A 72089-nucleotide genomic window follows, 5' to 3' on the forward strand; every position below is an offset into this window, starting at 1 on the left:
ATTCGGAATGAGAAACATGTTTTTGTTATGTATTGTTATTTGATTGTTCATCTAAAAAATTTCCTCTATAGGTCGCTTCTACTGTTTCTCCGTCCGACCGAATATTTCCCGCACTTCCACTATCGTTTCATTTTCCTTTTACTTTCCCATTTCTGCCCTTCTCGAAATGAGCAAATCGGAAAAAAAATTAGAATAGTCTCCTCCTCGGATTGACGGTTTGACGTATTAGAGCAAGCAATTCTGCAGAATTAGATGCGTTCATCCTCACAATGACGTCTAAACCATTTTTGTGATCGTTTTCTTTTTTACTGTTCAGGAATTGAATGTTTTTCTTTTGAATAGTGAACGTTAAGTATAATTATCCATGTATATAAAATATAAAAACTAGCAACTAGAAATCGTTCTACTAAAATAGTGAGTTTGTACGATTTCTTTTTCGTTTTTTTCTTTGAAGCAAGCAATGTCTGGGGTTAGTTTTGTCAGAAATCGAACATTCCACCAACAAAAAGTTCATTAAACACATTCAATTCTCTTCCTTTGAAGCCGGCGACGGGTGGCAGTTACTCACACTAGAATGCGGTCACATTAGGGGAAAAAATCCCAGCTGCCGAAATCCATCACTACTCCAGTTTGGTTTTTTTTGGGAGAGAGAACCAGTTACTTATCTTTTTATTTATGTATATATGAATTGTGATCTGACTCTCTCTGGCTTCTCTTCGAGGTCTCACACACTTTTTTTTATTGAGCATGTCCTATGACGCAGGTTTCGTCCGGTTCAGGGATCTAAAATCTCGAGTTGTTGTAGCCCGGTCCTACTTCCCTCATTATATTCTCCTCATTTTTGTCAATCATGTGCGTTTAGTTACCATTCCAACCTTACCACTTTCTTATACCTTTTTATTTGTTGATCATAACGAGAAAAAGAGAAGAATTGTGGAGTTGAATGAAGAGAAAAAGTATTTTTGGCTCATCCTAAACGGACCATTTGAGAAGTAGCCCCCTCGTCGGAAATGCTGGAAATTTGGCGATTGACCCCAATGAGAGGAGCATAAAACATATGTGAGCAAGAAGTAGAGTAAGAAAGAGGAGGATAGAAGGATAAATAAAGAGATGGAATAATAAGAGGTAAGCGACAAAAAGAAAAAGAAAAATTTAGAACGAAAGAGAAAAAAGAGAGCACTATGCACTAGACTCACATCGCAGACCTTTTTATAACCTCTGCCTTGCGTGGGCGGATGGAGAAGTTTGCGTTTTCTTATCTACAAAAATTTTTCTCGCTATCTGGAGGTTTATTTGGTGGTAGCGCATCGCCAAACCCGCGTCTCTGTGGAAAAATATAGACTTAGCGGTATAGATTGCGGGTGTGAGTGTGGTCCCACACAATCCCTCCTTATCGTCAAGAGAAAATGGCGTGGGAAACAGTGTTTGTTCCTACGAGGCACGTTGGAACGAGCCAACCTTGTGCACTCGCGGCATCCACGAGCGAGTGATCGAAAATCAACGAGGTCTCCTCGAAAGATTACTCAAGTAAAACCAATGAATAGACTGTTGAGGTGGGAGGAACGCGTACAAAAGTGGCGCGTTCTAACGTGCCTCGTAGGAACTAAGGAGGTTCCCACGCCATTTTTCAGAAAAATTAGGAAGAATTAGGCCGGACCAGGCGGATACTCGTAATCTACACCCCGAACGTCATATTCGTTTGGTGATCCATTGTGATCTTCCTGAAAGTTTATTTACAGTGCGATATTAGTACCTCACAATGACTGTCCTCGTGCAACAATTTCACCGCACACATAGCTGCTTTCTTTTCTTTAACGTCAAATCATAAATGTCAATCATTCTTGCGAATAGAAAGTACAGTAATTTATGCGAAAAATGGATACACTCACGAATGAACATATTTTGGAGAAGTGATTATTTTTCTAAAAAAATCTTCTCATTGCATGTTTTAGGTGAAGATTTATCACGAACCCACGTAAATGGATAGTACGTGCGTAACAATTCGGCCTAAGGAATTTGTAATTTCAGAAAATTTTCGTCATTTAACAGCTCTTGCTCACTGTTCTAGACAATCTAATTAGTTCTCAGATAAAAATCCACAAGTTAGTATGTAGATCATATTGCATAGTAATATTCGCTTGTTCACTTCAAGAGTGATCGGCAATAAATAAAAAATTTGTTTATCCATTGCGGATGAAGGATTTGTTTATCCTTCGTCTTGGATATTTTCGGGGCAGTTAGCTTGGAATAACATTGTAAGCTAGCAAGATGATGGTAGTTTTTGTGAGCCTGGAACTCACATACATAAGTCACAATCCAGTTGTAAATCTCGAAAAAACAATGACTTATTCGAGACGTCAACATGTGGTTTACTATTACCAGGGGAAGGAATATTCTATCTAAAAAATCGGTAAAAGGGACACATAACATGGTAAACATAGAGGAACCACCACTTGTGATCCTATTGTCTATTGATTTGCTCGAGCACAAGTAGCACTTCCATTTGTCGCGATCGCGCGCAAAGATTCTCCAGTGGCTTCTCTTTTCGCGAGAGAGTCGTAGTTGATCGTATTTTTTCTTGAAGGACTTCCTAAAGAGGTTTGGCAATGGGATCGGCGGTCCTCCTGCAGTGTTTTGATGTCTCGTGGTATCCTGTTGCTCACGATTCTGGTCCAGCGATTGTCGTTAAAACGCACCACGTGTTTCGGCCACATATTTTTACTCTCCTTGGCATATGTGCTTCTTATCTTCGGTGACGTGGCAATGAGCTTCAAATCCTTTCTTTTACTTGCGTAAAGCGGGATACTTCTAGCCTCACCCTTTCAGCTGCGCGTTCTATGATTGACGCTGATTTCATTTTCCTTCCACTTGCTACATGCCAAGGTTTCTGAAGCGTAGGTCGAGGCAAGAAGAACGGTGGTGTTGAGTAGGTGAGGACGGAGCTGGGTGTTCTTAGTCCTCTTCACCATATTTTCGATGCTTCTATATGCTCCCCAAGTCGCTCGTTTCCTCCTGCCCAGCTTGGAGGTCAGATCGTTCATCATGCTAATTTCCCGACCTAGATATATATGGCTCAAGCATTCGGATATGTTCGGTCCGTTGAGCGTGAATAGGGCACCAGAAACCCATCCCTTCCTCTTGAACATTGTTTGTCCTGGTTTAGCTGGAGACCTATCTTTTTACACGATTTAAATTCCACCAGCATTCGTTCAGTCTGGTTGATTCTTGATAATATCAGAACGATGTCATCAGCTGAACGCAGATGCTGTATCCCCCTACCATAAACTTTGTCCTCGTGACGTCCCATTCCACCTTTCGCACTGTGTTCTCGAGAGTGGCCTTGAATCACTTGAACTTGAAGCGCCATCTTGTACTATCACGATACTTCTATGAGTTTTGAAACGGTGTGTATGTGATCAATCGTAGTGAACTCTTTTCAAAACCATATTTGCTCGCTTGGCTATCATTCATCTTACCTGCAACACCTCTTCAACGTGGTTACTCAGGCGTTCTTCTCGGGCTAATTTTGGCATTGAACTCACCAGCAATGACCTTGTAGATGGTATGATCTCTTGTGCAGAATGTAGAAGGCTTAGACGTTCTCCTCTTCGTAGCTTGATGTTGGAATGTAAGCGACGAAGATTGTCAAAGCTGGCATTGAACCACATCTTCTCATCCGTAAACGTTCGATTCGGGTTGTAAGGTGTTCGGAAAAGTCGATTTGCATTCCATATTCGTGTTGACGAGGACACCAACTCTACCAACTCCTATACTCTCGCATGTTCCTAAGAGCAGTTCTTCTCCAGTTTCATATACGGCGTTCAGCGGGTGGCGTCAGTCCAATGACGTTGCACTTTATCACTCCAGCTCGCACTATCAGATCTTCAATGGCTGCATGCAAGCGTACTTACGTAATGAGTACAAAACCCATCCTAGTTCTTTCCCATTTTGTTGGTCTAGATGTCTCCTGCAACCGCGTCCTTCCTGGGGTACCACACCAGGCTTTCCTTTGGAATCAGGAGACCCTTTCTTGTGACTCTGTCTTGCATACAAATTTAAAAGCCAGGGGCAGGTTGCCGGTCTCTAGTCCTATGAGTTTTGGAGGAAAGTTTTGTACTTCCGGAGTGGGAAGGTGGAGCTTATTTGTTGGAAGCGACTCCAAACCATCTTCTTTGCAGCTCCCTTTCACGTGACTCCAGGGTCTTGCCTGGAACAATGTGAGAAATGCAAAAATATTATGAACCGATTCTAGCACAGCAGAAACAGGGATTCCGTCCCTTGAATTCACCTGGGTTCCGGGGCAGACACAAGGTCGCTTTTGTTTCCCGCTTTTGTTAACCCCCTATCCGTTGCCACGTACGCGCGCCAGGTATCCTTACGACTAACCGGTTGTGATCCCTCCAATGATAATCTAATGATCCATGGAGTAGTATGGCGCATGTAGTTCCATGTAGCTCTTGAAAAAAGTGAGATGTTGCAAACCATTTCATAGCTGTGACAACTGTTTGTGTTGCTCTTCACCCCATATACTCCTCTGTATCTGTTTCTTTGCATGCTTGCCTCATCATGTTGGTAATTTGCTTTCTACAGCGTTTTGTGTGAGACCGTGACTTGTGTACTTGTTTAGTTGCTCGCCAAATGGTCCCTGACCACGCCACGCGGATGTAAACTTGTACTTTCACATGACACGAACCCCAACGCGTCCAAAGTAGGCTTTTACCTCAAACTTGGGTAATTAACCCGAACAAACAAATAATGTCACTCACAAATAACTGCGACGATTATATACGAAATAAGCTAACGATATTCACAATGAATTGTTACATGCATTTTTTCTTTTGATATTCTTCTAGAAAATAACTACCACTACTTCTGTGATGCATAACAGCGTAAAATTGAAGAGTTATACGAGTGAGTTCCAATAGCTGAAATGAAATGCATGATGAAGTGAGTTCAACGGCTTTCTAAAAATACTTGAGAAGGATCATGAAATGTGTGAGGCAGGGGTTGACTCGTTGACCAAATGAGGTGGGTTGCTCCAAACGCAACCATTGAGCATTTTATAGGAAGGAGAGGAACGCTATGTTTTTGGAGCCTCGCGCGGCATTTAGATGAAAGCTTCAGATATCGCATTCCTCGCCTATTGATTGACAGAAAACCAATACTTGACTAACAGTTCACAGTACACAAAAGGAAAAATTGATTGAAGTCGATCTTATTGACACTTTCTTCAGAAATAAGAAACATGCATGCAAATGACTGCTTAAGCTGGAGCTAAGAGTTTACGTGATCTGACGTAGAACCTTATTTTTATCAGTATCGGATTATGACGTCATTCGCGTCATTTCATGTTAAAAAAGTATTGTTTGCTAATTATTGAAGAATAACAGGAGGAAAATTCATGCTTCAAATAATGCCTTCAAATTATGAATGTATCGAAGGAGTGTAGGTGAAAAATCAAGTTAAAATGTTTTCCAGATGCAGAAATGACGCATTTAGGGAGAACATTACGGAATTTTTCGTCTATGCCTAAATTTCTGGCGAAGAAAAGAAGAAACGAAGAAAGCGTTGTTAGAAAAAACACAATTCTACTTTTACAGAAATTGTAAAATGATAACTGCACTCTCAATTTTTATTGATCAGTGAAGCAAAGCGATGCGGATACTGCAAAAAGTCTGAAGTCCGGCTTTGCAGGACGTGAAAATATGAGTCATAAAAAAATTTGAGTTTATATCATATCTCTTTTGTTTCCCACTGCTTTTCATAGTTTATGACTCATCAATGTTACATCTTTTGTCTTCGATTTTTACTTACTTCCCGAACAAATCCAGAAAAGATAGTTTTTAGTAATTCATGAGTAGATTACTCAGTTTGGGGCGCAGCCTGCGGCGCAGTCGATAAGAGATCCGCCTAGGGCTGCGCTAGCTCGTCGACGGTTCGTTACCGTCCCGGTGCCAATCAAACCTTACATCGGACGGCCCCCGCCAAGTCATTGTACTGCTGCACATGTGTTTATAGGATCTCAAACGGTTCTGGATTCTCAACGTACGTAGTCTTAGTCTACGCACACGACGTTTATGGTACTTCTCGTATTGTCCCTAAGTCCAGTGACATCCAGCAAGCACCGGAGGTTGATCGTCACATGAGAAACCTATTAATTGACAATAGAGCGACATTTATTCAGTAATCCTTTGCTATATCCTTAATCCCATTCCCTTTCACACGTCATTCCACATTAGATGCGCTTTTAAACTTTCGCAGTAGCACATTTTTCTTATCGAAAATATACCGTCATTTAGCCAGTATTGGCACTTACGTGAACATGGGAAATTTCAAGAAAAAAAAAAACTAGGAAAAAACCTAGGAAATTAAAAAAAAACCTGGAAAAGTGAATTTTTTCGTGTGGAAATAAAGAAAAGAAATTAATATAGATGTGCGATTCCAACTACTTACATAGTCGTACTAGTGAAATTTTTGTATAGAATAGAAAATTATAATAGTATAGAATGGATTTCCTTTTCGTCTCAACCTTTGACAGGAGAAAAAATTAGAAACTGTAATCTTAAGCGAATAGATAAGAAGAGATAACTTTCGAGGATTTATCTAATTTTTACAAAGAAAAAATTTTACAATCTTCACAACCTCTGGAATGATTTTTTTCTAATTACTGGATCTAAGTTTCGTATGTTACGCGTTATTCCTAGCGACTTTTTAGTGTGAAAATTTTTAGATAAAACTCATAAAAAAGTAAAAAAGCATTTAAACATGCAATTTTAACTGCGTAACTACATAATACATATTAAGAAATCTACTCTACACTCAGAAAAATTATTATTTATAAGGAACAATTTTATTAATAATCTCTAAAATGTTTTTTTGTTGTTGTTGACGAATTCAAGCTATGTACGTTACGGATAATTTCAAGCTGTTCCTTAAATACAAGTCTCGTTCAGTTAATTACCCCCCTACGGCGCACAGCAGCTCATTGATTTGCAACCCATTCAACCAATGAAAAAAATTCTGAACTTTTACTGCTACCGTAGCACGGAAACAATTAGTGCCGACTAGGTTTTTTTTTCTACTACTAACTACTACTTTCAAAAAGTCAACTTAATAGTACAAAAGCTGAATTGCCGTTGGGCGGTGATTTTGCGTCCCAGGTGTTGCCGGAAGCAATTCAAGCTCTAGTTCCTTTTCCCCTTTTGGCTTCATTTTCTCGTTTAATATCTCCGGTGTCCTCTCTTTATTTGGAATTTACCATTGCCATAAGTGCTTAAAGCTTCTTTAAAACTTGAAGAAAAGAATCTGAGAAATTAAATCAAAAAATTCTTCAGATTTCGCTTTTTTTTTCTTGATTTTTTAAAAACTCATCACCTACATATGAAGCTGAGGATTTTTTGCTTTACGTCTACACATAAAACTGATAAGTTTTGACTGGGGTAATTTGTGTGCTCAGGTGAATAGGAATCTTTTTTTCTGTTGAGAAAAACAGAGAGAAACTCATTGAGTTACAGCTTCCACGTATGAGGTCAGCTACTAAATAATCTCTCGTTTCGGATAAATGTCTTCTTTGTTGGTTTCCCGTTGCGAATGCTAGGGATTCTGCCAGAAATAGCCTCAAGGGTTTTTTGTTCGCTTCTTCAAGCGTTCTACGGTCCCCCGGTTTATTTTGTTTTCAGTTGAACAAAATTTGTAGTATTCTTTACTAAATACATCCATTTCATCCAGTCTTCTCGCTGGATGCTTTTTTTGTCCCTAGAGAATACTAGAAATTCAAAAATGTTGATTTTTGGTGTTTTGTTTTAATTTTATATCCCATTTGAGTTTTGCACAGAGAACAATTTCCTAATCTTTGGATCTTTTTCTGGGATTTTTTTTTCTCGAGCAGTGAACAGCTATGAACCGTGCTTCGATGTTATCGATGCTGTTGCTGAGGAGCGAAAAGTTATTAATTTTCAGCTAAGGATTTTGATTAAATTCTTTGTCGGTGTCCGTATGTTCCCTCTAATCCAAGCATAACATCCCCTCGTTCGATCTCTTCATTGTCTCATAAAAAGGAAATATTTTTCGTCTTTTCCTTTCTTTTTCCCTGCTTAGCTAATTTCATAGTGGAACGCTTTTATCTCTTCCTTTTTGCTTAAAAATGACCTACCTAGCACTGGCAATTATCACTTCGTGGAAATACAGGAAATGCACTGGATGATTTTTTAAATTTAATTGTTTTTATTGCAAAATTTTTATGGATTATTGTGCACCAATAACAAGCTCTGGGGAACCATAAAACAAGTAATAATTTACATAATAACACAATGGAGTACATGGAAAAAAATTATGATTAAAATAAAAATCGAAGAAAAAAACCTCAATACAGGAAGCAGGAGAATCTCTTTTCGGTCATTCAGTTCATACTTTTTTTCGCGCTAATTGGAGCCTCGGGGAGGTTGTGATGTAGCGGTTAGAGGTTCCGTTTCCTGCACGATCGATCAGAGGTTCGAATCCGCCGTAGTGCTCACCAAGTCTTTCATCCCTCCGGGGTCGATAAATTGGTCCCAGACGCGTCTCGGAGGGTAAAAAAACACTGACATGACACATCGGCTAGCCATCGCAAGTCATTGTATAGGCCAGTTACACGTTCGTAAACCTCAAACGATTCTGAATTGAAGTGAACGTGGGGGCGCATCCCAAGCGGATTGATTAACGCCAGAAACTTTATCCTTATCCTTATCCTCTAAGTGGAGCGTCATCATTAAATTTTTTTTTTTGGAAAAAAATTTAATGATGACGCTCCATCTAGAGGATAAGGATAAGGATAAAGACACTTTTGTTATTGGATGCTATTCGCATGTTTCCGACTATTTCTTAAACCGAACTTGCTATTCAGGGTATTCTCCGCTTGTCGCGGTGTCAAGGCGAACAGAATGCTTTTCTTTACCTTTAAACACAGCTAAAGGAATCTTGGAGACAATCCTGGATCTCTGCGTCATTTTGGGGTTGAAAGAAACTAAACGCTATGTCAAAGCCTAGAAAAAAATCAAGCGTTTTCTTCCAATGATACTATATCTTCCCAGAAGTTTCCAGAAATTCGCGAAAAATTGCTCCACGAGTACCAAAGTTCAATTTATGGCGTAGCAATTAGTTTCCTTTAGCTTTAAGTGTCGGCATTGAAGAAAGGGACGCATACAGAGAAGAAAACGAACGAAGTATTGGTCATTTCGAATAAATAAGCAAATAAATAAATAAATAAATAAATAATAATGAATTTTCCTCTAAAGTGGACCTCAAGACGAGAATTTTGATAATCTTTTCGGTTGACGGGGCCTCAATGGAAGGCAATGTGCGGCTACTCGGGGGAGAGGAAATCCGGTACTCGAAGGTCTTTGGGCACCGGTGGAGAGATCGTAAAAAATTATGTCGTTGGGATTATGCAATATCATACATCCGATACCTTTGGAACATAAATCTGCGACCGCAAAAATTGTTCACGGAAGTGTTCTTGAGGGATTTATATAACCTCAGGGCAGATTCTAGATTCGAGAATTAACGATGGACAAAGATTCAGACAACATATCGTATTTAAGCGAGTCAGCTTAGTTACAGTATGCGGTAATTTCTCGAATGCTCAACATGGTATCAGATTTTCTGGAATCGCCACTTTAAAAACACATAACCGACGAATTTTCTGCGATGAGGCTTATTTCCGTGAGTCTGTCACTGCCGTGTCAGCCATCAAGTTCTAGTTGCTGTCGTTTCACCTGGTGAACGGCTCAGAGCTGCTGGCTACTTTCACCTGCTTCGTTTCTTTTTGAGTGAAAGGTTTAATTTTTATCCAATTTGTTCTCAGATATGCAAAAAATTCATTTTCTTAGCTCTCTTACACCTTTGAGTCTATGTGCCCTTTTTTTTGCGAATTCTCGTGAATTTTTTTTCGGAAGGGACATGGAAGGGCCTACTTTTTTATAGACTTTCCGCACGAAGCTGCAGTTATTCGAGCATAAGTAGACGTAGAGTTTAATTTATTTTCAAAAAAAGAAATAAGACGAAAAATTGGAAAATCCCAGCGACTAAAAAATACTAAACTAACGACTAAAATAAAAACCAATCAATAAGTCAGCCCCAATCAATCCATCCCCATCAATTTAATTGCCAATTTCTCCTTCTTTTCTTTTTTCTTCTTTTTTTTTAATTTTCAAAATAAACGCATGTATCTTTGTGGTCGTAATGGGGATATAAAAATAAAAATATTTTCTTAGTAGCATTATTTGTATGATTTATGTGAAAGTGAGATTTATTCGGTTTAATAGTGAGCGCAAGGAATTTCTTCACTGCTTTAGTGGTTACCATGGTATACGAGTAGATTACTAGTAGAGAAGTTCTATTAGGATTTTCCCTCTGCTGCTTGTATTCAGCATCTAGTTTTAGCATTTATTTTGATCAGTGCGGTACTCAATTTTGAGGTCTACTCAATATAACTCTTGTATTTATAGTGTAAAATATATCTACAAATTATTCAAAGCCTATAAAACTCCGGAAAAAAACTACGAAAAGTTCCTACAATTTGCTGATCATGGAGATTTTCTGGACTTTGTTTCCGTATCTATGTCGACATTTCCTAAATATTTATCTCAAAATATTTTCTAATTTTTTCCATCGATTTTTGCGCCATTGAAAAGAAAATAAGAAAAAAAAGAAAAGATTCGAAAATATTCTGCAAAGAATATTTTCTATGAAAAAATAAAAACATTTAGCTCGAAATTCTGTCGTAGAAGATTAAAAAACTTGGAGCGCTTCCAAAAATCGCTAACATCTTTTTCTCTATCAAACGAGGCTCAAATGCTACACTATTTGCACCAGGTTGATTTACTTATTATTATTTTACTTACTTTTATTTTAATCATCAATTTTATTTAATAAACTGTAAAGAAGTGAAAAATGTATAGAAGAATGTATAGAAGTAGTTTATGAAAGGAATATAGATAAAATTTTTCTTGATTCTTACACTCTCATAACATTCTATAGGTTATCATCCACGATTTCTTCTACACCGCAGGGAACGAATGAAATAATTGAGAAATGAATTAGATTTCCTTTTCGTTTATGATTCCTACTGCCATCGAGGAGTTATTGAAGCGTGTGAAAAACAGCGATAATTTTATTTCACCTGCTTTTCATCATGCAACTCATTGCTTCATGAAGGAAAGAAGTGTAATTTTCGAACTTTAAGGGGATTTGAAATTCTGTGATTGTGTTTTTAATCGTTCCTTGGATACACTTCTTTCATATGTACATTCACATCTTATTCACACAGTTTGACAGCAGTAGAAATACAAATACAGGAAGAAAATGATCCTCGTAGAATTTCTGCTGTTGTTGTATTTTTACCAATTCTAAAGTGACGGAGTGACTGTATTCAGTACTTCACCTCATACGACCCTGACTTCTTAATCTCCACATCTTCAATATGTTAGATGCAGCCTTATCTACTCTCTCTCTTATTTTTTTTGCAACTTCCACCCTTTTTCAAAATTATTCTTTTCTTTTCTTAGTTTTCTAGATCCATTTTGCAGTTGCACAGAATTTTTCTGTGATTTCTGTGAATGATTTCTGCACTCACATTGTTCACTTCTTTAACTATTTTTTGTGTAAGATTTAAAACATCATGATCTCTATTACTTATGTTTAGTCGGGCGACCGTGACGCTTTCGAAGTAATTCGCTCTGAAGCATATATGTTTGGGCTTTTTCTTTAAACATGTAAGGACTGTAGCTGTCAAGTGTAACATCAACAAAAACGCCTGTACTACAACAGAACAAAAATATCAGACGAAAGCTCTATTCACTTCCCATCGATCTCCTTTCAGGATGGTTAGGGAAGGTTAGATGGGGACCTGCCCATAATTGTGATCTACATTCCTAACCCTATCTTACTGTGGAGAGATACCAATATCTTCAACTTGGTGGTATGCTGTCTTCAAAGGTACAATCGCATCAAAACGTTGCGTAAACGGTGCGGTGGAGCGTAGCATAGCGAGCGGTCAGGACCCTTAATAGCACCATCCATCGCTTCAGTTCGCCGCGGTCCCACGTTGATTCAAACGTCTATCTCCAGCGCACTGCGCGGCCGCTTACGCAACTGCACCGTGCTGCTCGTGTTGTTTTGACTCAACTGAAAACATATATGCATATATATCTGCTACGAACTACAGTACGTGCGTATTCAAATCCATTTTCCCCCATTTGTCCTATAAAACAGCTTTCTTGGACGTTTTTTCCAACGAGATACGTTAGAACGCGCACCTTTGTACTCGGCCTGGATCCATCAGCAGCCTATTCATTGATTTTACTTGAATAGGTTGGTGAAGAGACCTCATTGTTCTCCGACCACTCCTACGTAGATGCGGTGGGTGGACAATAGTGTAGCGTTCTCGTGTACGTCGTAGGAACGTATGCATTTTCCCACGCTGTTTTTTAGGAAGAGTAGGTCGAATTGAGTGGGAAACATTCGATATTCGTAATCTACACCCCCGAATTCTATATTTTCTTACAGGTTTCCATAGCACGTGTATTTCGTGACACTTTGACATTAACGGTGGAATGCGCGTTATCAAGAAAGGATATACATCTAAGTACAATATCGTTTTTTTTTTGCTGTGGAATTAATCGCTAATAGAGCAACGCGGGGGTTTCTTTTCTTTTTTGGAATTCCATTAACACAACGGTTTGGCGCAGCGCAAGCACATGCATTTAACCGCTATTGAACTATAAATGATTCATGGGTTCAGCCGAAACAGCCGTTGTTATTCGCAAAGGCAAGCAGCTTGTTAATTTTTATGTCGCCATGCACTCGCCATATGGACATATTTTTCTCGTCACGTTGAAATTTCAAGACATTCCTAGAAGCACTAATTCATTCATCCGTAACGCTCAAGTCACTGAACTACTTTTTTCCCAAATTATACCTATATCACAGTCGTTACCAAGATATTTTTTAATTACTCAATGTATAATTAATATTCTAGCAATTTTCACGTTGAAACGTCTATTATCACTGGAAATTCCTAATAAAAAGGGGAAAAAAAACCTTGAGTGTTTTTCTCGCACCTTTTTCGATCTATTGATCGACGAGTTCTAACGTAATCGATTTGTGCAGATTGTACGATAGTTTTTGACCTAAATCTCATGAATTTCTTTCTTTCTTCTAAATTCTTTCTTGTCGTGTTCTATGTTGATTCTTTTCTTGTAGTAAACAAATAAACAAACAGGTAGATAATTAGATAAACAGAGAGTTGATTGAATAAGTAAACAAATAAATGGGGAAATCCTTCAAAACAAAAGTACTGCTGTCGAATGAAATGAGTACAGCTCTCGAATTCTCCTAAATAACTCTCCGAAAACATTTCCTTTGCCGTTGAGAAAAAATTTTGCTTCTTTTTTCTATTCATTTGCTGTTTTCTCCATGAATTTTTGTAAAAAATATAGGAATAAGTTAATAAATCAACAAGTAAATAAACGATAATGAATCAGACCGAAGTAACTCGATTTATCTGGAATAAGGTATTGATCAGATTAATTGTCCAGACATTTTATTTACTTACCCGACCAACTGACATTTTCCTAATGAATTGGTCGATATTTCGTAGTTTAAGGTCACCTCTAAGGATTAATAGCTGTTTGCTACAAATTTCTAAACAGTACGGTAAGTTTAATTTTTTTTTGCTTATGATACACTCAACTAATTACAAATTGACGAATCCATCGCATCCTCTAAGGTCACAGGTCAAAGTTAACCATAACCGTAATCGCTCAGGCCAGAAGACAACACACAGTTCCTTTTTTTGTTATTTTTGCGTTTTTTCGATGTAATTTGCTTAGTTTATTGCAGTACTTTAACAGAACTTTATTAAACTACTTTCAGTATTCTATGCTTCAGTAATAACAATAAATTATTGTCGGATATTCCTACACACGACAAAATCCTCTAAATCTACTTTAGAAAGAGGTAAATAAGAATTGCGTTGATTTACTATGTTTACTGAGCGAGTGACCTCTATTTGGACTAAAAATCACTTGCCTATTTTCATTTATTAGCTATCTTATTTAGTCATATATTATTCATTTTATTTTTAAATTTTTACACAGTGTATATGTACTATTACTTAAATATTTAGTTATATTTTGTTTATATTTATTTATTCACTCATTTCCACTACTTTAAATAGTACTAGTTTAAAGTTTAAAAATCGCGTTTTACGAAGATTTACTGGTAGAATGATCCCTAAGTTCGTATTTGTGGATGTACTGACACCACTCATTGTGGATTTTTCTCTGCAATCGATTATTCTCATGAATAATATTTTTTTTTCAAAAATTTCAAATTCCACGAATGCAACCCTGTGTCTAAAATTTCTTGAAAATTCTGATTTACGAGAAGAATTCTAAGTTTTTTCTTTCATCACATCATAGATTCCTAGTACTGGAAATCAATGAAGGGATATTGTTTCCCCTCAGGGTTGTGGCGCTTTGCGAAGAATTATCATCCGGCATTAACTGCGAAGAAAACAGCTGAGTTTTCTTTAGTGATATTATAATCAGCGAATCCTTGAAAAATATCTAATCCTCACTGAATCCCTCTTAAGGGCTTCTGTTGATCGAATAACACTCTTAAAACTTTCCTAAAACTGCCTTTTTTCTAGAATTAATATTTTCATTGTGCTTATCAAAACATAATGGAAAAATTGCATCATCCCTAATGGATGTGGTCGATATTTCTTCTGTAGCAATTCGCCTTCCTATTTCCGTATTTCTCAAACTTTTTTTTTTGATTTTTTTTCGTAATCGCTTGATTTTACTTCCAATTTTACTAAAGAACTAAAAAGAGTCTACTAAGGAAGGGAAGTTTGAGGAAATAATCGGATTTTTAAAAGTGTAACAAAAAATCCGTAGAACGCTTTTTTTCGCAAAAATTTTGTAGAGTAGAAAATGAAGTGCAGCTTCATTTCCTGTAAATGTCAGCCATATGTCACGGTAATGCTAGTAGTTGCAAACATTCATTATTTTATTTTCATTCGTTTATTTTAAGAAATTCTTGTGTGAAACTTGTGAAAGTTCCGATTCCAGAGAATGATATAGAATGACTATAGATAGAATGTCATTGTCCCTTATTCCGTTTTCGTGTCCACATATCACCTAAAATTTCAGCGTTCTCAGGAAATATATGTTGAAAATAATAGGAATGTTCTGAAGGAAATCCTAGAAGACTCCTACAGAATAACTGGTTTATGTCCGATATATCAAGAGATCCGTTTCATATATTTTATTGTTCTAGTTAATAATTACTATAATATTTATTATAGTTTGGAGCAAAAATTGTTTACGTTACTTACTCCTAGTTCTCCTTCTCACTTTTTAGTGATTAGCCGTACTTTTCGCTGATTATTTTTCTATTTGTTCTCTTGTTCTATTTATTTACCAATATTATTTTTTTTACTACAACTATTGTAGTATATAAACATAAACGAATAAACAAATAATATGACACTGAATGTATAATATAAAAAGGTCTTAGAGCAATTTTCAAAAAGTAAGAATTTTTTTTTACATACATTGTTCCGCATTCTTTCATATTGTTTTCGTCTTCCCTAAACAGAAATAAAAACATATATATTTATTCGTTTATTTATAACATTACCATTAAAAAAAGAAAAGTTAGAAAATTTTCTCGTCAAGAAAAACAGAAAAAAGTTTTTCGTAACTCTAGAAATTTGAATTTAAACTTGTTTTAACGAAAAATTCAATATTGTATTCATATGTATGTATATTATTAGCATTATTTTTTTGAGTAGGCTTGTTCGCAGAAATCAAGTAAATTCTGAAATTATGTGCGGGCAGGAAACCATAATACATGAACAGGAATTCATACTTTTTTCGTTTTTCGTTTCTACCGCTCGCATCATTTCTCAGGTCGCGTTTTCCGACCAAACCACATTTCTTTGAGTAAACATAGATCCTGGAGTGTTTCCTCTACGTGGACATATGAATCATAAGAAAATAATTTAAAAAAAATAAACTGTATGAAAAATATCATCTCACAGGAGTTCTTTTCTTTTCTTTTGCTTTTTTTTAAAATAAATTGGCAATTTAGTTAGCATTTGTTCGCATCAGTATTCCTATATAACATCATGGCACATAATATTTGGAAGCAGCCCATACATACTGTACAATACGTATGTGTACAGGATCTTCTAAATATTTTTCAGTCGCGAACGTTGATCCGTAAACAAATTCATATCACTTAAGAAAAAATAAATAAGTAGAAACTATTTTGTTTTTTTTTGCTATACAAAAACTAGTCAAGTATATTTAGCATTGTATGAACGCTTATAAATTTTCTATGAACAACATTTAATTGGACAAATCGATCGTTACAAAATTATGGTAGAAATTGCATGTACTTAAAATTTTGTATTTAAAATGCGTAGTAGTACTGGAAAAAGTGTTTGAAAAAGAGAACAGTGGAAATATATCCGTGTCATTGTCCATTATTCCGTTTTCGTGTCCACATATCACCTAAAATTTCAGCATTCTCAGGAAATATATGTTGAAAATATTAGAAATTTTCTGGAGGAAATCGTAGAAGACCCGTATAGAATGACTGGTTTATATCCGATGCATCAGGAGATCCATTTCGTATATTTTATTGTTCTAGTGAACAATTACTATAATACTTATTATACTTTGAATTATTCTTCGACTCATTTAATTTGAAAAATTTGAAAAAAATTAATTGGACAGTTAACGTGTGTTTCTCTGTACTGAGCAGAGCTTTCAGAATTTTTATCTTCCAAACCAAGTTATTTTTTGACTTTCTCTTCAAAGCTCATGAAACGGTTTTTCGTATTCAAAAAATTAATGATCCTCGTCGACTCGTTGCTATAGCCTCTCTATATTCTCTGGGAATATTAAAGAAATAAGAAATTAGTACTAGCAGTAATCTTCTCATTGGTTGGCTAAAATCAATAACATTTACATTTTTTTTGCAATCGTTACCTTCACTGATTATTCATACTCACTCCTTACTCGTTTCCGCCTCTATTATCCCGTGCTGATTTCATTACGTGCCATTTCCACGTTGAAGTTACGAGGATCGAGTGGTTCTGACTCTTTTATGTGGATTTGATAAAAATGTTCTTTCCTTTTTTTATTCTGTGCATTACTTGTCATATCGCTGTGCTTCAAAACACTCAAAACAAAAAAATTGTTCAATAATACTTGCAGAAAAAATAAAATCCCGGGCGTGATGCACCGGTGAATCACTCTTTGTGAGGCACGTGAGTCGTGAGTCACCGGAGGGTCACGCAATTAGTAGATCCTAGATTACCTTCATGATGTATTTTTCTACTGTATTTCCTATTCACATTTTATCGTAGAGAGTTTCTTTTTCAGCAGTAGTAAATGTGACTCGTTTCTTCGTAATTTCGTTCTTTCGGTTCTATGCATGACCCACCGGTGCATCATGGTGACCTTGCTATGTTGAACTGAAGCGAAACATCTTACGGTTGTATTCTGAACTACTTATTCGTTTTGTTCATCGATCGTGTTTCTCGTCTATGTTGTTAAAGGCGGTGTACCACGAAATTAAAGGCGTTGGGATTAGTCCACGAATAGATAGGGTGATGGGTGTAGCTCACGAGTATGGATGCGAACAAGCTCAATTCCTCCTGACTATCAAGAAAAACGACGTGGGAAATGGCGTTGACCAAACTTTCCTACGATGAACCTGTCAACATGTCACGTATGCGCGAGCAGGCATACGCGCCACATCACCTGGCGAGGCGAAGCGTCAGTTGCCCATTGATTGCCTTTAACCCTACGAATTCGTGGACAGGTCCTAACATCCTTAATTTCGTGGGATTTCACCTGTAAACAACTCAATTACGTAAGATAAGATTTTCAGGTAGTCGCAACGATGTCGACGTTGACGAAAATTTTTGTGACCGTTGTAGTTATAGCGTCGCTTCCACACAGTTCAGCGTTCAGTATTCGAGAGCTTATTCGAGGAGGGAAGCGTGGTGATTCATCAAGTAAGTTACTAGTTATTATCGACTTGTTTTCCAGTTTATCATTGTGTTAAGGATAATGACGGCAGCAGCATTTATATAACAATCAGGCTTAATTGTGGGAAAAGAAATGCCTCAAAGCATCTATAAACTTTTGGAAACTTTCCAGTACATTTTTCAAAAGAGAAAACAAAAAAAAAAACGAGTAAACCGAACCTGACTGGAACAGATATAAGGTGCATTGGCGCAAAAAACAAAACTTATGATGTTTTTCTCACCCTTTTGCATAGATTTTTCTACTAGGAAAAACGAACAATTACTGTACGTTTTTCCATACGAGGCTCGTTATAACGTCTCAAATCTGGGGCGTTACTGTGGGACGTGTTTTGCCAGAACTTTTAGTTGACAAGCTTAAAGGTGGCATACCATGAAATTGTCGATAATGGGATCCAGGAAAAGACACGGAGAAGCTGCAGATTACGAGACCTGAACGTGTGGTGTCCTCAGTGGCTTATTCAAATAAAACCAATGGAGGGGTTGCTGAGGGAACCAGCGCGTATACGCGGGTGACGTTATCACGTGCCTCGTAGGAAAAAACGAGCAATAGGCTTGTCTCGCAAGACGATTGGGGGAATTGGATGTGATGACGCACATATATGTAGCTTATAGCAGATACTGCGTTAGTGCAAACCAAGGTTTTCACCCATCCGGGATCGATAAATTGCTACCAGATTTGTCTGCGAGGATAAAAACACTGACTTGCCACATTGGCTGGCCGCCGCAAGTCATTGTATAGGCCATTTACACGTTCGTAAACCTCAAACGATTCTGAATTGCAGTAAAACGCGTTGCGCAGGCCCAGGCAGATTGATACGCCAGAGACTTCCACTTTATAACAGATACTTATGAAGGCAGCATAAAACAAAATTGAAGATCTTGAACAAAACACATCACGCCAAATTTTTCGTAATTGCCTTAAAAAAACAGTGTGGGAAAATGCGTTCCACTTCAAATTTTCCTACGAAACATCTAACAGCACGCGAGTTCACGCGCGCTTTTGTCCAGCAAGCGGACGAAAATAAATGAGGTCCCTTAGGCAGAGTATTCATGTAGAACCCATGAGTAGGCTGTCAAAAGAATCGGCGCGTATTCAGGAAAAGTGTTATAAAGTGTCTCGTAGGAAAATTTGATCCCAGAAATCGTTTCCCGCGCCGCTTTTCTAAAAGAATTAGGGGAATTTAGGGTGTTTATGTCCATTCCACTTCTAATCCTGTCTTTGCTGGAGGGATACCACCACAGAGATTCGTCCATTTCCTGGTAGGCTCTTTTTAACCCATAACTGATCCAGAATTCTCCCCAGGGCTGGGTGGTCAACTAAGATCATTAGAGGAGTTTCTGAATAATGGACGGTACGGTAATATTTCTGAGCGTAAATCAAAATTTAACCTTGAAAAATGGTAGGAACTCTCTTCTTATCCTACCGTAAACGATAAAATCCGATAAAATGCTACATCAGACATCATACGTATATTTTTACCTTCACTGACGTGAAATAGAAATCTTGTTTGACTAAGAACACTTCAATTACCACGTTTTTTTCAAAGATTCAAAGAAAGCATTGAAACGATAGAGAAATTCAAAGAACAACACATCAACTAGTGCTTACCTCATTTGCTAAATCTGGTAATGTAAGAGACCGCCGTCACGTTCCACAGATATGCGTCACAAGGGTTTCTGAGCAGGACCTAGCGGTCTGCCTCGTAGATGAAAACTCGTACAGATCTTGATATGGGTTCGGTTTGTTTGTGATCGTAATGCTCTCATCCGTGGTCCTTGGATTTTTGGCACTTAAAAAGCTACGTATTCAAAATGCCAAGATTCAAGGACAGTCGAACATGGACACATAACTGGTGATTTTCTCGAATACCCTACAGAATATATCTTAAGCGTAACGCAAGATCATTTATTATTTTATTTTCAATGCAATAAAATTTCTAATGTTTAGCTTTTTATTTTCCTAGCACCGTGCCCAACTTGGCATCCGTTCGAATGTCCATCTGGTGAGTGTGTGCCGATCAAATATCTATGCGATGGTTCTCCTGACTGTTCGGACGAATATGATGAGAATAAAAGCATGTGCACTGCCGGTAAGAGATTTTTTCTCGTGATTTTTGGTTTTGAGAAACTTTGGTTTTGAAAAGGAAAAAAAACTTTGGTTTTGAAATTTTTTTTGAAGAAATAAAAAGTTATGAAAATATTAACATTTTCCGAAGAAATGTCGATTTTCCAGAAATATTTCATCAAATTTAACGTTTAATTTAATCTTTTAGATCTCAAATCAAATTTAACGTTTCGATTAAATAGATTAAATGATATTAGGTAGCAAGACAAGGTATTATGTTCCTATTCGGTTAAAATTTAAGTTTAAACTTGACCGAATTTCTTAAGATTCCATTTTGCTTTTTTAAATAGAGCTCAGATTTGTGTGTTTTTTTTTAAATCACCATGTGGATCAGCTGATTCAAAGGTAATTGAAGTAATGGATACGCCGCTTATATTACATGTCAAAACTACACGACCAGTATCGGAAATCAAATTTTGATCATTTTTGATCTCGATCTTTTGATGCTTTGAGCTTTTTTGAAAATACGTTTGCCATTTTCAAAGAGAAAATTTATAAGGAGTGAAAAAGAAAATAATGGCAAGGAATAAAGAAGAAAAAAGTAGGAAAAAAAGAAAACATTGTTTTATTTTGTGCGTTTCCTTGCACCAGGGTTTTTAGAGAATATATTGCCACGAATCTGTGTTGGTACGGATTTAAGGTGGAGTATTCGTAGATTATGGAGATGGGGCTGATTCCGTTCATTTCTTTCTAATTCCCGTAAAAAAACGGCCCGGAAGATACGGCGTGTGCACAGGGCTGGCGCGCTCCAGTCGAACTCTTCGTACAGAAAAAGGCTCCAGAACGCCCGCAGTCACATCTTCCGGGTCGTTTTCTACGGCAATTAGGAAGAAATGGACGGAATCAACCCCCCCCTCCTCCTCTCCATAATCTTCAATCCCGTATACGAATACTCCACCTGAAATCTGCGTGCCACCACAGATTCGTGGAGTGATGCCTTTAACGGAAAATTCGAGAAAACTATTGTTAATATTTCATAACTTTTCTGTTATTCCAATTGGATCCACAATGATTTTCACTCCTAACCCCTTTTTCCGACATTATCCAGATCAGATCCTCGGTGATAGATCTGGTATTTTTAGTACTTTAACTGTGATTTTTAATTACACTGAAACAACCATGGCTAACCATAGAGGCCACAAAAGCGACGAGTTCTTTCTGCGGATACGAGAGTTTGTGCACAACAAGTGACTATTTTGCGCTCTATTAGTCACAATGCTTATACGTCGTGCTGTTTGAACCCTTAGCGTACTCGATGCATGTCATATATGGCATATGTTATGGCACGAAATTATATTTCCTAGTTCATTCCGGTGAATGGGAAAGAAAAATGAGGGATTGTTTTTACGTTGAGGAGAAGTGAGCGTGTAGGGGGAGGTTATTTGGTCGGGAGGCGACCTATCGCGAAGTTCATCAGAGTGAATACTGTAATTGTTTGACAAAAATGCTTATATTAGGCTAGCAACTAATTTCTGTTATACCTCAGAGATTTTGCTCCAGGAGCGTGCTTAGTTGACCTCTTAGCGAGGTGCTATAAATTATCACTCTATCCTGTGTACTAAGTATTCTATTACTAACCGTCTCGCTCGATGGTTGCGAGAGGTGTAGGGGGTCCCAACGCCTCGACCGAAGTCCAGGAAGATCATGTTGTGTTACTGGCGGAATGTCCAGGTAGGCATTCATTGGGAGCTTCTTCCACAGCGTTCCACTATCAACGCTGAGAAGTACTGCGGGAATCAGGAATAGTTGCTGCGAAATCCTTCAGAGGGAAACAGAGAAAAGTTTTCTTTCTCCGTGACAACGCGCGGTCAAAGTCAAAGTCGCGCGTCTCAAAGGTGACTCAGATGAAGCTGCACAGTGTCGACTGGACAATCCTTCCCCATCAGCCATACAGTCTGGAAACTGGACCATCCTACCACTTGTTCCTATCTCTCGATCATCAGCTAGGAGGAAACGTCTTCAAAATATTAAGTCAATCAAACCATCAATAACTATGGAACCGGACATTTATCGCCAAGTGGAAATCAACCCTCCTAGTCATTGACGATTCGATGACGAAAACTCCTCTCCTTCTGGTGCGCTACTTCGTTAGTGAGGATGGGGTCAAACCGGACCATTAGTCGTACTTTGATCGCAAGTCCTCGATTTTCTGCAGGAGGGAGTCTACAAACTGCTTGGACGTCGGCAACATGCCGTTGATACCGATGGAGGGTACATTGGTGATTGAAAACTTAATGTGTGATAATAAGAGCCTCGGGCGTACCAATCTGGTCGGGATACGGCAACGGATTTCACGCCAATTCATAATCGTTGGGGTTTTAGAACGCGAGTTGGCGCACAATGACTTGCGAGGGCTGATGAGTCAAGTCACTGTTTTTATCCTTCCGGTCATGTCTGGTACTAATTTGTCCACCGACTCCGGAGGAGTGAAAGATTTGGTTGATCCGAGCGAGGTCCCGCACCCTTGATAGATCGTGCAGACACAGCGCGGAACCTCTTACTGACTTCGCTACATCCGTTATGTGTAAGAATAGATATTCGATTGACAATGTCAAGCAGTAGCCAAGATTGTTAAAAGTCTTTATTACGGCTAGTTTTGGCGTTGTCACCTTCGTTTGCAGAAGAAATGTTGGAAAGTGTGACAGAAATTAGTTTTCTGCCTTATATATGGAATATGCGATTTTTCATACAATGACTGGAATTTTCCGATGAAGTAAGCTTAGACCATGAAATGGTTGACACTGAGTCCAGTCCACCCATCTTCCATGACATCTTTCAGGACCAAATCAAATCCTCCTTCCTCGATTTGCGTCCTCAGTTGTTGGATTGATTTAATTTAATAATTCCAGCCACAAGACCTCCCGTAGAAGAGACGTCGGCATTTTTGAAAGCATTGTTGACGGCACACGGGAAAGACTTCCTCGTTAAGGTGAGTAACAATAACAAAACGAGTGTCACAGCCGAAGTGACGTCTATAACTGAATGAGCTGTAAATTGTGCAGTGAGCTGAATGCATAATTCATGAACATGTAGCTAATACACATCACTGTAGGTCTTTGGTCCGAAAGCAAAAGGAGAACTAGCTGGAATGGGGGGTGTGGACAAAGTGGCTGTTGCATTATCTCGTGAGTTCTTTTTTTTCTGTTACACGGAAAATTTGCAAACTTTTTGTGCGACTGCTTCTTAGTATTTTTAGAAGGAAATTTAGTGTTATTTTTTCACTTTAGAAATTCCAACAGCCGATTTGTTTGGCATCGAAATGAAATTCACGGAAGAGGAAACAGAGCACATGATGGCTGTGCTTGATGGTATTCTCAACGGTTCTACGGATGAACTCACGTCGAACGAAGCAGCTGATTTCCGCTTCTTTGTGCAAAAATTACAGGTTAGTCAATAATTGTTTTCTTTAATAGAGCCGGACGCGAGGTTGTTTCAATTCTTTCTTCGTGGCGAACGTTTCGGCAATATCGCCCTCTTCAGAGTCTGAAAGGGTGAAATCGAACGTGATTAATCCGATCAAACGCCTTATCCGCCCAACAAAGAAAGTCCTAGAAAGTTGGCTGTTGGGCCTCATAGCTACCAGTAAAAGATAATATCGTACCTTAGGATCAGCTGACTCTCCTACCACTGCTAGACACCTGTTGTGAGGTGACTAGCGCAACCAAATATCAGCCGTAAATAAATAAATAAATGCAGGTTAATCTTTCGGAAAACGTTCTTGTTGTCCTTCAAGGGAACGTCTTGTTGAAGATCACTTTTTTGACCTCCATGAAATTCTAAAGGAGCTACTACGGTAAGACTGGTAGTCTTACATTTAAAATGTATGTAAAGCTATTGTTTTCTCTTTTCCTTGCATTTTAGACAATGAAAAATGAAATTTTATTTCCATCGACATTCATGAAGAGCCTAGTACTACACTGGCGAGGCTTTACACGTTATTCGGATGCAAGGTTCCTAAAAGTGAAACACAAGACCGTTTGTTTATAAAAGAATAATACATCGGCATCCACGTCGTATAAAGCTTAAAAGTATTAATAATTAAAAGTTAAGAGATACAGGTTAATTAACATACCATTACCTTAACAAGTATACGATCTGTCTTATACAAAAGCACTAAAGCTATATAAGTCTATATCTACATTGCATTCTAAAAATATTAAAGGGAAGTATAATTAAAATATCAACAACATAAATATGAGATTGTCTAATTCCCTCAATACTTTTTTCGTTATAAAATTCTTTTTATTACCTTATTACCATATTACTTTATCTTATTTACTTTAACTACTTCCTATATATTTACATCTATTAATATAACCCCTTAAATAACTCTTTCTTTTTTCGATTGGAGATGTACGTTAGCGATAATTTTGAATTTCGCTCTCAAATGTCACTTAAACTTGACAAGATCTTAAATTGAAATCCTGGAGATGTTTCCCAGGACTTCCGCTTTATCGAATTTTTGGAATTTGATTATTTCACTTTGAAATTCGATCGTTTGTACGGTCCAGCGTCTCCAACGTGCTTTTTTCGCCTTGGCCTGGGTTGGCAATCCAAACCCTGGTATGGATAGATTGACTAACGTTCTTGAACAATTGAATCGTTCTGGATTAGGGGAACAGACTTCATAGGTGGACCTCCCACCTTCCGTTGTAGGAGAACGACCTTTTTACTCCCCAGCCACAAAATTACGGTTTTCATCACTAGAAACTTGGCGCAGATTTTTTTTTGTGATTTTTTCTTTTGATTCGGACGAATTCCTTTTTTGGTGCATCATTGGTGTATGCAAATGAATAAATAAACAAATGCTAAGGACTACCGTGTGATAAATTCTACACTTTTTTCCAAATTAAAGCTTAATTTTTAAAAAATTAAAATAGGGTGGAAAAAAGTAAAAAAATAAAAGTAAAGCTGTAAAGCTAATTAAATTAATTTGATAATAATAATAAAATTATTTAACAACCTTGTGTACAGCTTATCCAAATCGATAAGACATTCAACTATGTCGAGGTTCATATCTGAAATTTTTTTGTGAAAAATTATATTTAAATTTATTTGACCGAAATTTAACCAGTGGCTACTGATGAATTCTATTTTTTCAGGAGACCGGGTTCTTCTAAGCAATGATCTCTCATCATCAGCAATTAACGCAGCAGTCTAAGCAGTCGACATGCAATCAACTGTCAGTACTCCTACTCTTCGTTAGCGTGCTACCTACCCCCGTTATCCATCGTCGCATCTCACACACATCCATCCACAAACATTCAAACACATCACAACTGTATACGAGTTGTCCGGTTAATAAATCGTTTAATGTTGTCAACTTTTGATGAATATCAATGAATATTGCTTAGAATATAGTTACAAATTATCAGATTAAAAAAAAGAAGACCTGCAACGATGATAGCTCGGAAAATTTGTGTTCAGACACTAAGTTGATGAATTTTAAGGACATTGCCTGAAGTAGTGTTCTTCTTCGTACGTGAGCGTACTGGATTCTTCGTGAACCCTCTCCAATTCCCTTTCCTTCAGAGAATCACCGGCAAATTTCTCTCCGTTTGGCGTTTCAGGAAGGTTTGACTTGCAAAGAGGTGCAGCGGACCTGATAAACGAATGTTCAATATTTTCAAAACGGCTTAGGGTACAACTGCTATCCGATTTTTTTTCTGAGATATTCAACAATTGCGCGGGGAGGGTGTAGCGCAGTCGTTAAGGGACTCAACTGTGACTGCACAATCGATTAATGGTTCGAAACCGGCCAGGTGCCAACTAAACCTTACATTCCTCCGAAAACAATAAATTGGTATCACACGTCTCTGGGAGTATAAAAACACTAACTTGAATCTAAATGAGTCTAGATCGAAGTGAACACGTTGTTACATCCAAAGCTGAATGATTCACTTCCTCCTTTATCTTTTTATTCAACAATTCCATGATTTTTTTTTTCGAACTGAATTTAGTCAGATTTTTGTGGGCTTCCTTCTCCTTGCTTCTCTTCGACTTTCTTACATTCAGCAGAAACGCTGTGGAAAACACATTACATATTCTTATAAAATCTTGTCAGGTCAATGAAGTTTAGGAGAAACTTTGCTTGTGCCCTAAGGTCCCAAGAACTCGTCTTTGTCAAAGGTTTGGGAATGGTCCGAGGTCTCTGATACTATGGTTATGCCATCCTCCATCCTTCTTCCTGAGCTTCGATATCGTCCCAACGACTATACGCGAGAGCCACAAACAGGTCGATTTATTTCTGATAAACTACAATCAGTCCTAGCTTCCGGCTAAGACCGGAGTTCAGATTTCTTACGATGTTCGCTTTGGTCCCTTTTAGTGATTAACAACAACTTTCTTTTGTAGCAGTTTTTTTTTTCTCTTTTTTTAAAATCAGGTTCAGATGATCTCTGATGAAGGATTGTGTAGTCTTCTTGATAAAAGTATCAGTACTACATCTATAAAATATTCAAACTTGATTTGGCACCTATACTTCACCAATACCGTCTGTAACTAATCAATGCGTTTGTTGCTCTAGTAAAACACTTAAAGGGAGCATACCATGAATTTGACGTAGTGAGGGAATCCACGGCAAAAGTTGGAGATGAAGTTGTAGATTGCGGGATCAGGGGTGGCTCCGTGGGGCCCTTCCGTCTGCTTTTTGGTATTTCATTTCACGCATACATATACCTAAATACACCCACACTCACCTGCACACGCAAATATATACATATACACACACACACACACACACACACACACACACACACACACACACACACACACACACACACACACACACACACACACACACACACACACACACACACACACACACACACACACACGATAATAAAGTTTTATCCACCCAGATCGGGTAGCATTTTATCGACCAGAGGCTTGGTTTGCACTACAGCGCTTTCGAACCATCGACCGTGTGGCTACAACGGATCTCTAACCCGCTGCGCCATACCCGCACTATTTATTGTATAGCATGATAGCATTTGAGTTCTTGATGATGTTTTGGCCGGGCGGACTGCTTCTAAAAAAAAACAACTCTTCCGTAATTTGGTAGGATTAGCAGAGGAAAAAGGCTACCGAATCGTTGAATCTTTCGAATATGCACCGCAACACGGCTCTTCTATGTCAAAAAATACGTGCAAGCGAAAGTGGGTCCGTAGCAATTCCCAGCTGGCTGTCACTAAAATTGATCATATTGACAACCGATGTGATCTCGTTAGGTGTGTACGTGCAATATCACACATATTTTCCCGCAAAAATTTTTTACAATTTGGATAATAAGCTCACCATTCATACAAAATTAATTGTTTTTTTCGTTGACGATGATCATATGTTGCGCCAAAGTTAGTGAAAAACTCAATGAACCTCACCTAAAGTGTTTTCTAATGAAGTAATGTTTAAAATGTTGAAATTTTCGCAGATTTAAAATCCATTTTACTGGCCATTTTACTTTTTTGGAGCCTTCGAACCACACAGATCTCTTTTTAGAGGCGGATTATCTGCGTTTAATAACCTTTGACACTTTTTAATTCTTTTCAACACATTTTAATAATTATCCCTATTTTTTGTTGATCGATTAATAATTTTTTACAGTTTCGATCCTTTTCAACACTTTTTTCTATTATTTTAATATTTTGCCATTACTAATATTATTAATATTGGTTTGAGACAAAAATTTCCGTAGTTAGTAATTACGATTATATGTACTGTTTGACTGGATTACGATAATTCCAAGTTTTCCGGCCCACCATGTGCTCCAAAAATAACTTGGCCCTTCAAGGAAAAAGGCCTTTCTCCTCAATTTCCTCAAATTCGAACTGGGATCATTCATGCATGTGGTAAGGAGGTGGGCAAATTATTTCTACCTTTTTTAACATAGTACATATTTCATCGTTCCCGTTTAATTATCACAAATAAAAAAGAAGAAAAAAGGGAATAAACAAATACGAAAATGTAAATAATTCTTCATTTCTCGGAACTAAAGCACCGATAAGGTTTCTATTGCTGAAATTGCATGAATATCTGTCTCATGATGTAAGTAGGTTAAATAGAACACACTGTATTTTTAAAATTTTTATTAAAATATGACTAGCATATGAAATATAAATTCAGGCTCCAGCGTATAAAGAATTTCCCATAGAGATGTTCGCTACATGAATTCTTAACATTTTAGCCCGTGATTTAGTCCACAGAATACTGTGAAGTGGTCAAATCGTCAAGTAAAGTCCAGTTCCCTTAAAATATTGGCAAAATTCCAAATTACAATCTATGCGAATCCACATAATCACTTGCTCACAAAGCTAACAACATTGGGGAGAAGTTGCAGAGAAAAAAAAAACGACGACATCACAAATTACATCAACATAAAACCCGTATAATCTCAGCGGAGGTGTAATTTGGTGGGCAAAAAAAAATTCGGGAAGAGAGAAAAAAAATGAGAGAACAGCTAGAAGAGCAATCAATACTGTTACACGTATGTCATCGAGTGAACATTCGGAGCTTGTGAAAGTACGTAGCCAGGCGTTCGACTTACGTCATCCATCCTAGAAAAATAGCTGTACTTCTTGCGAATCCCCGTGCTATATCCATAGAAATACGTATCCGTAGAAATTGAAGCACTCACCGTCCCTGAGGGCTTTTCCATTGCCGACTTGGAGCGGTACCGTAACCACTTTCACGACCTTCACCACCACTTTGTCGTTCATTTTCCTCCCATCGTGGTAGCGGCGGCGAGTCGACGGGAATTCTAAAGAATTAAATTTGTGAGAATAAAATTAAAATTAAAGGAAAAAGAATGAGAATGTGTTTCAAATAAAACGAGAATAAAAATAAAAATAATTAAATAATTATAATATGTTGTAGTATTTAGTAATCTATAATAAATGGTTCAAATTGAACATTTTAGATGAGCTTTTTAAGCTTTTTTCATAGAAATTTTTAGGAAGTAAGTAGGGCGAAATGAAAATTTTCTGAAGAGTAGTTCGTAAAAAAATTTTTGATTTTTTTTGAACTTTTTTTTCGAAGTTCTGAAATTTCGAAAATGAAAAAATGAGAAACAGAATTTTTGAAAATTTTCGGATTAATCAAACTACATACTACTACTCCTTGCTCGAATTACGGTATTTTCCTAGATATTTTCTCAATGTTTCGTGTTTTATTCACGAGAAAAAAATAATAAATTGATAGCGCAATTTAGCTCTGAAATCATGGAAAAAGCAGGCTCCGTATGTTTTTTTTCGTTTTTATTCGTTTTTCATCCACTTTAAGGAGTTTCCTTACTGAACTGGTTTTTCTGTGACAAATAAGAAGGAGGAAGGAAGGTCCTAAGCAGAAGATGCTCACCTTGCCAATTCCCTGTCGATACTACCCTCATCACTCCCGTTGGGAGTATATTCATTGGATATGATGGGCGCCGGGATTGGCGGCGGTTTACAGGTCGGCGGTGGACGACGACACGACGTCGTGCCATGATTAAATGAAGGACTTGGATGTATGGCGACAGCTGATCGGCATTTCGTATTATATGGATACGAGCCAATATATCCTGAAAAGACAATGTTTTTAAGGATTTCCCTGTCGAAAGAAAAAAATCCAATGAGTCCGATCGCGGTAGACGTACCGTCAGATGGGATTTCTTCGTAGAACTCAGTTGGTGATGTTTGATATCGTCCTACGGTATGGTATGCAGCGGAATTTTCTTTCGGATGTAACCGTAACGTGGCCGCTGTACACGGTCGTACTGAGGTAGCTTCCATGGATGTAGGCACGAAGGAGCTGGAAATTATTCTTTTTTCAATAGTGGTAGCAGCTAGAGATGTTTTGAGGCGCTTAAAGTATTTTTTTAAATGACAGTTAGGAATTATTTCTTGAGGTAGCTTGATGAATATATATTTTCTCCAATTTCCCATCCATCCACAACGATGACCCCTTGTTACCGTAACCGGGATGGATGAGGGTCATAATCGCTGCTCACTCGTCACCATATTCCCGACCAACCGAGCAGACATCACCAGCCTACCCTGTCCGGATTTATGAGCAGATTGTAAAAATAAGGGGGACGATAAGGAAGACAAGGAGAGCCTGTTGGACTGGTTGGAACTTTCTTCGCATGCTTTTTCGATGAGAAATTTTGCGTCCGTAAAAGATTACGGTACTCACCGAATTGTTCCTGGAGTATTTTGATAGGCAGCATTGTGTGATGTGCCTTTGTAGACAAGCATTCCCGCCGAACCCTGGAATAAATACAATAACTCGAATTTTATCTCTTTTTTAAATAATTCTTTTTCAATTCAATTTTCTCCTCATAGTTTTTCTTTCTTTTATGATTTTCATTACCATTTTTTTTCAAAATTTCTAAAAACTGATGAAAGTGACCGCTGAGAAAAAAAACAGAAGACATCTCGTTCGAGTATTTAATGAAAATTAAGTGATCTACAGGAGTGAAATTTTCATCCTTAAAACTTTGAAAGTATGCGTGAGGAAAAAATGACGAGAAATTTTACATCATCTATAGAAATCTAAATCATAAAATGAGAAGCAAAAAACTTCAATTTTGAGAACTTTTAAATACTTTTTTATAGTCTAAAACAATGTTGTAGCCGAATTTTGAATCATATGTTAAAAAATTTAGGTTCTGGATTTTGTATGGAAACTCTTCAGAGTTTTTTTTTCAGATTGCGGAGGATTTCGAATTTTTCGAGCGGTTCTACCGCAACACTCACCGAGCACGAGTTCTTCATTGAATTGTATGTCCACACGTTATCTCCAGCGGTTAGTATGCCATCGGAAGATGTGGATTTCGTCTTCGCGCGACGAGTTCTTCCTCTGTAAACACGTACAGTATTCGTGGAAAATATATTTATTATATTTATACTATATTTCCTATTTATCTTAAACAAAATTTTAAGCTTTAAAGCAGTTTTGAAGTTTTAACAGTTTTAAAACAAGCAGTTTTTTTAAACTGATTGGGATTATCCTTAAAATTTTTCACTCCCATTTTCGTGAAAATTGGTGGAGTGGAAACTTAGCAAATTCCAGGAGTTTTCCTAGAGTGTTGTAACTCTGATATGGAAATGACTGGGTAGAAGTCTACCGGTCATTTGATGGAGGGAGAAATACAGGATTTTCACGAAAAAAAGGAGAATTTCCTAGGAAGTTATAGTTGCTGGGACCCTTCATCCATCTTTTATGCCCGTAATCTTAGAATTCTTGTCCCATTCCTACTATGACACGCACAAATGTGTCGTATTCTGAATCAGGCGCACGCAAATCGGCCGGCTATTCATTGTGTTATGGAATTACGCGCTGATGAAGTGGGCACACTTCCCTTCGACAGAACGGAAGGAGGAATCGCGTAAGAGTAACGCGATTGCGTGAGCGCTCAATTCGTTCAACGATTTACGAAAGCACGAAGGTGCGAAACCTCCTGGAACTATTATTATATTGTGCTAAAAATTAACAAAAATTAGTACAGAATGAAAAATCAAAAATACTTCCTTGTTGAGAAAGAAATACCCTTTCAAACAACATGTTACATAACGGCAGACTCATTTTTTTTCTTTGAATGAGTTTAAATTTCAAAAAACGCTATTATTTGAACATTAATGTGATACTTTAAGGGAGTTTTGTCAATTTTTCCCATCACCAAAACCTAATTTTAGTCTCATACAAAACTTATGGTTGGTTTCAGCCAAAAGATACCAAATTTCCGTGGATTTTTCATGATGAAAAAGAGCTTTTAGACAGTTCCCCGACAGAGATTTCTAGACAGTTCCCGTCTCATCTTGGGTGGGACCCAAAAATGCTACATTCATTACTGTAGCGAAAGCATAGGAGAGGTTTTCTCTTGGAAAGACGCTTTTTCTTGCGATTCACTTCTTTAGTAGTGATCTGTCTGCAGATTTTTGTGTTCCCTTAAGAATTTCTCTTCTTGCTTTTTTTTGGAACGACTTTCCCGAAAATTGCTGGGAATGGATTCTGGGAAATCGTCAATTCTTTATCGTTTCCATCCTAACAGTAGTGCACTCTATGAGTTCTTTTATAACCATGACATTAACATCAAGTGAGCATCAAAAGACTCGTCACGCGACACAGTTTCCGGCATTTCCCATGCATTACAAAGCAGTACTTAGTCATTAGTGTCGAAGAAGAAAAAAAAAGATGAAGAGAGGAAGAGCGATGACAAGGACATTTCAACATAGCTGAAAGTCTCCCAGGAAACACTAAGCTGACTCATCCACAAAATTTCGACTATATTCTCCTGGTGTTTTTGGGTGAATTTCTCGAATCGAATAATCCCTTCATCGGGATCCCCGCCGTCCGGGAATCGTCTTCAAAAAGCACTCTATCCATAGCTGCTAACGCTCATCTTTCAAGCTGGCGATGTGTCTGTGTCTGACCCCACCAGCACCACCAGCAAACCTAATCTCTCAATGATCAATGCTCAACGCGGTGATGAATTGAGTTGTCAAGTTATCCTAGCCTACAGCCTAGGTCACGCTATTGGCAATTAATAAGCCGAAGCAGGAGAGAATTGATGACGAATCCAAGCCTTTGAATCCTCGAGAATCCTTTGATGTCTACCAGATTAATCTCGAAAACAAGATAATAAAAGTGGATTTGTTTTTCCAGTGATTTTTCTTGTCATACAAAGGATAAATTACATTAAAGGACCGCCGTAATCTATCGGCGCTCTCGCGGCGCTTACCTTCTCGATCAGATTATCGGTTATCCGTCCGCAACAAAAAGGACCGCGCCCGGTTCGAATGGCAATAAATTGGTGCGGCTTTTTTCAAAAAAAAGTTTTATCATTTTTTTTTTGTGTTGACTTTTTCAACTCAAAAGAGTGTATTTCCTTTTTCTACTTTTTTTTGGGGGATCATTGGTGTATGCGAACAAATTTTTTTTTGAAAAATATAGAAAATCCATAAGGGTGTATTTGTCGTAGTTGAAAAAATTCATAATTAACAAGTTCTTTGCGATCAAATCATTACTTTTATTATTATTATTATTATTACTATTATTATTATTATTATTATTATTATTATTATTATTATTATTATTCGAAAAATAGAATTTTCCTTGTCGTAGTTCAAAAAGAATTTTGAACAACAACCAGAAATACCGGATTTCATAGGTTTGGATTGACTCACCGGATTTGTATTCAAAAGAAAAGTCTTGGAGATTTATTTCCCTTTTTTCAGTTTCAAAAATAAACGAGGAAATTCCGGAAAAAAACCGAATGGAATAGAAGTTTCGGTGCGAAGAAACGAATCAATTTTGAAATAAAAAATCGGATTGCGTAGAAGTTTTGGTGTGAATACGCTGAATCACAACCCAGTTCGTATTCCAACAAAATTGCGTCCTCAATGTTCGCCTCGCCTCGCTACCGTACACAACAGTCATTATATTTCAAAGTGTATAAAACGTCAAGGACGTGCGACATCAATGAGCCTCATATTTCCCTTATTAACCGTTTTTTTCCCCGGCGGCAATAAAAAATGACATGGTCATGGACATCGTTTTGCTGTAGCGTTCCTTCTGCTACAGTACCACCTATCTGCTTCACTAACTGTACACTGTAATTAATCAGGTAACAAGGATAAACATGGTACGGTATTCGACAAACCTTTTTATACGGCAGATCACCAATGTGCATAGTGAGAGCAGGGTTAGGACGGCGATAAGTGAAATGATTATGAGCGAATGACTGGTGAGCGGTGCCAATGGGATTCTGGATGAGACATCCGAAATCGATATGAATGGACTCCATTCGCAATCCGTTGGCTGAAAAATTGGAATGGAAATCTTCGAAAAAAAAATGTCATCTGATTGAAAAACTGTTTTCTTTTTAACTTTCGAAGAAAGAACTTAAGAAAACAAAAAAAACTCAAAGTAGGAGGATAAAGATCGAGGATTTTCCATCGGAAAATTATCTTAAAAAATTATTTGAAAGATTAAAAGAATTTCGACGATAGAAACAGCCTCAAAAGTCAAAGTTCACTAGCGAGAATTCCAAGAATTTCCCCCATTTCCACCTAATCATCGGTCGAGTTCCGACAGAATCACGTCGTAAGCGTGAGCGCACCGGAAACGAATTAGCACCACCACCATCAAAAACCTCATCGACCAAACTTTCACGCCGATTTTCACCGCCCCTAAAAATCTCGCCTAAAAATTGCGTCGACGAGCGAGCGAAGAAACGGGAAGAGGTTAAGGATTAGACCAGTTGGACCCCCTCGGCCAGTAATCAGCTCTCACTTGAACATACATACATAGACTACTATACAGTAGCAGTACTAAGTACGAATACTAATAACTCAACAATACGGTGTACGGTAATCCCACTTGTAGCGTATTATCCGTGTAGTGAAGTGCGGATTAGTGACACTATGTAAATTTTCACTAATAATGATTGATTGATTGATCGATTGACGCTATTTCTATCGGATAGCTCTTCACAAACGACCAAAATGCTATTTATTTGCTCCCGCTAAGGGTTTAAGAATTAAAAAAGGATAAGTTCAAAAAAAAACTATGCCGAGCATCACAGGGGTCAAAATTTGATCCATATACTTTGAATCTTAGATCAACTGATATTCTCTATGTAGTAAATCTGGCTAGTAGTCTTATTTGACCTCACATTACTTCACTTTCTTACCATTAATTTTTTTTTCATTCGATTTATTATTTCATCTGAAAATTATTTCCTTTTAGATACGTGATGCCTTTTAAATGTTCTCTTAATGAAATAGACTTTTTCTTCTTAATTTTTCCTAATTCAATGGTGCTAAAATTGCTTCCATTTTAGTAGATTGCAGAAAAATTTTAATTTTTTTTGGTAAGTAGTTATCTCAGCAATCTATAGCAAAAAGTAAGCAGATCACTTTTTGGTTATAGTAGACAATTCCCAATCGAATCAAATAAAATCGAACATTAAAAATATATTTTAGCACAAAAACTCTGGAAAATGTGGTTGTACATATTTCGCTACAATGTAGATAATTTCTCCTGGTTAAAGGTGAAATACATTACCAAATTATTTTATTTTATTTTGTCTTATTTTTTGACCTTATTTTATCTTAATTATTTTGCTTTATTTTGTCTTATTTTTCTAACTTATTTTATCTTAATTATTTTATTTTACTTTGTTTTATTTTTTTCATCTTTGATAATAGAGGGCAGTTTCCCGACTATCAATCCATAGTATTATTCTGGAAAAATTCTGAGATGATTAACACATTTGAATACTGCTCAACCCTCGTGTCTATGTACGTGTATCATGGATTTACGCTCAAGAATGAAATCGTGATTCACGGGTGATTTTAAATGTTATTTTCCTTAGCAATAGTACAGGATTTAGGGATTTTATCCAGAATCCTCCCAAAACTTTACGCTTTTTTATATTTTTTGGCTTTCCTGCGCTTTTATTTTATAATTTTCTTAAGGAAAAATGTAGGAATCCCAGTTTCCGTAGGTAATCTCTTCGATTAAATATATATGTACGTTTGATATACGATTGAGTGGATATGATCGGAAGGACGAAAGAGAAGAAACCAAAAACAGATCCTATACCTCTTAAAAACAGAACCCCTTTAAAAAAATCAATAAACTCGGGGTCTACAAGCAACACTTTCCTGATCCACAAACACAACATTCATCTGGTCAATGTCCTAATTGAATTCCAGGATTCATCATCACCCATGCTGTTGTGTCCGGGTTCGAATTTGCATACTATGATGTATTATCAAAGCCATTGCGCGCAAATTCATTTTGTTTGCCCCCGGGGAATTGGGATGTGCGGCGGCGTTGGTGCTGTGGACGAGAAATTCTTTGAAAAGCTGTCACGAACAGAGAAAAATAGCCGTTGCGAGATTGAAACTTTCAGTGAAGAGTTAGGACAACGCTGTTATGGATTCGTATGTAATATATCCATACGGGCATATTACATATTTGACGAAAATAAAACAATTTAGCACAAGAAATAGTGGAAGTATTAAGCTCACTGCAACATTTTCGAATGGGATCCACTTCGATAACGATAAAAATCTAATCAAATAATTTCAAATTTACTGAATTAATTGATTTAATCAATTAATTTCAAATTTAATTTACTAAATTCAAGTAATCTATACCAACTATAATATATTATCAGTCTCCATATAAATCTTACTTACAAAATACTTTTCTTAGAAAAAAAAGAACGGTAAATGGAAGGTAAAAATCATTCTTTTTTTTCTATGAACACCGATAGAATTATTCTTTCCAATTATGATAGAAAAAAAGAATAGTTTGTTGCCAAAATATTCTCAAAAAAAAAATGCTACTGAAACTTTCTTATTAGAAACTATGTAAAGTACTTTTTTTTGTTTCTTATAGACATAGAAGCTTGAGAACTATAGAAAGAAAGAAAAAACAACGCAAACACGTGGAAAAATTGTGAAATTGTGAATAAATGACGTAGTTATAGGGAAAAATTATTGTAACAAAAAATAAAAATCGAGACAAACATAGAAATTATGTAACTGAAAGGTTATTGTCAAAAGATGGAGATTGAAGGGAAAACAAATCATTTCAAGCATTTCGGAGGATTTCACCTTACTGACTCCTATTCATTTTCAAATTTGAAACACGTACAAAAAAATCTATTTCTCTGGAAGAAAAATACTTGAAAGAATTAGAATTATTGACTATTTTTCCAGGAAAAAATATAGAGAATTTCAAAAGAATTGATTTTATGTACACGTGAAGAAATGATCAAGTGAGGAATGACGGAAGTCGACGGAACAGGAACGAAAGAAGGAAAGAAGAAAAATAAAATTAAAGGAATTAAAATAGCAAGAAGCGAAGCAGAGAATAATGAGGAGAATAGATTTGCTTTAGAATATTAAAATATTGAGATATAAGAAAAAAAAACTTTAGTGAAATTAATAAAAGAGAACTCACCGGTTCATACTTTTCATCACTGATCAGATGCCAAATCAATGAAAGATCCGGTGGTGGCGGTAGATGAAAGAGCGGTGGTTCGACAAGGCACTCACAAACCATAACGTCATGAACCGGCGAAGAGGTGTCGGAGCCTGAAAAGTCGAGGATCGTGGATCGGAAGGTGTCGAAAATGGCGATCTGATCGAAATCGCAAACATTCGACGAGCAAACATTGGTTCAACAAAAGACGTTCGTTCAGACCCCGTAAAGCGTCTTCGTCGTGGAAAAATTCACGGACGACGGGGGCGACGAGGACGACGAGGACGACGACGACTCGCTTAACAATAGACGGAACACACCGTAGGCAAACACACAAACACACGGATAGGTCGCACTTTTAAACAGAAATGGATTCCAGCGGTGGGGGCGATGGTTCTGTACAGTCAGCGCAGGGATCAATTTCAGCGACGAAGGCGGCGGCAATGGTTACGGATGAGAATGAGGAAAATACTATCGATATCCGAGTAGAGTAGCCAAAATGTTTACACGATTGTTTACAGAATGTCAGACATCCTGGTGTGTATGTGGCTAAGAAGTTTGCGACATACATACACTTTCGAATAAACACCGCATAATCAACAAAATCAACACCGCATAATCGCAGTGGGTGGTCTTTATTAATGTATTACCGTATCTGATATATAGAACTCTTCCAATCTAGTCAGTTTCTTTGAATAAAGTAATTGAATAAATAATAAATAATGTAATAATAATAAATAAAAAATTAAAAATTAAAGAAGTTAAAAAAACGAAAAAAGGTCCTAGAAAAGGTCTCAGTTCCCTGAAATAAGCTTTACTAAGCCTAACTCCTCGGTAGATTACATGGATCTTTTATTTACTATTATTATATTATTTACTATTATTATTATTATAAGAGATATCCGTTAAAATAACATTAATCAATGAATTTTATAGATTTTAGGTATGCAGGTGTCACTGGCTGAATTCTTGGATGAGAAAAGAATATTTAAGTGAGTTAACGGGACTGAAATAAGATAAAATCTAGTCCAGAAACTTTTTCTTAGATTTTTAAACTTCGACATATTTCAAACATGTCTAACTTCAGAATCTAACTTAAAATTTTCCAATTTTTTCGTGATTCTGCTCTCCGGGAACTCTGGTTCATCGAAAAATCATCTTTAAACGAGTATTACACAAGATAAATAAGCGGTATCAGGGAATTATCTGGAAATAAAGCTAAAAATTTATAAAAGCAAAAGAAAAGGCTTGAAAAAATTAGTTCAAACACATTTCATTGCAATTCTCGCAGTGTCAGTCGAATCTCCAAGGACTCAGGTGAGCAACATATAAAAGAGAGTTCAGGAACGAATTCTGGTAAAAAAAAATGAATCTCAAATCCTTTGTGAGGGTGGAAAATGATAGAAAACTATAATATTTTACATTTCTGAACACATTCCTTAATATCTATCCGAGGATAGAATTTTTAACCAATAAATTTCAAATTTCAAGTGATTTTATTCAAACCATTATTATAATTTATCGTAGATCTCATAAAAATCAATACGACATACAATTTATATTTTATTTATTTAAATTTCATTGAAATCTGTCAAAATCAATATGTCACCTTTCGAAGATTTAAAAATACTCAAGGGAGAGCAATAAACTGAAGAAAAATCCATGTTCATAGATATTTCCGAAATACATCGCAGGCTTTTTTCCCAACCAAAGTGCCCTTTACGGGGTGGATGTTTCGCTGGATGCATGGATGTTGACAAGGATTCAACGTGCTGGAGCTGCTGACAAGCATATGAACATTTTTTTTTCCTCGGAAAAAATTAATTAAATATTTATCCACATTAAGCACTCGTACCAACGTCAGTAAAGCACCAAAGTTGAGGGTCAGAAAGAGGCCGTAGCTTTTTCTTTGCGGGACCATTTCTTAAGAAATCTCGGAATCAACTACAATGTACTAATACCATATTTCAAAATCTTTAAAAGCTTCCGAATAAAAATAATAAATTCTTTCAAAAGTGTGCAAAGCAACTGTAAACTCTTGAAAGCGATTAGTAATCGTGATCAACTAATTTACTTCTAAATTTTTGAGAAGTTGGAAAGAAGGAAAGGAGGAAAAAAGGAAAATGCATAAGAGTGCAACTTTAGACCCTCTCCTTCAAACAAAATCGAGTTTGTTCGAACCCACTCATCTACGGATTAACCTAGAAATATCCCCTGAATCCTGAGGACGAAGACGACGATGACGACGATAATCGCGCACACAGTGAATATAGTTATTATGTGAACGACTATGGCCATAACAAGCGGGCGAGTTTACGACATACGCACACACGTAACGATCATTCGCGGAAGAGACGACGATTGTTCCGAAGGAGTTCAGAGCACGGGCGCGGGAGGGCAGAGGATCGGCCGAGTCTATTGAAAGAAGGAGCAGCCGTGTCTGGCGCATGGATGGCCTTGGTGGTATAGGGCCAGCGCAACCGTCCATATTACCACACACACGCATACATACACATCCATGAAATGAACCACGTAACGAGCCGGCAGATTGAGATGATCGAGCATTGGAATTGACGGCGGATCAATTTCCTTTCTTTTTTTTTTGGTTGCTTTTTATTCGCCATTATTATTGCCATTATTTTTTCTTATTTGCCTTTTTATTTCTAAAAATCTGTGAGCTTTTCTACTACAACAAAAATGTAACTGCTTAACTTGCTCAAAAAATGTACTTACGAACATTTATTAGAAATTTTATTTTTACCCTGAAGTTATTTCTGTGAACAAATCTGGGATAATCCGAGAATGGGAAACGAGGGGGAATTTCCAGAGAATACAGGACAAAAATTTAAATCTTACATCACAGAGAAATTCATTATGGATTTAAATTCTTTACGGGTAAATTTTTATTCTGCCTTATAGGTTCATTTTTATTCATTTTTATTCATTTCCAACTTTTCGCCAAATCAAGCTTTTCTGTGGAAAAACCATGCATTCCTCGTCACTTCTAGTGGATTTATTTGTCGACGAATTTGTGTATTTTTAGGATTTCCCTTGCTCGTAATGGAACTGTCACGAACGTTTCCGAGCATTGAACATTTACATCAAGAGTGGGAAAAAATTTCTTTGCATTGGAGGATTAGGGATTTTTTTTGTGAAGCATTCCAGAATTAGTTTCCAGAAATAAGTTCAAGATGAAAATAAAATTTCTGTTAAGTGTTCTCAAGTACATTTCTTTAACTAGGGGTTACAGTAAACCTCGGTGATTTTCAGGCTGTCCACAAATTTGCTTGCTTCATGGTATAACGGCAAATAAAAAAGCAAAAAAAAGGAAAGAAAAGAAAAGAGATAGGGAGAGAGGGGAAAAACCAATTAACAATAATGAAACTAAGAAACTACAAAGAAAAACACATAAAGAGAAGGTGGAGGAAAAACTCAGAAGGTTGTGAAGCAAATGGAAACGTCTTCACAATTTTCTAAAAATCCTTTTTCTCATTCCTTTTATTCCTCCTTTTTTCCTGTTCCCTCCCATCCCTCCCCTTTAATTTTCTAGAGAATATTCCTTTCGTTTAAGCAGCGTATTACTGCTAGTGATTTAGTAACGCATGAGAATAACTTAAATATTGAAAATAAAAATAAAATTCCACAACAATAACGAGGCGCTCGCACTACCGGAAGCAATAAATGTTGACTGGCTCTTTTTTTCCGTTGGTCTGGGAAAATTTATGCATTTACATGTGCGGAGAACCAGTGTTGCTCAGGAGTTTTTCTCATTCCTTTGCCGCCAGTCAATTAAGGTAACATTCGGTGTGAAGTCAGGGATAAGGTCTAGGAGTAATGATTGAATGTAGGAGTGAGTCTGTTAAGTCCTCAGGTAGAGTTCCCTTCGAAACATTAGTAACCGACATTAGTAGTAGTATCGTAAAAATTTATAGGTAAAATCTACTTAAATCAAATTTATCCTGAAAAATCTGTGAGCATACGACGAGGATTTCGGGATGTACTGTACAAAAATTGTCTCCTAGTGAAAAATCCATTAAAAAAATACAGCAAAAATTAAAGAATTGAAGAAATAGAGAATTAAAGAATTAAGAAAATTATCGTCGGCAAGTCGACCTCGAAGAAGAGTTCAGGATTGCTTTTACCGACACAGAAAAAAATAGAGAAGCTAAAAAAAATACGAATAAAGAACGAAGTGAGGACAGGAACCACAAAGAGGTGAATACTGGAGATTTGAATAAATAACACAAGTAGTTGACAAAACGAGGATTATTTGAATGTTTCTTTGTTTTGGAAAAATTTGTCAAATAATTTCATGTCAAATTCTTGTTTCAATAAATGTACATATTTTTGTGAGAAGATGAGGAAAACAACTAAGATCTAATAGAATTCCCCGGAATCTTCTTTTACATGGGTCCCCTCTACAAAAGTCACAAATGTGCGTCATTTACTGTTTACTTTTACGAGTCATAAGCAGTAAATAAACAAATAAATAAATGAAATGAACGAAGGGAGCTCTTCCGAAAATCCAGGCCGCAAAGAAACATTTTCTTGTAAGTAGACATTCATATAGCCGGGAATTTGGCAAAAAAATTGAAAAAAAAGGAATTTCTAGAACAAGGAATTTTTCTCTTATTTATTATTTTAAGTTATTTTTTCCGCTAAAAACTAAGGGATAGATCCGATAGCAGAGGAGAAATAATAAGAATTTATTGTAGAGCTTATATATGTAGTTGAGATGTTAGAGGAAGAAAAAAGAAAAAAAAGCTGAGAGTATGAAAAAGAGAGAGAATGTTGACAGAAAAGATAAACAACATTGTTGAGAATTAAATGATTTTCTGGAAAAGCTGAGAAATTCTTTTCAACGGTCGCCGAGGGTGTTAGGTGCTAATCCTAGGAATATCCTCGGATCTAGTGCCCTAAAATCCTTAGCCGATGACGGGTTAAAGCGCCCGGAAGAAGGTGCTAATGAGGCTGAACAAATCGAGTTAGTGAGAACGACGCGTAGGAGCCGCTCATCCTAAACATCCACTACTACACTAACAAAATTAGCAAGATGGTGTCGAGCGATTCGATGCACGCCTGGAAGTGGGCGTGGACTGTCCGTCCGCCGGTCGGTCGCTCGCTCGGTGGTGGTCGGGGTCGGGACATGGGGCGGGACAAACGGATTAGCACATTATGATCCGTTGAATCAACAGCAAGCTAAGGAATAGCTTCATTAAAAAAAGCATAGACTGGTTAAAGGAAGCCGGTGTCCAAGAAAATGGCTTGGTCTCGTTACAGTAGTAGGAGTTTCGTGGATTATGGAGGTGTTGAAAGAAAAGGAAAACTAATTAACTTTGAAATCCTATCCTTTAGCATTTGTTATCCACTAAAAATGCTGCTTACTTCGCATCGAATTTGCTTTTTTTATTCATTATTTACTACTTGATTTATTGTTTGCTACTTATTTTCTATTTACTATTTGCTTTGTGTCTTATACTTAGGTGGAAAAAAAACTTTTCGAAAAAAAACTCGACCTTTCGAATGCCTATTTGTTTATTTAGTATTTATTTGCTTACTATTTATTTTGCATTTTATGCTTGATAAAAAATTTACTGTGAATAAAAAACCTCCACTTTTTCAAAGGTAACGAAAATTTGAGATAGAGACCAACGAGGTTCACCAATCTGTGGGATTTCCAGTAATTTTCCAGAACCAGAAAAAAAAACGAAAAATTCCTAAGCAGAAGTAAGGATGAGGTGATCCAAAAAGTAACAGTCGAGGAAGTGTGTAAGAAATCCAAAGGAAATCGTCAAGGCGGCACGCGAAAGAAAAATCGCTACAAATCCAATCCGGGCGGCGGCGGTGTTGGCAGCCGTCCGTCGCCGCCGCCATGGATGTGGACTAGGGCCGCTCCGCTCGGGCTTTTCCTCGTCACATAGCCACGCAAACTTAATTTGTCGTTTGTGGCTGTGAAAGGCGCAATCTGCGCATCCTAAGGCTTAAATAGCGTATTAGCGGCACAGCTCGTCGCCGGTTCGTTGACGACAGGGAAAACGGACGAGAAACGTTGTATGTACATATGTGCATGGATGTGTTAGCGCACCGGCTCGAATTTGCTCCGAACATAGTGGCTACAAGTTTACTGAATGTAGCTCTACAAACTGGTAAACAAAAACTGAGATCGAGTTAGGGACGAGCGACAGCGGGAAAATAATGGATGTATACTGTAGCTAAAAATCGGCTATAAAATTAAATCTGAAAGTTAAATCTAAAAATATGAAATTTTTAATCTGATCGTCTATATAATAAAATATATCGCCTATACATATAATATATCATTAAAATATTGTATTAAACAAGGTCCACTTTTAAGGATCAACCTAAGATTGCTAGGACCAACTTTGCTCACCCCGATTCGGAGTTGGAGTTGGTGTACACTGAAGGCCTAACTCCGGTTGGATTTAATTAACAATCGTTGAAACACAAAATTTTTTCTTAAATCCTAAAACATCAAGTATTGCTTAATGCTAAGAACGACACAACTTTCTGATTGCTTTAATATCTTTTCGTGGGTGAAACTATTTCTTTTTTCTAGAAATTTAGCACGCCCACCCGACTTCATTGTATTTAAGGACATAGTGGCTACAAGTTTACTGGATGCAGTTCTAAATGGGTAATTAAAAAATTGAGAGCGAGGGGAGAGTAGGAGAAAAATAATGGATGCATACTGTAGCTATAAAAATTGGGAGTTTCATCTATAGATTGTCAAATGTAAAGCTTCAGTGTATTTTGATAGCGACATGGAAATTATAGTTTAATTTTCTAGAATTATAATTTATTTATTGTAATTATAGCGAAAATTGCAATTTCACTGACTTTGTGACGTATGTTTTTTCCTTTTCTTTTGGAAAACTTAGAAGCGATATTCCATTATTTTTTTTGTTTATGGAAAACGAGGTCCACTTCCAAGGAGGACCAAGACAGTGTTACCAGGACCAACTTTGGCAAACCATAGTCGGAAGCTCTTGGATAGTGGTAGCGTGTTCCCCGTTGGACATAATTAACTCCCTTTAAAACACAAAATTTTTTCTTAACTCCTAAAAAAAATTAATTTTGCTTAATAGCTATATACGATACGGATTTCTGATTGTTTCGATATCTCTTTGTAAGTCAAACTATTTTTCTTTTTAGAAATTTGTTGTTTTAATCAAATTTTTTCTAATCTACAAACTAATTGCTTTCCGCTTTCGGCAAAGTGTTTAATTTAGTGTGAAAATAACAAAATCAAACCGAATTGTGTTGATTTCTTTTCAGTGGCTAATTTTCAGTATTAAAATAAATCAACGAGGAAATAAAAATAAATAAATAACTGATATGCTAATATTATGTTAATATGTACAAGTAGAAGGAGAGTTTCTTAAGCGCGATGCATTTCTACCTGAGCGAAACAATCCAGAAACTTCCAGAAACGAACAAATAGTCCGTTTAACTACTGTGATTCAAGAGCGCCGAGGAGGACTCTCCAGTTCCATTTTTAATTCCCAGAAATGTTCACGAAGTTTCAGAGAAGTGTCGTTGTAAAGTACATGTATGAAGGTAAGCGATGCACTTCAACATACCCTTGAAACTCAAGGGTTTTCCTCTTCCAGACAAGGTTTTTTTTTCCATAATGTACGACTTCACTTGACGAAAAAAAAAGAACGCAGGTCGCCTTCTCAGTGAACAGTCGGTGAAGCGTTGCAAACTTCATTAGGAACTTGAAGAGGACTCCAATTTCAGTAACAAGTGGCTTTTTTTGGACTTTTCTTGAAGTTTTGACTGAATTTTCCAGAAAGTTGGTGTGTTGCTGAGGTACAGATTTTCTTAGTTAGTTGTTATGTTTAGCTGGAAATTAGTAATTATAATCCAGAGTGACTTCGGGATAAGTAGGCACAACACATTACGTATTTATTACCTACTTCTATACAAAGGTTGGAAAGATTTAAAGACAGAAAACGACTGAGAAGTTTTATTTGCATTATTTTTTTGAAACTTTAGACCTCTATCCATTATTTCCTTGGGTTTCAGATTTCAGATCATTTATTTCTTTAAAGAAAATCCTTAAAATTACATATACATGGTAATATATTATATTTTCTTATATCTTATATTTTTCCTTCGTTTTAGAACTGAGCAGACCAAGTGTTTAAATGGACAATGAATTTTCCTGCAGATTCTTGATGCTACGAAAATTTCGAGGCAGTTTTTTTTTGCAGCTGAAAATCTCGGCTACAGCAGAGGGCTGGGAATACATTGTCATAAAAAAATCACTTTTTCTTTGTAGTCAGATTGTTTTTAACGCCTCAGCTAACAGTTTTTTCTCTGAGGGCTCAATTTTTTAGAGTATTCGGATAAAACTTTGAGCGAGCTCAGTTCACTTACTATTTAGGTAAAAAAAAATAGAACCTAGTTCTTAGCTCGGGGTTGAAACCAGATATGAGAAGCGTAGGAGTCGCATAAATAATCAAAGTAGGCAGTATACAGATATAGGGCTACGTCACAGAAAATAGAACTTGGCTAGAAGTTTCTGGAACAGGAGTAGATTTTGATTTAAAAAAACAAAAAAAAATTTGAAAAAAATAGTTACAAAATTATTTGGAAACCTAATTAATTCGAATCAAACTAAAACTAAAAATCATAAAAAACTAAAAATTATAAAAAAGAGCATTCAAGACGTTGGAAGAGCCTGAGTCCACCGTAGGCTTCAGATCCATAACAGCTCAATATGACCATCTACATAGTATGGATAATTTTACTGCTTTCCGACGATCATAACAACATCTGTGGACCATAAAAATCCATCACAATAGATCTAGTAGGATCAGAGCAACAGTATATACAACTAAGGTCACGTCGGTCATTCACACGACCGGGAGGTACGTGGATTCGGGAACTCGTTACTCGTCGTATGGACGTCGCGTAAGGGAGCAGCCTCCTCATATCATAAACCGAATCCCATAAACAACATATGGACTACCTGGAGCATTGATCGTATGCAGTTATTGCCGTAATTTAGTACTATTAAGGAAATTTTCAGGACTACTATTTTTCCAGACTCTGAAGAAGGCGACGACGTCGAAACGTTAGCCAGAATAAAGAACAATAACAATCTTGGTTCTGCTTAAAAAGTAGCACACGCAATCAAACTCTACGATGCCAAGATTCAAAGAAGGTCGAACTTGGAACTTTCAGGACCACTTTCCTGTAGTTTTCTGCAACGTCAACGTTGCGTGGGGGAAAAAAGAGGTGGTGGGAACTGTAGAACGATTTGTACGTAAAAAAAACACACACACACTTTCCCTATTATGGCTATGTAATAGTCATAAATGGGCAAAGCGGAGGGAATAAAGAAGCGTTTTTTTCGTTGTTTGGGTCGTAACAATGAATCGTTGCGCTCCGCTGCGCCCACATAGCGATGCCATGCCGATTATAGTATGTATTATAAGTACATGGAACGATCCTTACGCAGACATTCTTATTATTTATGTTTATATTTATGTACTACATCTGTATTTATTTATATATTGTTATATTATACTATTCTTATATTAAACTATACATCTTATGGTGCTAAGAATTTTCTACATGAGAAAAATAGGAAAACAACAAAAAAAGGAAACAAAAACCAATTTATTTTTTCTCCTTTTACGAAAATTAAAACTGAGGTAACGTAGGAAAGCCTTTTTGAAAAAAAGTCGGGAAGAATTGTAAACTATGGAAGGAGAAATCAAGAACGTCCTAGAAGAAATTAGCTGGAAGAAAAAGAACGAAAAAGACGAAAAGAGGACTAATTTAGGAATAAATGGAAAATATTACAGTTCGGACTAGAAGGAGCACATATTCGACGAGTTCAATTGAATCTTTGGCGTTTTTCTTAATTCAGAGGAATTTATGACTTATATGAATGTAAAAAATGTAAAAAAAAGTGGGAATAAAAAATTTACTGGATTGAAAATTATAGTCTCGTAGTTTCTGTTAAGTACATACCTGTAACAATACCTACAGTTCTTTGCCCTGCTCGCGGAAGAATGTAAAAAAAAACCAGAGCGCACCACGCATATGTACCGTACCTGATTTTGATGTAAATTTAAATTGACAGATGACTATATACGGTCATCTTCCAGGTACATACGTTCCGTAGGTACGGTACGTACCGTTTTGATTATGGTAAAGAACTTTGTTTATAGAGTTCTTTTGCGTTTTCAAATTTAAATTTCAGAGATAATTCACCTCCTTTTTTAACCTTTTAGAAATATAGAAGGTCAATTGACTGCATGGAAATGAAATTTATGCAAATGAAAATTTTTGAAGAATTAAAAGAGAGATTCCCAAAAACCATTTTCAATGTCGGTTTTCTCTTTGACCTACTGCTGAGAAGAACGAGAACTTCAGAAAAATGTGATTTTTAGAGAAAGCGGTGAAGATGTACATAGTTTTTCAAAATTAGAAGCTATCACTACTATTTATCTGGATAGTTAATATATATATATCAAAATAAAGTAAGTTCTCTTTATCACTTCATTATAGGTGACTGTTAGAAAAAAAATCAAAATTAAAAAAAAATCAAAATAAGATGGCAAAGATAAGTGCCATAGTGTCAAGACTCAGAGAAATAGGGACTGTTCACCTCGTATCATAAGAGTGCCGATAGTCACCGAGTCAGGAAAAAAATGCGGATGGTCAACTTTTGAGGGTGGGACCCAAAACGTTCATACTCACTAATGGCAAAGGTTGTCCATTATGAAAACTATAAAACCGGAAAGTCTCCCCGCTTAGAATGTGAAAAATACTTAGTTCCTAAATTTTGGGTAACCAGAGATACGTGAGTTAAACATTTTTGATAACGATGAAAGATAAGGGCCTTAGAGCAGATAATAACGAATTTCTCGAAAGAAAAGTTTTTTCTTGATATTTATTGTTTTCTAGCACGTTTGATATTTTATTTAGAGCGCTCTCTTAGCACTTCATCATTTCTATGTCCAGAAATCCAAGGAAAGGGCCACCGATCAGCAAACATCATCCAATTTCCCATTATGACGCAACCATTAAAGGCAGTGAATGGCAGCTCAACAGCAGCAGGAGCAGCAGCAGCTAAGCTAAGGCAAGGCCATATTAAAGGACGGCAGAAGAAAAGAAGGATGGAAGGAAGGGGAATGCAAATAGAACACATCAAAGGCGCACCACGTACTTAACCCAATTGACCGCATGCGCTGCGCGGTGCTTTCTGCTGGTGCTCATGGATGGACACTGTAACCACTGGGTCTACAGTATGCAAACAAGGCTCTTCCTCGTAGAAGAAGTAGGTCCACGAATCGGGGAACATCTGTGGATGAAAAAAGAGAAGAATTTTGCGAGGGGACAGCTGCGCGAAAAAAAGCGGAGTGTACTGTAGTGAGGGAAGGGAACACTATGATTAAGATGTAGAAAATAAGAGTAGAGGGCTGAGTACTCACTCGCTCCGTTGTCATTCGATTCGTAGTGGATGTGGGAGTGCAGGTGTTCGTCGCGCACGACATCATGGACATCATACCGAAAGATAGGCTAATTATAGCAATTAAATCGTGGATAATTACTCAATTGAAAGTCATTGATACGTCTGCTGCTGCTCATTTCTTTCGCTACGCTACGCACAAACACAGATACGATAAAAGAAACAGCCGGTGCGGTGCCTAATTGCCGCTTCTGAAGGAATTCGATTTTATCGAGGTCAAGTACTTTGAAATTTACGGACGTTTATAGTGAAAATTACTAGCAGCAAGGATTACGGGGGTTAGAAAGAATGAAGAACAAAAATATACCCATTTTTATGCTCATAAATCAGCTGATAAGAAAAAAAATTGATTTTTCGGATTTTTCCAATTTGTGCGTTTTGTGTTTTGGTTGGTTTGGTTTTTTTTGGTTTTGGAATTAGTGTTTTTTTTCTTTCTCGATTTCTGAAATTTCTTTCCTTGTTCTTGTTCTTTAACTGAAAACTCTGAAAAAAATTAAGTGCAAAGATGGAAAGTTGTGAATTTTTAATCCCTAACTAATAAAAAAGATATAAATTGGGACGAGCAAATTAAAAATGAGGAAAAAAAAGCAAATACAAATTTTACACATATATGTTATAAATTTTAGGCATTTCAAATCTTTATACACGTTTTATTTTTATGTATTTATTTTTATGCACATTTGCACCTTGTATAATTTTAAATAAAATTTTAAATCTTGATTTATATTATTTATTTTATTTTAATTTTAATTTGAATGAATTAAATAATTAGATATTAGTATTTTATACAACGTAATTTATATATAACCTTTTTAGTTATATAGATAGAGAAGCATTTAAAAGGATTTAAAGTGAGACTACACAGAAAACCAATTAAAACTGAAAAATAAGATTTAAAAATGTTTTTTTTCCATTGTTTTAATTATTTTTCGTAACTACAGTATATTTACGAAAAAACTATTTCAAAATGAAACTTTCCACAAATTCGACGCATCTAACAAATGATAATCGTCGCAGCACCGAATAATCGCTGGGATTTAAAGGTGAAGGCAGCAGTGGATTATACGGTATTCTTTATGGATCTGATACGCTTGAACGCGCTAAATCCTTTAAAACGAATCATCCGTACACATCAGTCTGACATACGTATGTAGGAGAGGTCAATTTGCAGGATTTTTCCAGAAAAAAACATCTGTCTTAGCCATAAGCAGCAAGAAAAAACAAAAATAATCCTCTCAACCTTAGGCCTCTATGACTCTAGAAATTTTTATCGTTATTTTTATTTTCCTATTAATTATTGTGTTTATTATTATTATTATTATTATTATTATTATTATTATTATTATTATTATTATTATTATTATTATTGTTACTATTATTAGAAAACTTATAAACAAGAAAAAGAAGGTATTCTTCCGAGAAACAAGACAATTTCCCGTAATAAATTACATTCAGCGGCCCAAAAAACTATTTAAAAGTTTCGAAAAAAATATATTTCGTTACAGTATCTGCACAAAATTGAATATATGCAAATAAATACACATTAACAGGAAAGATAGTGGTGATAAGAGCGTTAATGTGTGAGAACCGGCATAATCCGTTGACGGCGGGGACGGGACTGACCTCTCCGTTGGCCCTCGTACTCTCTGAGTCTATTTGAACAAAGTATAAAAAGCAGAAATGCACGGGCGGAGTTTAACCGTAACGAGAATAATTTCTCTTGCGCTGCGTAGGCGTGCAACGGTCATTTTCTAAGTAGGTTAGGTAATTTTCGGAAATAGACGTTCGTCGTGGTGAACCAGGAGGTTAAGTGCTGCACTTGGAGGATATGAGTGAAATGAAAACTAGTAGATGTTCTTTTTTATTCTGACCTCTTTTAAAATTTTCAAAGAAACTAAAATCACAAAACAGTAAAGTTTTAACGAGACGATTGGTAGATATAGAGAGAAACAATAGAACCATGAAAAATTTCCACACTCCCTGGAAAGTATTAGGACTTATCGGACCAGAAACCTCAATTGCCTCAAAATTTTCTTATCCCTTTCTTAAAGGGAGATAAAAGAAATAAATTTAAGAAAATAATTGGCAAATAACAAAAAGAAAAAATTAAAAAAAGAAGCAAAATAGCTTTCTTCTGATCTTACAGTAATTGACGTATATCGAGTAGAAAAGTATGAGAAGGCGTCAATTACTATTATAACTCCTTCAATTACTTGCTATTTATGTTATGACATTTTATTATTATTATTAGTATGATTATTATTATTAATTGAAAGATAATTGTAACTTCTTTGAAATTGTGTGCTAAAAATACAGTTGTTGGAAAGCAATGGAATCGAAAAGTGAGACAGAGCCGAGGTAAAAAATTGAAGAAAAACCTAAAGCATCAAAATTACCATGAAAAATTGCCTAGATTCTCTAAAATATCATGAATAATCTCTGCGTATATAAATCATTGCATAAGTAGTAGTCTTAAAAAAAGAAAAAAAAACATTTTTCGGAAAGAAAAGGTCCAAAAATTGAAAAAGAATCAAAAGTCGTTCAAAAACAAATGTCCGACGTAAGAGAAACACAATAAATAAGACGTTTCGGGAAGAAAAAGAGAATGAAAACGATGGTAGGTGGATGGAAAATTTGTAAAAAAAATCAAAGATCCATGACTTTGAAAATTTTCGAAGTAGAACGGATTCAATGTACTGTTTAAGATGATCAGATCTATGTTGGGTACGGTACGGAATAGACGGAATAAAATGAATGAATTCTGTTCTGGATGAGGTTGGCTCACTTGAATTCACCAAACGGAAAATGAACCGCTCTGTAGGGAGTGCTTGTCGCACGCTCGCGCGGGTATACGTTCAACCGGCGCTGATCCCACGCAAAACAAACAAATATTATCGTGGAGTAAACGAGCTGCAGATAAGGTTACATACACGCGTACCTCGTCAATGGATTAACAGATGGTGTTCGTCGGACCGGTGCTTCGTGGACGACGCACGGACACGGCGGATTTGATTTGAATTTTTTTTTCGTAGCAAAGAAAACGGAGATTCTTTCAAGACAGTCAAGTTTCTCGAAAACTATTGGATTTTCCTAGCAGATGACGCATGAAGATAACTTTAGTTCCTAATAGACTTTCGATCTCATTTGATCCATTAGTAGGATTATTCGATTTTGTGACGCTTCCGAGAAACTCGCCCCTACCGTATTTATTTCCTACAATAACTTCCCGATAACCTACAATGAACCTTTTTATTTTAACTCATTCCTGTATGAAGCAAACATTTACATATTGTTATTATACATTTATTTTACATTTATATATTTCACATCTATTACATTTATTTTACATTTATTTTACGTTTACATATTGTTATTATCCATATATTATTATTTCATACACATTATTGTTATTAGTTAATGGTTTATTTTATCATTATCATTTTTCATTATTCTTTTATTATTACTTATCATTATTATTATCATTTTACATATTTATCATTATCATTTTATTTTTATTTTTAAGATTTTTCTTTGTCTTTTCATACATGCATTTTCTGGAGCTAATGTAGTCCTTTTCTGCTTCGGAAATTTCCTACTTTAGGAAAGAAGAAGGTTTTTTAGGTCACTGTTGATTTGAAAATTATGTAAGTTACGATCTACAATAGTAATAGAAGTAATAATAAAAATAATAGATAATAATAAATAATAGTAACAGAAACAAGCAGTGGCATGTAATGAATTTGCGTAGTTTTTTTGCAAATTTGTGGTTTTTTCCCACCGCTTTTTAAAACTTTCTTCAACTGCGTCCATTTTTTTTCCTGAAAAAGGAAACAGACTACCGTCCAACCATACTGCAACGCAACCAATACTCCAGGTAAACGTTAAACTCAGGAAACCTCAATTCATAGGTACAAAAAAAACGTTATGCTACGTTCCAGTGACTTTATAAAAAAAACGAAAACTTGAAAATTTCCAAAAGCATAAAAGGAAATTGTACAAGAATCAAAAAAAAAAAATAAAAAACATTTAATAATAAATTTTATATAAATTTTATACATACATAGAATTAACGCACATATCGCTATTCGTACGGTATTACTGTAGAATCAAGTAATCGTTGCATGACAATAAAAAATACAATAATAAAAATAAAATAAAATAAATAAAAATGCAATATATCTACAATAGAAAATAAATAAGTTTTCAATGTGGTGAATTAACCCGACAGTAAAATATTACGTGTCTAGTTTTTCTTTCATTGAAAATATTTTCTCTTCCAGGATAATCATAGATGACATATCTGCGCATAACCGGTTGGTGGAAGGAAACAGCTACGTGAATTTTTCAGGAAAAAAGAGTGAGAAGTTACAAATGTAAACAAATTATTCGGCTTGTATGCCCTAGTTTGAATACGCGTATCTTCTCACAGCCGAAAAAACCACATGCAAGGACTTTCTTAGTTTTTTTGCTTCGCTCTCACCCCTTTTAGGGCGGCGGTGGCGCTCGTTGCTGATTCATAACACGGACGGCTCATACCATTGTTTCGTCGTGCGAGCGTTGTCGCAAATTCTTCCACGCATTCACAAAAATGGGAGAGAGGAGGAGGGGTGGAGGAGAAGTTCATGTATTCCAGATGAAGCCAAGAAAACCTTACAAGGAGGAAAAATTTTACGAAATTTTTCGGCTGAAATGAAAAGCATAGGGTACAGCCATACACCCGAACAATAGTAATATTAATTTGAAAATAGTAGGTGACTGTAATTTGGAAATAATAATAAATAACACCTAAAATAATACCTAAAATAATTTTTAATTAGATTGAGTTTTTTTAAAATAATTTTTGTGTTTCGAGAAATAATTGTAACATTCGACTAGATCATTTTCATCCAGTTTTCTTATGCAGACACGGCTTATGAGTGTCTTTTAGCAAAGACCATGATCATGGATTTTTTTAAATGGATCTCTAATAATTGGCCAGAAATGATGATTTTTACCCTTTATTTCATCCTTGTATATTTGAGATAATGAATTAGAGACGATGAATGCCAACTGAAGATAGTATAGGTCGTAGGAGAGGTCCCAATCAATAGTGAAGGTCCCATATCATGATTCAGAAGAAGTCAAGTGTTCCACTGCTCGGATCGCTATAATTTCCCACCCGTCCAGCAAAGATCCGAAACAGCGGGATGTGCGGAGAAGATCGCGGGGATTTTCACGGAAATGAACCTTCATTTCAATCCCAGCGAGGTCCCAGCGCATAAACAGCATTTTAATCCTGGACTATCTTGAATATCTGGGACCCACTGAATTACAGTATCTGCTTCAGAAAAAATTTCGCTTTTTTCTACTCTTCGCATGGCATGGTAGCGGTGTGCAACAAATAGTCAGTAAATCACTCAAAACATCAGTAAAATAATTTTTAAAAAATTATATCAAATAAAAATGGAAGGAAAGATTATGAAAAAATAAATAACAATAATAAAAAGAAAATAAATAATAAATAATAAAATAATAATAAATATTTACAAAGTTATAAGTTTAAGGCAAATATTATATATAATATATTTTATTACGGATATATTGTGTAAATTATTACAATTACTCAAAACGTCCTGCTAGACCTACTATATCACGAATATATTTGTGTAAATTATAGCGATTATTTTAAAATGAATAACAAATATATATATATATATATATATGCAAATTACAACAATTATTTTTAGATAAAATATGAAAAAGGAGTGATGAGGCGTAAAATTGAGAAAAAAACTGGTAATTCTGCCTCAATCTGAACGATCCATTGACGAACAGCCTCCTCTGAGGTTCCTCCTCCGAGGAAGATGAGAAGACCGATCCGAAACAAAAGTTCCTAGTTCGTTCACCCACGGAAAATATTCGCCAATCAATAAATAGTGCTCGAGAACAACAACATCCTTGTTCCATACAAACCGCACTTCTCCAAACCAAAAGAGGCGTAGAGCACTTATTGCGATCTGAAGTGTTCCGGATGATGCGCGCTGGATTGCGCAAGTACTAAATTATTGTAGCACTTGGGCACTCGGCGTCTAAACGATGGTTGTGGTGGTTGAGGTGATTGAGGGTGGTAATGGAGTGAGTGGAGTGACGTTATGACGCCATCGATTCAGGTGTTGGCTGATGATGGGACCTGTCCCTCCGAGTTGGTGGTGGTGCAATGAGTCCTCCTGGTAAGTGTAATATGGACTCCGGTGACGTCAGATTGATTTGCGATCGACGCCTTCAACGCCAGAAACCGCCCCGGGGTCATCAGGGTTCAACTTACACCACTGTGCAGCTGTTAGGTAACAGGTGTCCGGAGTGGTTGATTAGGTGTAGATCGACGTAAGGAGGTTACGGTAGCTAAGAAAGATAGGAGTATCCACAAAAAGGAGGAAATTTCGCCGAGTTTTCACAGTTTTCCCTTGACTAACTGCATCTGATCGTGATGCTGATGTCTCCGTCTCTCTTTGAGGTGCACATATGACCTCAACGTAGGGAACATTACTAATTAACAACAGCCGATGTGAACGTGCCGACATAGGAACGGGCCGAGATAAGCGACACTGTTATTGCTAGATAAGGCCGGAACCACCAACGGTGATCAAGGTGAGGTCCGAAGGCGGCGGCGACGGTAAAAAGGGACCGGATGCCACAGATATGACGTAAGCATATGTCGGGAATGTTTCAGGACAACCATATAGCATCAGGAGTTACGTTGTATAGAAGGGAAATCATCTAATGGTACTGTAGGATCACAGTATCCAAAATAAATATTTATAATTATTCATTTGTTGGTTATATTCATTTATTTATTGGTTCAAATTCTTAGCGATTATTCATTGCTTCACATTTTCAAAGAATATTTAACAATATTTCAAGAAGAAATTATAAGAAAATTATAAAAATTATTATTATATTATAAGTAAAAAAAAAATTTAGCAGAAATTTTATGAAGAGCTTCGACGTTCTGAAGCTCCGCCCATCTATCTATACAATTTGCACTTTTCGTTTAAAAATCGACCGGCTTCAAAGTTACAGAGAGAAAAAATCGCTAGCTTACATGAAACGTAATTAGTGATCGAGTAAAAAGTGCAGGCGGTCCCTAAACGAATCCCCCTACAGAACCGTGTAAACTAAATTCAATGTCGCGAATGCAAGAGGGCAACGTTACACGTGTTTGCGTCTTCATAGGTGTACATAGAATTGGAGCTCGGTTAATTTTTGCTAATTTTCCCGAATTTCGGTGTCGTGATCAAAATCGAACGTTCAGGTTACATAAATAAAGTAAATTAGGTTATGATAAGCTCGATTCACCTAGAAAAACTCCCCAAATTCCAAGCGATGGATTAAAAAATAAAAAAGGAAAACAAAAAAGAGAAATGTAGGTCTTCTTTCCAATTTATGAAATGAGCCAGCATCTTCTCTGACCGTTTCAATTTTAAGAGATCGAAAGTTACAGAGCTAAAGGTGAAAAATCAGAAAAGAAAATCAAATAAAGCTAAAGGTGAAAAATCGCAAAAGAAAATAAGATGATAAAAGAATAAATAAATTTTCAAAATATGCAATGTACATAGGCAGTGTTCTAGAAGAAGTTGTTCTTCGGTTTAGAAGAGAAAACCTCTCTTCGTTTCCAAAAACTTAGTCCTTGAATGAATTGTGAAGTGAATAAAGTGAAGTGAAGTCCAAGTGAATAAAAAAAATATTAAAATATTTGTTAACATTTGTTTTACAGATTGCACTTTTGCATGAAACAATTTCCTCTGTTAATTTTATTATTTTTGCTCATATATTCAATACTATGCACTTGGAAGCTCGCTTATCCTTTTTGTGTGTATGGTCTTTCCTACACAATTTTCCTATCCATAGAACCTATCATCGCACAGGTTTCAGATGAAAATTTCAAAAAATAGACGGTTTAACCGTTAAAAATGGGCCTCAGTTACATACTTTCTTTTTTTTCTTGGCGCTTTCAATCAGAGCAGAAGCAACTTCAAAACAGCTCCAAACGTATGTGTTGTATATGAAAAACATGAAATTAGCGGTAGATTAGAAGGTAGGTAGAGTTCGAAAAATTACAACAAGTTAGTTGATTGAAAAGTATTACAAAAAACATTGTATATAACAAAAAATATAACAAAAATATACAAACAATATTTGCAAAATTATACATATATATACAAAAATATTACAAAAAAAGTAAAATCTATCTATGTAGCTGAGTTTATTCTTTAGTGAGATATCTGGAAACAAGGATTTTTTCCTAGCACCAAAGTAAAAAATGGTACGGAAGACGTCACTGCTTCACCGAGTTCATTATGCATAATTGATCGTCGTTAATGACTAAGAATACATTATTAAATGACTTTTTTTTGAAAAAAAAACTTATAAATTTTATGAAAAACCATAAACCACGTATAAGAGAGAATTCTTTTTCCACTTAATATTGCCAGGAGAAGTTGAAGAAACCTAAGAACTTAAAAAAAGTAACTGCAACAATCCAAGCGAGCAACGAGGAAAACAAAAGAAAAGAGAAAAAGAGCTGGAGAAGAAAAAAAGAAGAAAAAAAGAGGAGAAAATCCTAGACGGTAGATCTACTCCTATGGAGCAACAGCGGTGCGCAATGATTACGGATAGGAAGTGACTTGTGCGGTGCACTATGTACAACACTGTCCGGACAGGTAGCCCCGTATATCCGAGATATGAGATAGGAACTGTGAATGTTACCACGATTCATCACTGTCCGGCCGCCGGACCCGAACCCCGGACAGCCGGTATGATTGAGTGAAGCGCGATATATCGCCGAGGAACCGTCGTTCGTTCTCATTCACTGTCCATCAGCTCACTATATCAATATTATAGTCACCCTCGGATGATTTACAGTATGAAATCGTTACGACCAAGTAATCAGCCAAGTTACTAGCCTTGAGCCCGTATCTGGTAAAATATTTCCAGCTGAATGGTCCAGTAGGAAAACGTGCGTGCTTTGGTTAGGCAGATTGCTATCCAATAAAAATTTTTCCACAAAAAGCTTTTCCCACTCCACATTTCTCTACAAACAGAAATACTTTTCCTCTACGTTTTTGTAGAAAAATTTAACTTTCCAGTGCTTTTAACGCTGGAAATGTTCCTCCGACAAGCGTTTGAGTCCCGCAGCGAAGCGAATTCCCACCGAGTTTGCGTCAGCAGAATAACCCCGAGCCATTGGAGAGCACGATTGGCCAAAAAAAACAGTCCTCCATGGTTTCGTTTCCATCGTACTTATCCTCCCAAGGACAAATATATCCAAGTAATAAAATTAAATTGTTATTCAGAAGAATATCCATACATATAAATATATTTTTATAAAATCAAGTTATTATTATCCGAGAGAGAGTTGCATGTATAAATATGTTGAAATACGTAAAACACGTAAAACGTAACGTAAACGTAAAAGATATGTAATAATAAGAAAACAAACAAATATAATTGACAAATATAATGTTCTGAATCATGAAAATGAACCGAAAATGATGAATCCAATTATTATTTGAAAGATATTTGCATGTATAAATATGTAGAAATATGTAAAATATATGTAGTAACAATAAAAAAGAAATATAATTGAAAAATATATTGTTCTGGATCGAAAATGAGCCGAAAATGACGGTACATCATATGTTGTGCGGTAACACGTAAGTATAGAGCACGGATATGTCACAGATGGTCCTACCATGAGGAGAGGAATTACCTCCGCGTGGTGGCGCGGAGTTCAAGAGATGAAGAGGCGGGAACGGTGGAGAATATGAGAGGGTCGGTGAGTGTCATCGGGTCACTTGTAGATATAATTAGCTACTATTCATTCATCAAGGACGAGTAAGTGTACACCGGACAAAACAACAAAACGAGGAGTGACACGGTGGTGGCGGTGGTGGTGGCGGCGGCGGTACAGGAGGATCCGAAGGTGTACATGAAAGGATCGCAGCGGGAGTCAAGGAACTCGTGGTGGTGGTGGTGTTATGGGGGCGCGGATTGACGCGATCGATGTTCGGACGTTCAGAAATCCAATGAGTAGGATTAGTTTTGTGGTCCATAGATGAAGTTTACAGCTTCTCTACTGCTCATAAATCTTCTTAAGGAAAACCAGCGCCTTTTAGGCGTGAGGAGAAGATTCCATTCTCCTCACGCCCAAAGAATCACGGATCACGTAACCGCTCAGCTAAAAACTATTAGCTTAGGTTGTTTCTTATGGGCAAAGCAGCATCCGCTTGCACGACAGATTGAACGGATTGAATATCGTACAGGTTGTTGTCGACAGCGGACTGGTTCTAATCCTATAATAACTAGCTAATCCGGCAAGTTTAGGATACGATAATTCCCTGAAGGCGGGCAAGAAAAGCACCAGCGATTCAAAGCTGAAGAGGAAGATTTCGATCTTGGAAATTTTGTAATCTTTCACATAACGATTGTTTTGAATCTCGGTCCCAATCAACTTAACCGCAAAATTATCACTAATCACTAATAATAATCCGACCATAAAAAATGATCAAGTATTTTTCCGAAGACGTTTTTCGTAGAAAAGACTCTTTCAGCAAAAATGTTAATGAAACTAACAATAAAATGTCAAAATGCAGGAAGAAAACAAAAAAAAAATACACTGAGCATAAAATAGGTGCAAAAATTCGAATCATTCGTTGAACATGTTCCTAGAAAAGACCTACGACCTCCCAAAAAATGAAGAAGAGCAAAAGAAGTCGAGGTTTAGTGGATTTCAAAGCAGAACTACTATTAAGAAGTTTTTTTTTTAGCAAAAAACCTCTCGAATATGAAAAGAGAACAAAAATTATGAGACATCCGTAGACTGTTTGGAAAATTCATGAAACTTTACACTTAGTTATATCGTCGTCGTTATGTCCGGTTTGCCTAAAACCGCTAAGGATCAAGAGCTCTTAGTCAGTAGAAATCTTCATCTTCTCTTTCGGGGTCTCAAATCAATCAGTTTCAGTTTTCTAGTAGGTAAGAAGCTTCCTTAAATAGATTTAAAAGAAATTCTAGCACTCCATATTTATCATTGAAAATTTTTAAAGTTTGATCAGAGTCCCCTGGATCCTCCCTTGGATGTTGTAACGTACTGTATTGAACGGATGTACTGTATTAGTCCGCAAAGTGTTAGGTTAATTAGTCCAACGCTCATACTTCATGACGGTATACGTGCGATTAAAATTTTTAAAAATCTCTTATGGTCACGGTGTAGCCATGAGAAGAAAATGGAAAGAAATTGTTGTGGCTTGTGCGCGACCGTTCACTCCATGTTTCACTGTAGATCAAAATTTTCCAATCGATTCAGTGGTCCGTGGGAGAAATTTCACTTCAGCCTTTTAAAAATTTTCGTGATAACAAAATAAAAAAGAAGGTGCATTTTCACATAGCTATCCAGATATTCCCGTAATTTTGACAGGACGAGTTTATTTGTACGTGTCGTCGGCATCGTATCACCTAAGATTACGTGGAGGGGAAAAAATTAGGACGATCACTGAATTTCTAATGACGATGCGTTACGTGCGAAAAACTTCGATTGTTGTGTGTCGTTAACGAAAAACGTCGCCGGTATCGTCGTCGTCGGTCTCACCGCGGGAGTCTAATCACATTCAAGCTATTCCCTGTTCCACACATTCGAATCGATGTGAAGTGAAAGTCGTTCGTAAAGTAATATCAGCGAGGTTTGATGGATATTTTTCGTTCCGAATTTCACGAAGAAAATCCCTTAAGATGAGGAAAACATTATCACTATGCATTAACACAAAAAATCAGATAGTTTAAGATCTCAAAAAATGATTAAGGATAGAGAATGAAACTTCCGGAGCTGATCAATTCGCTTGGGATGCGTCAACGACTGTTCGACTTCAATTCAGAATCGTTGGAGGTTTACGAGCGTCGTGTTACTGGCCTATACATTGACTTACGGGGGCTAGCCGATATTGCAGATTAGTGTTTTTACCTCCCGGACATGTTGTGATAGCAATTTATCGACCTCCGGAGGGATCATAGACTTGGTTTCCACTAGGGTGGTTACAAACCATCGGTCGTAGTTGAGTTGTAGTCGAACCTGTTACCGAGTACGCTGCATCCGTTCCTCTCTTCCCTTCAAGCTAAGTATGTAGTTCACGAATAGACAAATAAGTGCTTAGATCAACGGTGATAGAAGTTCTTAGGTTCTTAAGTAACTAAACAATAGCTTATGTAAGAATATCCAACTTTCCCTATTATTCCTTGCAATTTTTCCGAAAAAAAGACGTAAATTTTTACTCGTGTTAACGCCTTCTATAGCTGGACTAAACAAAAAAGGTTTTTTTTTACTAGGAAAAATAAAATAAAATTTCACTGAACCCTTTCTGTTCCTCTTCTTCCTGTTCCATCGGCTACACTCTACTTAAATTCTTCAAATTTAATAATTTAACCATTCTTTATTTATGCTCCTATCCCCATTAATAGGAGTAATTTGGTGGATCTGCAATGAATAATCAAAATAGTTAGTTAAATAAGTAGAAAGTTTTATGAAGCTATACTTTAGTAAATGATTTTCAGTGAATATATTATAATTATACTTGCACAGGTGGTTACAGGATAATGAATTAATTCTAAAGTGAAATTTAGGTATAATGAAATGGAGAAAAAGGCAATTAGTCATACAAAATGAAAGAAAGGGACCTCTTTAATTCCTATTTTTTAATTATTTTAGTGACGGACGTGATTGAAAAGTAGATTTTGAAAAAGTTAACGGATAGTGTTTGGTTGATACACTCTTACAAACCACAACAAGGCTCGTAATTTTTGTCCCAAAATCGCTCAGAAATTTTCCTTTTCCTAGTTTTTGTCCCAAAATTGCTCAAAAATTTTCCTTTTAATAGTTTTTGTCCGAAAGTCGCTCAAAAACCTACCTTTTCCTAGTTTTTGTCCTAAAATCCCAAACGGATTAATGCGAAAGCTTTGCAATTTTTAAAAATGTGTATAATTAACTCTCTAAAGCACATTTCACCAAGTCAAATTAACAGTTAATATAATAAGTATACGGTAGCAGTAACAGTATAAGTTTGATTTCAATTTTTGAACTTTTTAAAGACGTATACTTGGCGTATTGGAACATTTATAATCACTTGTACCTGTTTGAGTCATGTAAGGATGGTATTCCTGTAATTTTCCTGGAGTTTCGGATTCTCGATCGTTTCGGCAAAGGAAAATTCAGGACACTTGTCATCTTGACAATGATAATTGCCTTGAACAGACATAGTGCGGTGACAAGTCCGGGTGCAATTTACCACCGTCACCGCCACCGCCACCGCTACCACCACCAACTACTCCTAGTCATATAACGTATCGGGTGTCACAAACATCCTTTCACCGTCATTTCCCCAGTCGAGCTGTTCGGTACGTAATTACACCGTCATCGTCAAGTGATTTTCGACGATTATATCTGGGCAAAGTGTCCATGACAGACGTGCGCGCCGCACAAATTCATTCAGATGACTAGATTTTTCGCTACAATGCACATTGGGCTTCTAAGAAATCGGGATGAATCCACGGGGGAAAAAATTAACGTAGCAAAATTTTCACCTGAGAAAAAAAATCCCTCTAGGGTATATAGCTCACGAATAGACAAATAGGTGGTGAATAGACAGATAGGCACGTAGATCAACGTTGATAGAGTTTCTTAAGTAAGTAGAGAATGAGTTATCTAAGAAAAATTTAATTTCTCTCTATTATTTCAACCAGTTTTCAAAAAATTAGACGTAAACAATAACTCATATCAAACTCTTTAGTTACATTCTCTTAAGTAAGTAGACAGTAGTACATTCTCTTAGACAGTGGCTTATATAAGAGTATTTAATTTTTTTCTTACTATTTTAAGCTATTTTTTTTAAAAGAAATTTGACAATTTTGACGAAACTTTAACTGATATTAACGCTCTCTATGGCTGTATTAAATAAATAAAAAATTTTAAAAAATCTGAACCCTTTCTGTTCCTCTTCTTCCTGTTCCAGCAGCTCCATTCTAATTAAATTTTTCAAATTTAATTATTTTACCATCCCTTATTTACATTTAATTATTTTTCAATTCTTAAATGCTGTGGTTATACTTATAGATGCAAATTAGTTGATCTTGAGCGTCGAGAAAATAAACAGATAAATAAACAAATAAATAAATCTCGCACCTTATCGTTCGTTAATGAGCATTTCTCGGATTATCGTCATCCCAGGGGCGAGAGAGAGAGGTGGAGCCAGGTGTTCAATTGAGACACCTGTACGCATCCATCCATCCTCGCACACTCGCCTCATGGGCCCTCAATGGACCCCCGCCGGGAAACAATACAATATTAAAAGCTGTTAAATATGTGTTAATTGGCTATCATAAGTGGTGGGTACGGTAGTTGGTAAAGCATTACTAACTAGTATATAGCTAATGTGAATGGTTAGCAGCGAGGGGTTGCTAATAATAGGGTTACGATAAATGTGAACAATGTCGGGTCACTGGTGCTATAAGGGAGAATTATTCATTAATTTTAACACCTGTTTCATATGGATAAAAATAATAATAATAATAATAATAACAATGATAATAATAGTGTAATATTGTCAAAATATGATAATAATTGAATCTGTTTAAATATTTGAAACACATGATTCAGGTACTTGAAAACAAAACCAGCTTGCAGTAAAACAAGTAAGAAAAAGGAAAGGAAAAAGGAGAAGAAAATAAGGAAAAACAAAGAAGGTATTAATTAAAGGAATTAAAGGATTAAATTAAATTAATTAAAGAAATAATTCTTAAAACTGAATAATGAAATATGTAATTGAATGATAATAAATAATGTTATAATGATGCGCTTAGAATTTTTAAATAATTAATTACAACTACTTCTTAGAAACTTACAGTGCGTCAGAGCTACTATAGTAAGGAAAAAACAATAAATAAACAAAAAAAAAATAGCAAATAATGAATGGATGAATGAAAAGAAAACATTTTTCTTTGAAAGTTCAGTCATCTCATCTGACCTACCTACCTCATACGTTTCTTGTTGTCCTACTGTACTATTTCTTCTTACGCGCAGTTTTATGGTCATATTATACAAATTCTGTGTATCCCAATCCTTTTTTTTCCAGGAGACCCTTTTTTTTTTTTTTCCTTTCCCTTTTCTTGAAATTTGTTAAAGGAATATGCGCTAAAATTCATAAAAGATTCATTACATTTTGAGTTTTCTTTGATGTATAAAATCAATTTTCAATTAATTTTAAAAAATAGAAAAAATGAAAAATGAAAAATAGGTACACTAGAGCGGAAAATATTAGAAAAATGAGAGGAATCAGTAGGGAATCCGCGAAAGAAAATCGATCATTGGCGAATGTGATGGATTGGGCAACGTTCAGCAGATCATGAACGAGTGAAGGTGGTCAAATTTCATTCCATTTCCTTTCAAATCAATCCAGGAAGATTTTCTAATTTCTCTAACAATATTTTTATTGCAAAATTTACACACACATACCTAAGTATATAATGCCACTAGTATTTAAAAAAAATAGTAGAAGAAAAAAAAGGCTGATCCATCTTCAGAGATTCTACCATATACATATTTCTAACTAAACTCCACAAAATAAATTAAAAATCTCTATTTGTAGATTTAACGGACGTTATATGTTTTATAGGCACTTACTATATTTTATATTTTATTTTTATTATTATTCACTTTATTTCTTATTTTATTTCAAATACTTTGTAAATTTTATGGAATTTTGCATTTAATTCAAAATTTTCAGCCTAGATGTACGTATTTAGGATTGTTATTCGTAGAATATGCGTATTTTTTCAAAAAAAAATTTCTGGAAATGATCTTCACTTGGATTATATTTTTTCCCACGTTTGATCCCTTTAGTATCAAGAGCACCGACATTCTTCTAATCAGTCAACTTTTTCTCAAAACCACGGCACACTGCAGCCATAGCGATTCATTCTGAAATTCCAGGAAACGAGGCTTAAAAGGACAATATGTCATTGTCTCAACAGCCGGGGTGCAGAAAAGCAACACAGCGCACACTTCACACACTGGGCACAGGTTTATAGGAAAATTATTATAATTGCTCCAGGCAAACCCGTTATTTCGAACCAATTCACACCTTGCCTTCATTATTCTTTGGCCCCTATAAATTATTCCTGGACAGATTCACGGGCGAAACAGGAGTTTGGGGGAGTAATAAAATGTCGGGAAATTCTGTTGGAATTCAACTCGAGTAAAAAAATGATCCATAAGATAAAAAATACTGGGATTACAATAGAATTAGTTATTTCTTGAAGTATAATTGTCATTGTCAGAACCAGTTTCCCCTTTGAAACTTGTCTCAAGAATGTGTAGAATGTCAGCTTATGTGATAGCATGTAATAATATAATACTATATATAATAATATCAATGGGACCCTCTCAATTAAAACCCTTTAAGAATTAAAACAGCTATAGAAAGGACTACGATTAATTTATTCAGTTACCTACCAAAAACAGCTCAAAATGAAATAGATTAAAACTAAAAGTTAATTAATCGAATTATTTGAGATAAGATAGGTTAAAAATAGTATTAAATATGGAAATAATAATAAACAAATAGTTGGAATGGTGCTGAACAAAAACTGCAATTTCTAAAGGACATTGTGCGTTGTGAAATTATGGAAAATATACAAAAATACCTATGAAATATTCGTTAAAAACAGTCTTTCTAAAGAAAAATTCATAAGAATAAAAAATTCAAAAGAAAAATTTCAAAAATTTTGCAACATTTTCCTGTCAATCAACCGTACACCGAGAACTTAAAGGAGTAAGTTGAGGTCAATTAAAGGAGTACGGAATGAGGTATTCACCTTTTTTAAAAGGAATAAATGCGAGAAAACCAGAATACGCAAGAATAAACAAAGTTAATTTGAGATAAAGACCTTAATAGAAATCTTAGGATTTTTTTCCCTGACGTTAAAGAAATAGATTCCACAGCGGCGACTAACAGCGCTTAATTCAAATAAACAAACCAACTGATGTGGTGGGAAACGATGCGTCAGGAATTGAAGAACGACGTTGTCGAGCGTTGAGGATTTCAATAAATCAGGATGGCTGTTTTCGCGCCGCCACCCATCGCCGCTGCCGTTGACTACCGACGTGGAATGCAAAATATATTTCTGTCTACAAAGGCAGAGGAACTATGTACATATGTACATGTCACTTACAAAGAATTTCTAAGAAAAAAGGAAGAAAACTAGGAAAATCCCGGAGGGGCAATCATAGTAAATATATCGAAAAATTAGGAAAAAATGGTGAACCGGATCCTACTACGGGACAGAAAAATAAAGTTTAAAAAATAGCTTGGTTTTTGGTAATTTTTGGTAATTTTGAAGAAATTTTAAAAATAGAGATTATGAAAGCATGGAAATCATAGAAAAAATCATGGAAAAAAAGCATAGAAAAAATAAAGAATTTTTTTATGAGAACATCACTCCGAGCAGAAGTACTAACAAAAAGTTTTGAAAAAAGGTCAAAGTTGAAATAAATTAAAATCAAAGGGAGAATTCTCCGAGGAAGCATAAACAATGAAATAAATAAATATGAAATAAACATAACACAGAGATAACACAGGGGCACTTAATAAGTTTTTCTCTAGGAAAACACGGAAAACGTAGTGAATTACAAAAAATCCTCAAGGAGGCAGAGATAAGGAGCGATTAGCGGAGAGAAAGAGAGAGAAGCAGAACTTTGGAGAGGAAGACGAAAAGAGAAAGGAGAAAGAGAGAAGTAAATGAACCTCTCAAAACTCATAACGCTTTTTATTCTATTCTGAAGTTGTTTCATCTTACTGTGTTTGGAAAAAAAACGCAAAAAATAATGTTTATGTGAGAAACATTCAATCTGAATGACAAAAATTCGCCAAAACTAAAACAACGAGTCAATCGATTAATCGTCTTTTTCCGCAAAAGATCTGCCTGGATCACATGAAAAATGAAATTTCAAGGATTTACGCTACATTGTCACAAAACATTCCACTCTGATTGACATAAGTGCAAACAAAGGAACGCCAGCACGGAAGGACACCGAATGCATCCGTTGAAAAAAAAAACATAGGTAGTGGTGCACTATGCATACCTTTATGTGCTTCCGGAATAAGTGACGAAAAAATCATAATTCATAAGCTTCATTCATTCTTTTCTTTGTCCTAGAATGACCGTAAAGGACAAATCTACGCTTCTACGGTTCTTATGTATGTATATACTACGGTAGGATGTTCATAGAAAAAAAGGCATTGGAAGAGTGGTTCAGATTTACGTTGCCCTAGGCGTTATTGCTTAAAATATTTTATTTTTAGAGGAAAAAAGATTGTATACGATTTTTTTGCGTTGAGGTATGGCTGAGGAATTTAGTCCTCGGTTCCGGAAATGACCTACATACGACAGGATTGCGGAGACATGAAAGTAATTAACGGAGTTTGGCTAAACTTCTCCTTCGTTTTCCGGGGACATTTGTCGAAATTTTTTTTCTGGATTTTTAGAGTATTGGAATCACCGGCTCAATTTATCTGATTAACATCTCTCAGATTTAATTTTGTCCACTCGCAAAGATTCTGAAGGTCAGCGATTAATGAGTGATTTCAGAACAACGGGTTTTCAAACAAAATTCAGTAGATGTGGGGTAGGTGTCACGAGAACCGTGTTCAAGATCGTCACCAGGATTTATTCGGATAAATTTTCGGGTACTCGCTTTCGCTATAAGCTGAAAAATGAGGAAACCGACTTTCCACTTTCCACATCATTTTCAAAATACTCACTAAAGGATCAAATAAAGAAAAATAGAAAATAAAATAAAAAATAAATTCGTAAAAAGAGATAAATAGTATAATTAATGAATAAGAAATAAAATAAATGTGAAAGATATAAGTGAGACGGAATATCCCGGAAATTTCTTTAAAAAACACTCAATGGAATTATGAACATTCTTTCTAGCTGAAATTTTCGACAAAATGCACTCATCCATAAATAAACGGAATATTTGCTAGTTGCATTTAAATCGTTCATTTGTCTCAAACAATCTCAGAAAGGATTCAGTGGAAAACATTCGGAATTGATAATCTATATATAGAAAGTGGGAAAATGGAAAAACAATTAGAAGAATAGATGAAAGATAGAAAGAAAAAAAAAGAATGGAAAGGATGGAAACAAGCGGAAAAGAAAAAAAGTTGTTAAAGGTCCGTATAAAGCGGAAAAAAGGAGGTCTGAAAAACAGAATTAAGAAGGATTATAGGGAAAATATTAAGGATTGAGAATGTACACATAAAAAAAGAAAAATAGAAAAATAGAAGAATAAATGGAAGAAGGAAAGAAAAGAAAAGAAATGTAAAGGATGGAAAAAGAAAAGAAAAACTGTTAGAAGTATAAAGGCGAAAAAAAGACGGGGAGAAAACAGGAGGAAGCGAGGATCGCCGGGAATTAAATCGAAACAAACGGCTAGCGACGGACGGATGGACACGAAGACAAGCGCCGGCAATAAAACACATAGTATCGTATATGTGGAGCACTATGTTGAGAACAATGCAAATCAACGCATCAAAGCGTCGCTTTTTTTTTTTTTTTTTTTCGCGACTCGCATCGCTCCTCACGATCAAAGCCTGGCCGGGAGCATTGCTAACCGCGCTCGGTAGCCAAAGGCGCGCGCTCTCACCAGCGTACTTTGCCATTGGTTGCCGTCTCCCGCGGAGCTCCGCCCACTCGAGCCCAGGCTATATAAGGGAGCCGGTTTGCCAGCCTTCTGCTCTTTTCTCTTGCTTCGTTTTCATTCCGTTTTGGTTTGAATTGATTTCGCAGTAGGCTCGGTATACGCTAACGCATTGCTCCGTTGTATTCGCCTCGCGTTTGTGAAGTGGTGCTTTGTTGTGCATCATGATGAAGAAGTAATACGCACGTGCAAGGCACGTGACGGGAAAGGGATGTAACATCTTGGAAAAGGAAAGTAAAGAAGGATCACAACAAGGCAGGGAGTGCCACGCCGTCGCGTAACGCCTTGGTGGCACGCGGCCGGCGCTAGTCGGCATGGTCCATGAATATCTTTTCCCCCAACTTAGTAGTATCCATATGGTTTCCCCTCCTTTCAAGATAACGTAGAATGTCATAATAGAGAAGTTAATAAACATGCAATGTAGCCGTGCTGGAGCATGAGATGGCTACTGAAAGACAGGCGGCCCTAGGCCAAAGGCGGGAAACGTCTAGGAACATAGAGGGAAAGCAGGGGCAGGTTCGCTGACCATCGGAGAGAGCCTCTCTAGCCGAGACCGAACCCCGAGTCGCAACATGGTGCATCGGGCCCATGTGTGGAGAGGTGAGTGGGACTCTCTACACATGAGTGATCGACCCTCATCTCTACCACGTCTCGGCTAATAGGGGCTATGTATCGGCAGTAGCAGGGAGTAACCCCTTCAAACGGAAGAGCTGGAAAGGCATTATAGGCGGGAGTTAGACGTCTACATAATAGTACTAAGCGGGACCCCACGTTGTAAGAAGCATTCACACCTACTACAGAGACTGGCTAAGGCAGAAGATCTTGGGGCACACATACTGAGCGAATAGTCGGTAAGACTGTGGCAACTTGCCAACTACTAGCTCACGGATCCAAGTATGGGTGTCACACGCGTGTCTTAGGCGACCTAGTTACCTCCCACGCTTTTGTACATGGTACTAGCGTATCCCGGGAACCTTCTCGATCAAGGGAATATTGTACCGGGTAACTCAGTTCACCCACCTCTAACGCCTTTGGAAAGACATAGAGGGAACTGACCATGTCTAGTAGCAAGGGTAGTGCTTTGGGAAGACAGCCTATTTAATGCTACTCCCTAATACTTGCTTTAGTGCATCCGCCTCCACAGCTGATAACATCTTGCCCTAACCTTCTGGAAATCTATTGCGCCTAGATTGTGGAACGCCTTTTGACCGAGGATAACCGCCTGTGGCTTGGGGTCTTCAAGTGTTGTAGTATGTGCCGGGGGGGCGTGTTTATTCTCTTCTCTTGATAATTTCTTCTTTTCTTTCTCTTTCTTCTTCTGTAGATTATTAGTAGTTGGATCATGCCCACTTTACCATCTGCGCAGCGTTGCTCTCTCTTTTACCACTACACGTCGTTATTGCGTTTAGGGGGAAGGATTCCATTAGGGATCCCGAACCCACAACTCGTTTCATTTAGGTATGTCGCAAGCTGGATACCACAAAGCGCAGCTGACGAAGGCAGTGAACGAGTTACGCAAGAAGATCGCGGATACGGATATGAGCATCACGGACCAGTTAGATCCAGGTACGGATGTTCGGGCGATTGCCGAGCGTAAACAACGCCTACTGATTGTGTCGATGTCGATTGATCGTTCTGTTTCTTTATTGAAGAATCGTTGGGTTTTGGCACAGGAGTTTGCGAAGGAGCATCCTGACGAGCAGGGAGAACTACCGCTCCTCGAGTCCTTCCAGTCTCACTGGGAAACCAATGAGATGGATCAGGCAATAGAGGAAGCGAGCGCTCTTCATGATCGTTTGGAAGTCGCTCTCAAGCTTCTACCGCCATCTGAAGTTATTTCGCGTTTTACTCCTTGTGTTTATGATGCTTTTTCCGTTGTTGGTTCCTCTTCTCATCCTTCTTTAGTACAACAGTTAGTTTCCTCACAACAATATTCTAATTCACCCCATCGTTCGATAGTAGACGCTCCGGTGAGTGGACACACTCACTCGGAAGGTATTGAGGATAGTCCACCAGGTCCCAATACACCTACTTCGCTCGATCCCCCAACCTCTGCAAGTACTGCTGGAGTTCCGCAGCAACTGCAGCCTGGGAACAATACCCCTTCAACCAATCCCCACGCTCTTAGTATCCTTCCTTTAGCTCAATCTCAACAACAATCGGCCCCGGGAAACAACCTTTTAACTGGGAATCCAAATCAATATACCCTATCCAACACCGGACAACATCTGAAGCTTCCGGCATTCGAACTTCCGGACTTTAGCGGTGAGCTTGACGCATTTCCTGCATTTTGGGAACTCTTTTCGGTTACGGTTCACAACAACACCAGTGTTCCGCCAGCCGTTAAGTTTTTATATCTAAAAACACATTTGAAAGGCAATGCAGCCAATCTCATCGCTAGCTTCAAACCCACCGCGGAAAATTACGAAGACGCAGTTCGCATCATCCTGAACACCTACAATCGACCAGAAATCCTACGAAGCAGACTCTGGGACAGTTTAGTCGAGATGAGTAGTTCTTCAGATTCAGTAATCGCCCAAAGATCAAAGCTGTGTTCCATCAAAGCTACTTGGTTGCAGATGAAGAATCTGAATGAAGACTCAGGATCGACGGGAACTACTAAAATCATCCTCTCTAAGTTCCCTAAGCGCACACGGGAGAAAGTTGGTGAACTGAAGAAAAAGGGAGATCCTATTTGGACAGTGGAAGAATTGTTGGAGGCCCTCGACACAGTCGTGCAACAGCTCGAAATGATAGAAGATACTGATCCAATAAAAGATCCTCCTTGTTCCATCGCTTCTTCGAACCATCCAAGTTCACATTCTCCAATCAGACGCTCAGGTAGACCAAGATCTCCATCTCGCTACACGGATTATCAGCCATCGTATAGAACACCATCTGGCAGAAGCCGTGTTAGCCCTTGTTCTTCACCTGAGCAGCGAAGTCCGCGCTCATTAAGTCCCAGCTTTACCCGATCCTCACGTCCATCTGTGAGGCAACGTTATCAGTCTCCTGTAGAGCCTCTTTGTCCCTTTTGTCGTAGACGGGGGCACGCACCTGAATACTGTACAGAGGTACAAACTCCGCAGGAACGCCGAGATGTCGTCAGAGGTTTACGACTTTGTTGGAAATGTTTGCGACCGGGTCATTGGAGCGCAGAGTGTTCGGCTCCTCGATGTCCTAGTTGCTCGCAAGAACATCATCCTTCTCTTTGCGTGCAAGGAAGGATTTCGTTACGTCGTCGTAGTTCGCGTAGACATTTCTACCATAGTCGCAGTCCTCGTAGGAACGAGTATTCGCCAAGACGTACTTATGAATATCCATCTCGAGAGTCGTCACGAGAATCTCGTCCTTCATACCGGTCAGACAGAAATCGGAGTGAATCGCCAGCGTCACCATATAGGCGAAGGAAAGGATCACCATATCCGAGACGCGTGGAATTCGCAGAACATCATCGGAATTCCTCTCCTACCACTCAGAATTCTGTCCTTTCGTTTAAACATCATGAGACTACCGCATCAGGCAGGAATATTGCTCGATGCAGAGATGAGCCTCGTTATTCCACCTCAAGTTCGGTAAAGGG

General features: G+C 36.9%; 3 protein-coding genes across 5 annotated transcripts in view; 2 read left to right on the plus strand and 1 right to left on the minus strand.

The window, feature by feature from the left end:
- Positions 1 to 17741: 17741 nt before the first annotated feature.
- On the plus strand, positions 17742 to 25354 carry RB195_015884 (uncharacterized protein; the record flags this gene model as incomplete). 2 transcript variants are annotated; one of them, XM_064206805.1, is made up of 7 exons in its annotated part: positions 17742 to 17834; positions 17950 to 18076; positions 20074 to 20199; positions 23084 to 23163; positions 23287 to 23359; positions 23462 to 23619; positions 25337 to 25354. In XM_064206805.1, the coding sequence occupies 7 exons, from the start codon at positions 17742 to 17744 to the stop codon at positions 25352 to 25354; spliced, it is 675 nt and encodes a 224-aa protein (XP_064062685.1). The 2 variants fall into 2 exon arrangements, with proteins under 2 accessions (XP_064062685.1, XP_064062686.1); XM_064206804.1 differs by lacking the exon at positions 17742 to 17834 and having other exon boundaries at positions 17962 to 18076.
- Positions 25355 to 28710: 3356 nt separating this feature from the next.
- On the minus strand, positions 28711 to 39696 carry RB195_015885 (uncharacterized protein; the record flags this gene model as incomplete). 2 transcript variants are annotated; one of them, XM_064206807.1, is made up of 9 exons in its annotated part: positions 28711 to 28786; positions 28867 to 28989; positions 29586 to 29787; positions 29863 to 30017; positions 30402 to 30475; positions 30965 to 31067; positions 33871 to 34028; positions 37188 to 37321; positions 39537 to 39696. In XM_064206807.1, the coding sequence occupies 9 exons, from the start codon at positions 39694 to 39696 to the stop codon at positions 28711 to 28713; spliced, it is 1185 nt and encodes a 394-aa protein (XP_064062687.1). The 2 variants fall into 2 exon arrangements, with proteins under 2 accessions (XP_064062687.1, XP_064062688.1); XM_064206806.1 differs by lacking the exon at positions 39537 to 39696 and having other exon boundaries at positions 37188 to 37289.
- Positions 39697 to 69966: 30270 nt separating this feature from the next.
- The window catches only part of RB195_015886 (uncharacterized protein), a gene marked incomplete at both ends in the record, with an annotated part of 3237 nt that continues 1114 nt past the window's right edge, over positions 69967 to 72089 (plus strand). Inside the window, one exon of the mRNA XM_064206808.1 lies at positions 69967 to 72089. This exon is cut by the window's right edge and continues 1114 nt beyond it. Coding sequence (XP_064062689.1) covers positions 69967 to 72089 — 2123 coding nt within the window.

This window comes from Necator americanus, chromosome V (genome assembly GCF_031761385.1).
Source record: "Necator americanus strain Aroian chromosome V, whole genome shotgun sequence".
NCBI lineage: Eukaryota > Metazoa > Nematoda > Chromadorea > Rhabditida > Ancylostomatidae > Necator > Necator americanus.